Source organism: Citrus sinensis, chromosome 8 (genome assembly GCF_022201045.2).
Source record: "Citrus sinensis cultivar Valencia sweet orange chromosome 8, DVS_A1.0, whole genome shotgun sequence".
NCBI classification, from domain to species: domain Eukaryota; kingdom Viridiplantae; phylum Streptophyta; class Magnoliopsida; order Sapindales; family Rutaceae; genus Citrus; species Citrus sinensis.
This window is the reverse complement of record NC_068563.1, coordinates 23,887,208-23,939,108: the sequence shown is the minus strand read 5'-3', so window position 1 is coordinate 23,939,108 and position 51,901 is coordinate 23,887,208. Positions and strand designations below refer to the sequence as shown.

At 35.4% G+C, this 51,901-nt stretch overlaps 8 protein-coding genes and 1 pseudogene across 8 annotated transcripts; 7 read left to right on the top strand and 2 right to left on the bottom strand.

Annotated features, from left to right (window-relative positions):
- The first annotated feature begins 8,339 nt into the window (after positions 1 to 8,339).
- On the top strand, positions 8,340 to 11,498 carry LOC102625178 (receptor-like protein EIX1). The gene has a single exon (XM_025099554.2). The coding sequence runs from the start codon at positions 8,398 to 8,400 to the stop codon at positions 9,448 to 9,450; it is 1,053 nt and encodes a 350-aa protein (XP_024955322.1). The 5' UTR covers positions 8,340 to 8,397; the 3' UTR covers positions 9,451 to 11,498.
- LOC112498644 (receptor-like protein EIX2) lies at positions 9,759 to 10,907 on the top strand. The gene is made up of 2 exons (XM_025100106.1): positions 9,759 to 10,255; positions 10,439 to 10,907. The coding sequence occupies exons 1-2, from the start codon at positions 9,759 to 9,761 to the stop codon at positions 10,905 to 10,907; spliced, it is 966 nt and encodes a 321-aa protein (XP_024955874.1).
- Positions 11,499 to 14,458: 2,960 nt separating the features above from the next.
- LOC107177533 (receptor-like protein EIX1) lies at positions 14,459 to 17,728 on the top strand. The gene is made up of 2 exons (XM_025099555.2): positions 14,459 to 17,060; positions 17,139 to 17,728. The coding sequence occupies exon 1, from the start codon at positions 14,638 to 14,640 to the stop codon at positions 16,849 to 16,851; it is 2,214 nt and encodes a 737-aa protein (XP_024955323.1). The 5' UTR covers positions 14,459 to 14,637; the 3' UTR covers positions 16,852 to 17,060; positions 17,139 to 17,728.
- A 174-nt stretch (positions 17,729 to 17,902) lies between these two features.
- Positions 17,903 to 23,504, bottom strand: LOC102625462 (uncharacterized; annotated as a pseudogene).
- A 1,048-nt stretch (positions 23,505 to 24,552) lies between these two features.
- LOC107177496 (uncharacterized) lies at positions 24,553 to 25,255 on the bottom strand. Its single transcript, XM_015531354.1, has 2 exons — positions 24,742 to 25,255; positions 24,553 to 24,563 (listed from the first exon to the last, which is right to left on the bottom strand). The coding sequence occupies exons 1-2, from the start codon at positions 25,253 to 25,255 to the stop codon at positions 24,553 to 24,555; spliced, it is 525 nt and encodes a 174-aa protein (XP_015386840.1).
- Positions 25,256 to 26,170: 915 nt separating this feature from the next.
- Positions 26,171 to 27,760, top strand: LOC107177497 (exopolygalacturonase clone GBGA483-like). The gene is made up of 4 exons (XM_052432785.1): positions 26,171 to 26,314; positions 26,448 to 26,507; positions 26,885 to 27,226; positions 27,518 to 27,760. Exons 1-4 carry the CDS (start codon positions 26,171 to 26,173, stop codon positions 27,758 to 27,760), a joined length of 789 nt encoding a protein of 262 aa, XP_052288745.1.
- A 3,735-nt stretch (positions 27,761 to 31,495) lies between these two features.
- Positions 31,496 to 34,546, top strand: LOC102621203 (receptor-like protein EIX2). The gene has a single exon (XM_025100107.2). The coding sequence runs from the start codon at positions 31,496 to 31,498 to the stop codon at positions 34,544 to 34,546; it is 3,051 nt and encodes a 1,016-aa protein (XP_024955875.2).
- Positions 34,547 to 35,371: 825 nt separating this feature from the next.
- Positions 35,372 to 38,249, top strand: LOC102621495 (protein phosphatase 1 regulatory subunit SDS22-like). Its single transcript, XM_052432784.1, has 10 exons — positions 35,372 to 35,702; positions 35,805 to 35,897; positions 36,164 to 36,245; positions 36,355 to 36,411; positions 36,915 to 36,979; positions 37,064 to 37,159; positions 37,311 to 37,397; positions 37,497 to 37,577; positions 37,664 to 37,905; positions 37,973 to 38,249. Exons 1-10 carry the CDS (start codon positions 35,532 to 35,534, stop codon positions 38,247 to 38,249), a joined length of 1,251 nt encoding a protein of 416 aa, XP_052288744.1. The 5' UTR covers positions 35,372 to 35,531.
- Positions 38,250 to 45,951: 7,702 nt separating this feature from the next.
- LOC107177498 (probable F-box protein At2g36090) lies at positions 45,952 to 47,004 on the top strand. The gene has a single exon (XM_015531357.2). The coding sequence runs from the start codon at positions 45,952 to 45,954 to the stop codon at positions 47,002 to 47,004; it is 1,053 nt and encodes a 350-aa protein (XP_015386843.2).
- Positions 47,005 to 51,901: the final 4,897 nt, after the last annotated feature.

Sequence of the window (51,901 nt, the reverse complement as noted above, 5' to 3'; positions counted from 1 at the left end):
AGATTCAACTTCCTAGACTCTTGCTGAATCGTCTGAGGCATAAAATTTTCAATGAGGGAAAGCGAGTTTTAATTATCTTTCAGTGAAAATTTTTGTTTCAAAAGTTTTAGTCATAAAAGCTATGTGTGAATGTGATGACTGTACAAAACATTTTTCCCGAGAGAAAGCAGGCTCGGTTCCTTTTTTTCTCTTTACTTTGGGATGCTCCATTTTTGGAATCAAACTGTTCTTCTTATTCCATGAGAGCTAAACAAGAAGAAATATAATTGAGAAACAATACTTGAGAGAAGTTTCTCCAACGTGATAACGGAGCTAAAAGTCTCATGTTCAAACTCCACGTGCTCACCAATCAAACTCTTACGCGTGTATTCATTCTTTATCTACTAGTGTATATTTCAAGTCTCGGTCATGTGGTGTTTTTATCTAATTAATTTAGGGTGTGTTTGGAATTGAGGTTGGACAACTGTAATTTAAAATGTATATAATTATGTTTCAACCATTTCGTAGTCTAGCATTAATCAAATAAATTATATTGTAAAAGTCTTGTGCCATAGAATTTATGGTAACATACAATTGTCACACATTATTAGCATTGATCAAGAAATGAGTATGTAATATTATTAACAATAATATAAATGTTTAATGAAGGGCATGTTATTGTTTTTGAGAGATTCAAAAGTGATATTAAAAATTAAAAACTAATTTTCGTATTTGGTAAATTTTTTTTAAAAAATCACTTACGATAAAATCACCCCATCCTATAGGAAACTTTGAAAATTAGAAAAGGATTAGTTTTTAAAATTTTGATTTTTAGAATCAATTTCATATGTGTCCTTGTAAAGACCTCTTTAAAATCTTTGATAATATAGATAGGGACAAAGTCTTGTTAGGAAATAATCTTGCTCGTAAGGTTGCTGGAATAGGAACAGTCAGTATCAAGATGTTTGATGGAGTAACCAGAGACCATGAGCAAGTTAGGTATGTTCCAGACCTTAAAAGAAACCTAATATCTTTGGGGATATTATATCAGTTGGGTTGTAGCAGTAAAGTTGAAAATGGTCAAATATAGATTATGGATAAGGGTGCTGCTGTCATTAAAGGAATTAGAAGGAATGGTTTATATGTCTTAATGGCGCCTTTGTCAAAGTTAGTGGTGAATGCTAGTGTTAGCAATGATAAGACCAAACTTTGGCATATGAGGCTAGGGTATATGAGTGAAAGAGGTTTGAAAGAACTGGAAAAACAAGGATTATTTGTTCATGATCACATTTCTCACCTTGAGTTCTGTGAAAGGTGTGTAGTTAGGAAAACCACTAGGCAAAAGTTTAATCCAGGGAAGCATGAAACCAAACAAACACTGGATTATGTTCATTCAGACATCTGAGGGCCATCACAAGTTCCATCTCATGGTGGAGCAAGATACTTTATTACCTTCATAGATGACTTCTCTTGGAAACTTTGGGTTTATGTGTTGAAGCAGAAAAGTGAAGCCTTAAAGAAGTTCAAGGAGTGGACAGCCCTGATGGAAAATCAAGTTGGGAGAAAAGTGAAGAGGCTAAGGACAAACAATGGCCTGGAATTTTGAAACATGTTAGTTATATTCTGTTAAAAATAATAATACTGAGGTGGCTTGGTGAGCTGGCAAATGGGACCCTTTGACGGTTAATTCCGTTACAACCAGTTCTACATGCTTATGGATTTAGTATTTAAGAAGCAGAGTTGGTCAGTTCAACACTTTAAGAAGAGATTTCGATTGGGATTAAGTGAGATTTAGAGAATTCTGTAAAAAGAGATTTGTTCTACGTATTCTCAAGATCTGTTGTAATCAATCTTTTTAATTAAAGCTTCAAGCCCTAAGGGTGTTTTCAGCCGTGGATGTAGGTACCTTGGTACCGAACCACGTTATCTTGCTGTGTTTCTTTTCTCTGTTTTCTTTATCTTTTTCTCTCTTTCATTTAGTTTTACGGTCTTGATTCTCAATTTCCTGGTTAGAACCATTAGTTACTTGAGCAATTGGTCAAGGTTACTTAGATTGCTGATTGATCAAGATTGAAGAAGGGGTTGTGTTTCATAACAAATAACCAACAGCAAAGGAAATCCAACAAGACTTAGCAAAGCCACATTCCAGTAGAGCATGTGTAACAATCTCATCACAGGCATTGTACAAAGAGCAAGTAGGCATAATAGCCATTCTACGACGAATAAGATTATCCGCAGTAGGTAATACATTTGTCGCAGCCTGCCAAAGAAAATTTTTAACCTTATTCAGCACCTCCAAATTCCACAATGCTCTCCAAATACTAGTAGAAAATCACTAGCACTATAAGTTAACAGTTTATAGCAGCTACGTATTGAATAAACTCCACAAGGATCATGCAACCAATACCACATATCAGACACTCTATGGCAGCTAAGAGGAATTTGCAAGATCAGTTCTTTATCTCTTGAATTAAAAAGATTAGAAACAATATATAAATCTCATTGTCTTTGGTTTGGCACCATCAAGCTACTCACTTTTGCAACAGCTAGCTCCTCATTTAGATTAGATAAGATAAAGATATTATTGATATCTGGTAGCCAAGGATCTTGGCCTATTAAAACATTCTGCCCACTCCCAATTTGAATTCGGCTCCACAGACAACAACATCCTTTGCAGATAAAATAGAGCGCCACACAAAACTCGGATTATGCCCCAATTTGGCTTCATTAATAGCAGATCTTGAATAATAGTGAGCCTTTAAAACTTTAGCAACAAAAGATTATGGTTTTGTAAGAAGTTTCCAGACCTATTTTCCAAGCAAAGTGACATTGAAAGTATGCAGTTGCTTGAAGCCAATTCCCCCAAAATCCTTCGGTTTACATAAGTGCTCCCACTTCTTCTAACGAATCCCCCTACCACCACGCTTTTGCTGCCCCACCAAAAGGAATTCATCACAACTTCCAGCTCCTTACATAAGTCAAGGGGTAGGAGATTGACATTCATGGCGTAATTAGGCATTGTTTGAGCCACCGTTTTCAGCAAGATTTCCTTTCCAGCTCGAGACCAACCTTACAGCCTCTGTCGAACTTTGTCCCGAATAAAATTAAAGACAACTTTTTTCTTTTGACCAATATGAGATGGAAGTTTGAGATAAGCTCCACGATCTTCTGTAGCATTAACATTCGAGGTTCTATAAATCTAACTAAAAATACTAGCATTCACATTAGCACTAAATGAAACGGTTGATTTAGTGAAATTTACCAACTGACCAGAAGCACATCCATAAATAGCCAAAATCTGCTTAATGATAAAAGCTTCCACATGATTTGCTCTAAAAAACAGAAAGCTATCATCGACGAAAAAAAGATGAGACACCACTGGAGCATTTCGAGCAACTCTCACCCCATGAAGCAAACCAAGCCTCTCATGTCTCTTGATCAAAGAACTAAGACCCTCTGCGCATAAAATGAAAAGATACGGAGACAGTGGATCACCTTGATGTAGACCCCTACTTGGCATAATTGGACCCACCTCCCAACCCTCACGATGCACATTGTAACGAACTATTGTCACACAAAGCATGATAAAGTTCACACATTTAGCGTCAAAAACCCAGTTTAAGCATCATATCCTAAAGAAACCCCACTCGATCCTATTGTATGCTTTGGACATATCGATCTTTAGAGCAGCAACATCATGTTTTCCTTGCCTCTTCCTCTTCAAAAAGTGCATAATTTTTGTCGAGACAATTATATTATTGGTAATTGCACAACCGGGAACAAAGGCACTCTGAGATTTTGAAACAACCGAGTCAAGAACAGATTTCATACGATTAGCTAGCATCTTGGAGACTATTTTATAAAGCACATTACAAAGTGTAATCAGCCTCATATCTGACAGCACCTTAGGCCACTGTTTGTTTGGAATAAGGACAATCGATGTGTTTGCTATTTCAATTTTACATTCTAAATTAATTAGATTGGAAATATCGTATGAATAAATAGCAGACCTTATAACAACCAATATGATATCATTCTCTTATGCACATTTCATTTTCTTATGCATGTTTGCTGCTTTGCTATCATGCCAAAATCAAGAAATTACCCATTTGTAAATTTGTATCCAATTTCTCATAATTGGCTGGCATATTTCTAATATCACAATCAATTGTTCACTTCGATTTCTCTTGTCTAGACCAATTAAAGTAAGATCTTAAATATGATAAAAAAAAATCATCTCACTATTATGTCTTTATTAATAATTTTGTTTACAGATAATTTAGTAATAAAACTTTCAATAAAAGTATGGGTATGCAGAGGAATTTTGAGGTTCAAATAGCCACAACCTTAATAAAAAAAAATTTGTAGGCCATATAACTTTTTGAGTGATGTTATAACTACAAAATTTTATAAAAATTATTTTTATACAAACTAATATGATATAAGAATTAGTTGAATAAAAATATAAAATAATAAAAATAAGCTTAATGATGTATTCGTTTAACCACTCATATAATGTCACATCAATTGGTACAAAAGAATTAATAGTTATAAACCATTTGCTTTATTCAATCACAATTTTCATACCACATCACTTTATCGTTTGTGCATATTTATGCAAAGTTTCTTTTTTCAACCCCCTAATTACCTTAATTAAAAAAAAAACAGTTTGGATTAGTTTAATTTTCTGTGTTGGCCGCTATTTGAACTTATTTATACGACTTTTATGTGTTAACTCTCTTTATATGGACATGTGTATTGTGGGTGATGATATTTTCACCCTACAAATTCAACAAATCCACCCCACTTTTAGAAAATAATTACAAAAAAATTTCATTATTTTTAAAAATTTCAAATAAAGAAGAATTCAAAAGAATTAATCAATTAAATCTATCTTAATTTATTTTATTGTAACTTATTTTTTTTTATTATATGTGACTAATAAGATTACTTAAACCTAAATTTAAATTGACTATTTTTAATTAAACTAGCATAATGTCTTTATGAAAAAAATACTCATTAAATTATTAGGCTGTCAAATTTATGTCATTTACATATAAAACATTGAAAACTATTAGACTTCATTTAAGAACCTAGATTAAGTCACAAAATTAAGTATCTAAAGTATTAGATACAGAACACATTTGTTTTGGGTCAATGGGTCATTTTATGTCATAAAGCAAAATAATTAAATAGAACTTATATTAAAGCTACTTTAATGGTTAAAAAAAAGTAAAAAAAAAATATAAGAACGATTTAATTGATTAATTACATAATTTTTTTTGTTGATTTGTATTTATTAGAAAATTGTGTATTTATTGTAAATATTTTTTAGAAATGGGATAGGCTTATACAGATCATGGGGTGGAAATATCCCACCCATGTAGTATATTGTATATAATAAATGACCCCTCCAAAATCATCTTAATTTTTTTCCAATTATATTGTCTTTAATGCCAAAATTACCTTTTTTTAAAAAATAATCTCCTTTTTCAAATATTCTCTCTCTACAAAACTCAAAAACACTAGCTTCCAAAAATAAAAATAATCAAATTAAAAAAAGAAAACAAGTTTGAGCAAATTAACTGTATAGATGAGACTACAAAAGAGAGAGAGAGAGAGAGAGAGAGAGAGAGAAACAATTTGATTCAATTGGTTTTGTGCCGGCAAGGGAACTAAAACTGAATTTTATTGGCTTTTCTTTGTTAGCCTATATGGCTATAAATATTAATTTTGATGATAACAAATTACATGTGTTAGTTAAAAAAAGATTTATGAATTGTACTTTTATAGTAAGAAAATGATTTTATGAATTTAAGTGTTTTGGACTAAAATGAAAGTATTTTATAATCTTTGATATTGTTTTAAATTTCAGATTTAGACCTATTTGAAAATATTTAAATATTTTGGGTCATTCTATAATTTCACATAGTTTGGGTGCTATCATAATTTCAAAAAATTTTGGGATTGACAAAGCATTATTTAGAAATTCTGAAATTGGATCTATTTGAAAACTTTCATAACATTTTGGGTTATAATAAAATTTTATAAAGTTTTGGGGTCAAATGTAATTTTAGAAAACAATGCATTGTACCGGTTACTGTAGCAAGCGGCTAACCGGATGTGACAAACGGCTAGCCGAATGTTGGGCAGTAAACTTCTGGAACATAAGCGACTATCCGGATTTCGTAAGCAGCTATCCGGATTTCGTAAGCGGCTAACCGGATATGAAAAGCGGCATGCCGGATATTCTTAAATTCAAATTTTTATTGTAACAGTAACATAAAAGCGGCTAACCGGATTCCATAAACGGTAAGCCGATTATCACTAAAATGTGCATAACGACTAGTTTTTGAGCTCAAACTATATAAACTCAAATCCAATTCATTTTCAAGCTCTCTTGCAAGCAAAAATCAAAAAGCACACAATGTTCATTGAGCTCTCATTTTGCAAATCATAAAACTTTGAATAATCTTTTATTCTTCAATTTGTATATCTACTCTTTAAGAGAGATTTCATTGTAATTTTCAATTCCTCATCTTAATTGTAAGTGTTTGAGTGTGTGAGACACTTGAGTGAAGAGATTGAGAGATAATCTCTTTGTTGTAAAGGTTCATTGACACATTGAAGTCAATTGTAAACATTTGAAGCCTTGGAAGGCTTGGATAGTGAAATCCTCAACCTTGGATCGCTTGGAGGCATAGACATAGGCGGGGATTGCCGAACCACGTAAAAATTCGTGTGTTTGTTTATCTTCTCTTTTACTCATTTGTTATTGTGCTTTTATTGAACTTATTGCTTTTGAATTTATTAAGGCACTAGATTGGATTGTTGTGTGGCTTTGTTATGATAATTTTTAAAATACCAATTCACCCTTCCTCTTGGGTTGCACACTTGTATTTCATTCTTGAGTTGCAGCAAATGATTCAACCTTGGCAAATCTTTCTTTTGACTATAATACCATTAGTAAATAGTAACTAAAAAAATTAGCTTTAATTTTTTAATAAATATAAATATAATTTAAATAGTTTAATTTGTCTATTAGTCAAACAATATTAAAATATTTTAATATACAAAATAATTTTCAAAATATAAATTATTATATATATTTTAATAATAATTTGTATTTATTATAGAAATTCTAAATAAGTCTTTGGGTTCAATAAAATTTACAATTAACAAAATGTATCTAATTTATTAACAATATTAAAATTATTTTATAAAATATTGAAAATAACTTAAATTTTGATATATTTATTTTAATATTGTGCTTCTATTTATTTGGTTTAATAGATTATAAGATTGTAAAGTATTCAAATATTTTTTAAATATTGAAATTATTTTAAATGTATATATTATACATTTACTTTAATATTTTCTTCAATTTATAATAAAACATTGGAGTTAATTTTTTTGAGTTAATAGAGCACCTTAGTCAAAATGAAGTTTTGGTATCCTTATTGAAAATATGAAGATTAATATAACCATTTCTTAAAATCTTAAATGTATAGGTGCCTTTTTACTCAATGTAATTATAATAAAATAAGAGTTTTAGAATAATTTTAAAGGGTGTCAATAGTTCTCACTCGTTTATCGCTATAAAAGAGTAGAGTGTTTTAAAAAAAATGGTGAATCATTCTCAAAATTTATAAATCTATTATCCTCTAATTTATTTACCGGGTATGATTATCAGTCAAACATGCAAATATTAAATAACGCAAACTGAAATTCCACGTAAGGACCCAACCAAGCAGTAAATTAATGTATTTGAAGACTCGATGATCCAAAGTAATGATTTTGATGCTTTCTTCTTCCATATATAATTATATTTGAAATTTAAATCAACCCTTCTCTTCATATGTGCACATTAATAAAATGATAGATATTGCTGATATAAGATGTGCGAGATAATTATTTCCATCAGAAATTACTGTTCGTTGTACCACCTTGATTTTGAGGACAAAATTACTAAAGAAACCCATCATTGTTTGGTTGGCTTAATGATTCGTGTGTCATGTTCGTTGTTATTATTATTATTATTATTATTATTTTCTGTTGTAGGGGGCTGGCTCACTGACTCGTGTGTCACGTTTATTATCATTAATTTTTTTTTTTTTTTTTGGTATTTTAGGGGCTGGCTTACTAATGACAAGTGTGTCACGTTCATAATTTTTATATGTTAGGGGGTCGGCTTAAGGATGCCTCGTGTGTCACGTTCGTCCACTTTATAATAATAAAAATTGCAAGTCCACTGAGGGAAGACGTGTGAATGCGTGGAAATTTCTTTGCCGCAACGCTAAAGTGTTTTCACTTGTGAAACATTTAATTCCAAATTGAGTATAAATAGCAAGCAAGATGATAACATTTCCCATCAGCACGCTTCCTTTTCTTATCATTAACTGATTTCTATCCACAGCAATGAAATCAACAATGAGTGTTTCTGTTGCCCTTGTTTTCCTTGAGTTATTTGCAATATCTAGCTTCTGCAGTGGCAACTCTGACGTCGGTTGCACAGACAGTGAGAGAGAAGCGCTTTTAAAGTTGAAACAAGATCTCAAAGATCCTTCCAACCGTCTTGGCTCTTGGGTTGTTGATGGAGATTGCTGCAAATGGGCTGAAGTTGTTTGTAGCAACCTTACTGGCCATGTCCTTCAGCTCAGCCTGCGAAATCCTTTCAGAAATGATCTCAGATATGCCACTACTGAATATGAAGATTACATGAGGTCAATGCTGAGTGGTAATGTAAATCCTTCTTTGGTTGATTTAAAGCATTTGACTCACTTGGACTTAAGCGGTAATGATTTTCAGGGAATTAGGATTCCCAAATATCTTGGTTCTCTTAAGAACCTAAGATATCTCAATCTCTCTGGAGCCGAATTTGCAGGAATAATTCCTCACCAACTTGGAAATCTCTCTAATTTGCGATGTCTTGATCTCAGTTGGTCGGAATATGCGTTGCAAGTACATAGTTTTTCATGGTTATCTGGTCTATCTTTGCTAGAACACCTCGATCTTAGTCAGATGAACCTTAATAAAGCCTCTGATTGGTTACTGGTGATAAACTCACTCCCTTCTTTAAAAGTATTAAAGTTGTCTGACTGCGAACTCCATCACTTTCCTCCATTGCCCTCTGGAAATTATTCCTCTCTTAACGCCCTCGATCTTTCCCAAAATTATTTTCATAACTCTTTTTTTCAATATGGCAGCTGGGTTTTTGGTCCCCGTCATTTAGTCATTATGGATCTGAGCTATAATCAATTTGAAGGTCAAATCCCCAACAGACTGGGAAACCGGACGTCTCTTAGACATCTTGATTTATCTGCAAACAAATTCAATTCTACAACACCTGGCTGGTTGTCTAAGTTTAATCATCTTGAGTTCCTTTCTGTTAGTAGTAATGGCTTGCAGGGTACGATTTCATCAATTGGTCTTGAAAACTTGACTCTATCAAAACAATCGACCTTTCCTTAAATTTTGAGCTTGGAGGGCCGATTCCAACATCATTTATAAGACTTTGTGAGTTGACATCAATTGATGTCTCGGATGTCAAATTGAGTCAAGACCTATTACAAGTCTTAGATATTTTATCTGCATGTGGTGCATCTGCACTAGAGTCGCTGGTTTTTAGCAGTAGTCAAATTTCTGGTCACTTGACAAGTCAACTCGGCCAATTTAAAAGTCTGCGCACACTTTCCCTAGATGACAACTGCATTTCAGGTCCACTTCCACCTGCTTTAGGAGATCTTTCATCTTTGACAAGACTAGATCTTTCTAGAAACATGCTGAATGGTTCTATTCCATTGTCTTTGGGAAAAATTTCACACTTAGAATATCTAGATTTGTCCAACAACAAGATGAATGGAACACTTTCTGAAATTCACTTTGTCAATCTAACAAAATTGACTTGGTTTTCTGCATCAGGAAACTCGCTAATCTTGCAAGTGAATCCCAATTGGGTTCCTCCTTTCCAACTCAAAACATTGCTCTTGATGTCATGTCATTTAGGACCTCAATTTCCATCGTGGCTTCATTCACAAAATAATTTATCTGTTTTGGATATATCCAATGCAAGAATTTCAGATACTATCCCTCGTTGGTTTTGGAATTCCATTTTTCAGTATGAGTATTTGAATATCTCTAGCAACCAAATCTATGGTGAGATTCCGGATTTTGACCCTCTACCGCCCCATACACCTGCTTTAAGGCCCATACTTGATCTTTCCAATAATTCTTTGTCGGGATCCATGATCCATTTCATATGCAACGGCGAGAATAAGTCACACAGCATTTATTTTCTAAAAGTCTCAAAAAATAATTTTTCTGGGGACATTCCTGATTGTTGGATGAATTGGCCTAACTTGCATGTGTTGAATTTAGGTAACAACAACTTTAGCGGCAGCCTTCCGATCTCAATGGGAACTTTAAGTTCTCTTTAGTCATTGAACCTTCGCAATAACAGATTGTCTGGAATAATTCCTGAGTCATTTAAGAATTTTTCAAATTTGGAAGTACTTAACTTGGGTGACAATGAGTTTGTCGGCAAGATTCCAACATGGATGGGAGAAGGATTTACAAGTTTGTTGATTCTCATTCTTCGATCAAACAAGTTTGATGGCTTTTTACCGATTCAACTTTGTCGTCTAACTTCTCTACAAATTTTAGATGTTGCAAATAACAGTCTCTCAGGGACCATGCCGGGATGCGTTAATAACTTTTCTGCTATGGCAACAATTGACTCATCTCATCAGAGTAATGCTATGTCCTACTTTGAAGTAACAGCCTACGACTATGAGGTTCTGGAGGATGCATCAATTGTGATGAAAGGATCTATGGTTGAATATAACTCCATTCTTAATTTGGTAAGAATCATTGATGTTTCCAAGAATAATTTCTCAGGAGAAATACCTATGGAACTGACATTATCTTAGGGGATTGCAATCATTGAATTTGTCCCACAACATTTTTACTGGGCAAATTCCAGAGAATATTGGTAATTTGATATCAATTGAATCTCTTGATTTCTCAACGAACCAACTTTCTAGTAAGATTCCTCAAAGTATGTCAAGTTTGTCATTTCTGAATCACTTGAACGTGTCCAACAATCTCTTGACCGGAAAAATTCCTTCAAGCACTCAATTGCAAAGCTTTGATGCATCCTGTTTCGTTGGAAACAATCTCTGCGGACCTCCACTTCCTAGTTGTACTGAGAACAATGCACGTGCACCTAAAGATCCAAACGGAAATGCCGAGCAAGATGAAGATGAAGTGGATTGGTTGTTGTATGTAAGCATTGCAGTTGGATTTGTGGTGGGTTTTTGGTGCTTCATAGGCCCTCTACTTTTGAACAGAGGATGGAGGTACAAGTACTGTCGTTTCTTGGATGGCTGTATGGATAGATTTGGCTGCTTTGTAAGTAAATTTTAGTAGATTTCTTCATGTTTGTACGTACTCTGTTGTTTCATGTATTTTTAACAAGAAATGAATTACTTACACAAACAATAAAGGGGAAGGATTGGACATTGGAACCCTCTAAAATTATATAATTTTTGACACCATGTTTCAACCATTAGATCAATCATGGTTACCATGGGTCGTGATTAACTGAATTTTATGCTAACGTAAATAAAATTTTAGAACCAAATCAGATAGCTGTTAACCTAATGGTTCAGTTTTACATAAAATTTATGTTTCTTTGTCTCAAAAGATGAAGAAAATTGAAAAAAAAAAAAATTACCATGATATACAAGTCTTACACTCTTCCATTGCGGAATAAAAAGCTTTTTGCTTCTATAGAATGCAGAAATGTAGAAACTTACATTTAAATATTTTGCCCATATTCTCACAAACAACTTTGACGATTGACATCCCAGTACAAATGACTACTGACAATTCAAATTTACCAACTCTATCGTGCTAAAAGCCCCTAAACTGTGAAAGTACTTGAAACTCAGATGGTTCCATATCATCCATCATTACATATTTTTTAAGCACTTATCATCTCGTGGTATGCAATGGAAAGTTTGGTATAAGATTGGAAGACATGCCTGATAGTTGCCTATAAATCTCTGAAGTTTACGTTTAATCAATCAACTTTACTTTTGAGCCACTCAGGAAACTGAACTATTCTTTGCAAAGCTTTTTGGGCTTCAAAATATTTCAGAATCAAGGTGAAATATTCCAAGAGATCACTAATGTGGGTAATTTCAGTCACATTAAATACCCTCGTTTTCCGGAAAAACAAATTGCAAGTCTTCGTTGTCTCTGCAAACTTAAACAAAAGCAGCAGCCTTATACACAAACATGCCAACCATGGCTGGAACAATCTGCGAAGATCAGGAACCAATCAGCAAATTAATAAACATATGCTTGTAGTTTGAGGGCTTCATGGTCAATTTGACAATTTATACAAACAGTTACAGACAACACAAAAAATTATTTTAATTGCTATCTGGAAATCAAAGAGGTCATTGGCGAAATACTGATGAGACAGAACCCACGAACCATATGCTGTGCCCGGGATCACGAGCCTTGGAGATGAAATAGCAACGCTGTTTCCCTTGATTGATCTCTCTAGCACGTCGTTAGGGTACTCACTTCTTATTCCAATTCGAAAAAAGGAAAGTAAATGTTCCCTTATGTTCCAATAGCCAAAAAGTATATCATGCATGCGCCTAATTCGGGTGCAAGGTGCAGTGCTGGAGGAACTAGGCTTTGGAAGGGGACGGGTTGGGCTCAGTTTTGTAAAATGAAGGGTCCTAACCCTTAAAAAGCCTTACCCTACAAATTAGGGTTGTACTCGGACTTTATCCGAGCCCCGCCATAATTTTTATTCTTGTTTTTTAATTCTTGCTAGCCCCACTCGGACTTTTTTTTTTTTTAAATTCTTTGTTTTTTTTAATTTTTATTTCTTGTTTTTTAATTCTTAGATGCTTCTTTTATGTTGAAGAGTCAAGTCCAAATTGAATAATTGCACGAGACAGCTAGCATGCATTGCATGAAAAAGTTGGCATTGATTGCCAAATTTGTCAATTTGGCCAAGTCAAATTGAAGTCATGTGGTAGGTGGGCAATGCTTCCTATAAAATTTGTGAGATCAAAGTTTGTTTTAAGTGAGTTTTAGAGGAGGGTTTATTTGGATGTTAAGGGAATCCATTTGGGTGTATTGAGTATTAGGTTTTGTGAGTTTTTTTTAATTTTGTAAATTCTCATTATTAGTAAAATTATCTTTCAGTCTTTGTTCGTGAACATAAGCATTACGCCGAACCATATAAATTATTGTGCCTTATTTTCTTTGCATTTATTTATTACCACATTTATATATCTCCAAAAATCACAATCATTGTAATATTAGTAATTGTTCAACCACACGCTTTCACAACATTTTAGAATGATGCTCTAATTCTTCTTCTTTTTTAATTAATAATATTATTTCATGTTTTTTTTATTTTGGTTGTAAGGAATTTAATAAATTAATTTTTTATTTAGCTTTAACAACAATACAACATGTAAAATCTAACCAAATTAACAAGTAAATAAATCAAGTACAAAATACACATGTATGGTGCGTATGTACTTTCAATTCTTATTTTTTTTAATTTTAAAAATTAATTTAAGAATCGGGTCTGAGTCTTTTGATAAGGCCCTACATTGGGTCTGATTCCCTGAGCCCTAACCCAATCATTAACTCCTTGAGTTTGGGCTAAAGTCATAAAAATTATGGTTGAATCAATTTGGTCAATAATTGGATCGAGCCTTTCTACCATTCTTAAGATGAACTTTCTCGATAAAAAGATAAATTTTAGTTTTTTTAAAATATTAATAATATACTAGTAATTAAATATTTTAATGACCATTCAATGCCATAAAATAGCCAAGACCTTTTTTTTCCCTTAACTACAAATGCAAAACGCAAGTCCACTGGAGGAGCCACAGAAGTCAATGACATTGAGAATTTAAAGACCCGAAGCATTGAGCACGAAAGTTCTTGCCGACAAGTGAAGGAGGTGGTCAATATATTTCCTTAGTTCTTGTCGGCCCAAATTAACAGAGAGACAAAATATACCATACGAGTTAAACACTTTCCGGATAACCCGGCGAAATAAATTTAGAGACCAAGTAAAAAAAACAAATCAAACGAGTTTATTTGTTGTCCTACAGAAATGAAAACTATTACAAATGAAACGCCTTGTAAAGTATTTGATCAAAACCTAACCATCGCAGTTGAGACGAAACTTATAACAAAAATTACAACATAAAACTCTGAAACTTCATAATTATCCTATTACTCTAAACTTTACAGTATATCATTTTAACCATTCAATTCCTTTTTTAAAACTCTTTTTTTTTTTTTTTTGGTTTCTTTGTTTGTATCTCCCACTGTAATAATGCAAGTTCAAAGTCCACCGAGGGGCCACAGCAAACACTTAATTGATGACTTAGAAGACTTGATGATGATCCAAAGCAACGAGCACGGAAATTTCTTGCAGAAATGTGAGACTGAGATCATAAATCCTTTTCGATCATACTATTACGTACCAAATTCGATTGATGCAAACGTGTCATATGGGCAAACGGAGGACATTATAAATATCAAGCAATATAATAACATTCTCATCATAAGCACACTTTCCCCATAATTAATTCATCACTAGCCACAGCAATGAAATCAACTATGGTTGTTTTTGTTGCCCTTCTCTTTCTTGAGTTGTTTACTTTAGTTACCATGATCAACATCAGCTTCTGCATTGGCAACCCTAACGTGGGTTGCGTAGACAGTGAGAGACAAGCGCTTTTAAAGTTGAAGCAAGATCTCAGTGATCCTTCAAACCGTCTTGCTTCTTGGAATATTGGTGATGGAGATTGCTGTGCATGGGATGGTGTTGTTTGTAACAACTTCACTGGCCATGTGCTTCAGCTCAACCTCGGAAACCCTAATCCTAATTATGGCACGGGGTCAAAGCTGGTTGGTAAGATAAATCCCTCTTTGTTTGACTTAAAGCATTTGATTCACTTGGACTTAAGTGATAATGATTTCCAGGGAATTCAAACTCCCTCGTATCTTGGCTCTCTTAAGAACCTTAGATACCTAAATCTCTCTGGAGCCGAATTTGCAGGAGTGATTCCTCACCAACTTGGAAATATCTCTAATCTTCAATATCTTGACCTTAGTAAGAGTTATTATGAGTTACAAGTTGAAAGTATTTCATGGCTTTCTGGTCTTTCTTTTCTAGAGCACCTTGATCTGAGTCTGGTTGACCTTACTAAATCCTCTGATGGTTTAGTGACGATAAACTCACTCCCTTCTTTAAAAGTATTAAAGTTGTCCTCCTGTGAACTCCATCACTTTCCTTCATTACCCTCTACTAATTTTTCCTCCCTTAAGGCCCTCGATCTTTCTGGAAACCATTTTAATAACTCTTTGTTTCAATATAGTAGTTGGGTTTTTGGTCTTCGTAATTTAGTCTTTTTCGATCTTAGCGATAATGAATTTCATGGTAAAATCCCCAGTGGACTAGGAAACTTGACGTTTCTTAGACATCTTGATTTATCTTCTAATGAATTCAATTCTGCAATACCTGGCTGGTTGTCTAAGCTTAATGATCTTGAGTTCCTTTCTCTTAGAGGTAATAGCTTGCATGGTACGATTTCATCAATGGGTCTAGAAAAATTGACTTCTATCAAAACTCTCGACCTTTCTTTCAATGTAGAACTTGGAGGGCAGATTCCAACATCATTTGTAAGACTTTGTAAGTTAACATCAATAGACGTCTCATATGTCAAATTGGGTCAAGATTTATCACAAGTCTTAGATATCTTCTCGTCATGTGGTGCATATGCACTAGAGTCACTGGTTTTGAGCGGTTGTCACATTTGTGGTCACTTGACAAATCAACTCGGGCAATTTAAAAGTCTGCACACTCTTGAATTGAGAGATAACTCTCTTTCAGGTCCCCTTCCACCTGCTCTAGGAGAACTTTCATCGATGAAAAACTTAGATCTTTTCAATAACACGCTGGATGGTGCTATTCCAATGTCTTTGGGACAATTATCACACTTAGAACTTATGGATTTGTCCAACAACAGGTTGAATGGAACTCTTTCTGAAATTCACTTCGTCAACCTAACAAAATTGACCTCATTTTCTGCATTTGGAAACTCGCTAATCTTCAAAGTCAATCAGAGTTGGGTTCCTCCTTTTCAACTCGAAAAACTAAGATTGAGGTCATGTCATTTAGGGCCTCAATTTCCGTCGTGGCTTCGTTCCCAAAAGCATTTGTTCATTCTGGACATATCCAACACAAGAATTTCAGATACTATTCCCCGTTGGTTTTGGAATTCCATTTCCCAGTACGTGTACTTGAATCTCTCTACCAATCAAATCTATGGTGAGATTCCAAATTGTGACCGCCCATTGCCTCTTGTACCTTCCCCGGGTCTACTTGATCTTTCCAACAATGCTTTGTCAGGATCCATTTTCCATTTAATATGTAAGAGGGAGAATGAGTCGGACAACATTTACGTATATCTCAAACTCTCGAAAAATTATTTTTCTGGAGATATACCTGATTGTTGGATGAGCTGGCCTAACTTGCTTGTGCTGAATTTAGGTAACAACTTTTTTTCTGGTAGCCTTCCTATCTCAATTGGAACTTTAAGTTCTCTTGAATTATTGAACCTTCGCAATAATAGAATGGTTGGAATAATTCCTGTGTCAATTCAAAATTGTTCAAATTTGAAAGTACTGGACATGGGTGAAAATGAGTTTGTTGGCGACATTCCAATATGGATGGGAGAAGATTTTCAGGTTTATCGATTCTCAATCTTCGATCAAACAAGCTTCATGGGTCTTTGCCAATTCAACTTTGTCGTCTAAATTCTCTCCAAATTTTAGACGTTGCACATAACAGTCTCTCAGGGATCATACCAAGATGCATCAATAACTTCACTGCTATGGCGGCAGCGAATTCATCTAATCAAGATAATGCCATATCATATATAAGGGGAGGCGTCTCAGATGTCTTTGAGGATGCATCAGTTGTGACGAAAGGGTTTATGGTTGAATATAACACCATTCTTAATTTGGTAAGAATCATGGACATTTCCAATAATAATTTCTCAGGAGAAGTACCAAAGGAACTGACAAATCTTATGGGATTGCAGTCATTAAATTTTTCCCACAACCTTTTTACGGGAAAAATTCCAGAGAATATTGGAAATATGAGATCAATTGAATCCCTCGATTTCTCAATGAACCAACTTTCTGGTAAAGTTCCTCAAAGTATGTCAAGTTTATCATTTCTGAATCACTTGAATCTATCCTACAATAACTTGACTGGGAAAATTCCTTCAAGCACTCAATTGCAAAGCATGGATGCATCCAGTTTTGCTGGGAACAATCTCTGCGGAGCTCCACTTCCTAATTGTCCCGAGAAGAATGCTCTTGTACCTGAAGATCGAAATGAAAATGGAAACGAAGATGAAGATGAAGTTGACTGGTTGTTGTATGTAAGCATGGCACTTGGATTTGTGTTGGGTTTTTGGTGTTTCATGGGCCCTTTGCTTATCAACAGAAGATGGAGGTACAAATACTGTTATTTCTTGGATGGCTGCGTCGATAGATTTGGATGCCCTGTAAGAAAATGTTACTAGAGTTTTTCATGTTTATCAGTGTTTGTTTTATGCTTTTTCTATTAAATTGTTGTTTAATGTCCTCTAAACAAGAAATGAAGTATTATACAATAAAGCGGCAAGATTGGACCCTCTAAAATTAGACACATTTTACGCTAAATCAGAGAGCTATTCTAATAAATCGATCCATATTCATCCTGTATTGCTTATCAAGAACAGTTTGGGATTGTTTACAAACCTATTATTTAGAAAGACTTCCTTTTATGTCAAAAAAAAAAAAGGGAAAGAAAAGCATCTTGAACAAGCATTATAATCTTTTATTTTGATTCGAGTTTTGCTACAAACACTGCAATCATTCCCTTCCTAAATGATACATGATTTTGAGTACAAACTACATAGTTAAAGCAAACAAAAACCGTGAAAGCATTACAAACTCAGATGGTTCTATATCATCCATCAGAACAATTTTTTTGGGCAGTCATTATCTCATGGCAATAAAAAGATTGGATAAAAGTAGGAGTTTGGAAGACATGCCTGACAGTTCCCTGCAAGTCTCTGAAGTTCAACTTTAACCAGTCAACTTTGCCTATAGAGCCACTCAGGAAAATGAATCATTCCACTTAGATTTTTGGGGTGCTTTTTCCACTAGAAGCTTGATGGTAGCCTGCAGAAATTAGTCTTTGGGAACACCTTCTGCTTCAAAATATTTCAGAATCAAAATGAAATACTCCAAGAGCTAATATGGATAATTTCAGTCACTTGAACCTTCCTCATTTTCTGGAAAAACTAATTGCAAGTCTTCGTTGTCTCTGTAAACTTGAACAAGAGCAGCAGCCTTATATACAAACATGCCAACCATGGCTGGAACAATCTGCAATAAACAGGAACCAATGGGCAAATTAATAAACACAACTTATGTTAATAGTTTGAGGGCTTCATGATTAATTTCAAAATTTATACAAACAGCTGAAGACAACAATAAAAGTTCTTTTAATTGCTACCTGGAAATCAAAGAAGTCATTGGCAAAATACCGATGAGACAGAACCCACAAACCATATATTGTAGCCGGGAGCCCGGGATCACAAGCCTTGGAGACAAAAGAGCAAGGCTACTTCCCTTAATTGATCCCTCTAAGAAGTCCTTAAGGTCCTCGCTTCTAATTCCAATTCTACAAAAGAAAAGGAAATGTTTGCTTAATCAAGGGGGAGACAGAGAATAACTTAGCTACAACGGCGCCATTCGGGGAAGAAAAAAAAATGCAGAAGCTTTAATATGTACTTCTTGGACTTCTTTCACATGAAAATCTGAGGAACCATGTCCTTGGACAGCCGGTCTGCATGTTGGTATAAGAGCTGAAGGTACAAGCAACTGCACTGGAAATGAGGTTTGTTAAACTATCAGAATTAGGATCAGTAATAAGAACAGATGGTCTCCTGCTGTTACTAAACCTTTTTTCGGTTTTCTATTAAAAAATGTGCTAAAAGCACTACTCGGAGTTTTTTACTTCCCTAAACTAGAAAATGAGCGATATCTTTAAATTTTCTGAGATATTTGGAGTACCAATTAGACCACACAAAGATAATTCCTCCACAGCGAAAACATTCGAGGGAGTTCACTAAATCAAGAATATTTGATAGAAGACATCAATCCCATGGGCCATTTCTCCAGCTATTGATTTTTTAGGCCAAAAACTCCTGTGGATGACTAACAGTAATTTTCTATAGAAACTTTGCATATCACATTATCATGGTTTCCTTGAATTATAATATCGTTATACACTTATTTTTACATTATTGGCAAGTAAAAATTTGGATGAAAAAGTTTTCTGTCGAAGTAACTGAAACAGCAGAATCTACCATTCTTTTCGACAACTGATTGCAGTACTTAGTATTGTTATTATTCATAAACCTTCCTTTTGAGTCGTAGCTCAAAATCTAGGACTCAGCACTGAGCTTTGATTTTGAAAACTGGCTCATCAAGGTATTGTTTGACAAATATTATCCTTAGTTAAAAAAGATCAACTTACCCAGTGATTTGGAATGCTAAAGACCCTAGTAAAGTTCCACTTTTTGTTTGGTCCTTGGCTCTAGGTAAACTATGCTATTCAAAGATGGAATCATAGTGTGTGCTTGTGCTTCTTGGTGTGTCATGTGCAAGAGAATAGCAAAAGAGCAGATCATTTGTTTTTGCATTGTCACAATGCCGTTCATTGTTTCAGGCAGCTAGAATTTCTTGAGTGATTCCAGCTTCTAGCATTTCTCAGCTTTCAGAGATTATTGATGCTTTTGGGAAAGGTAAAAAAGCTAGAGTGCCATGGAAATGTTCAGCTCTGGCCACTTTTTGGGTGATTTGGCTTTAAAGAAATTAAAGATTGTTTTTAAGATTCTGAGGAAGACATCATCTTTTTGTGGGAAAGAGTGGGATTACTAGCTTTTCTTTGGGCATCATTAACAAAGGAATTTCAAGATTCTTCTTTATTCTTCATTCATCTAAACTGTAAGGGGTGTTGGCTTAATTCTGTGCTTTTGAGCTTGTTTTTGTTGTGAGATCATTTATTCATTTAGATCCTATACTTTTTTGGTCATCTGATCAGCATTGAACTGCATGGACTTTTTGTGATCTTTAGGGGTTCTTTATTTGCGGACTCCTTGTTCACTTTCTGTACATGTTTTTCTTCTCAATACAAGTTTCTATGTTTTCTATCAAAAAACACTACATATAAATAAATGAAAAATAAAAGATCAGCTTACCTGAAAAGAACCCCAACCATATAGCTAAAAGCCACCTGTAAAATTAATAAGGTCATTTCTATATAAAACCAAAATTTACAATATTTCACGAATATCTTACTTTACATTTAAAGAAAGTACATGAATCCATTCAATAAAGTAGAATAGGGAGAGAGAAAAAAAATTTGCCTACTCTGTCGCAATTTGTACAGTCAACTACTGAAAATAGATGAAAATATAATCAAAAAGTAGTTTAGAGCCGTTGTCACCAGATCCTCATATTTATTTCCAATCATATCTTTCAGCAAAATAACAGAGTGCAAAATTCCAGACTTCTATTAAATAAGCTAGAGAAAGGTCTGATATTAAAAATTTTTTAAACTTTAAATACTGTGCTTCAAATTTCTGTCAAGATAGTACCAGGACTGAGAGCATTATCAAACAATAACCACTACATGCAGTTCCAATGCCAACTGACAAAAGCATCAGTTCCCTCTTGAGCTGCAAGATCGAAGTACAAATACCAGCATCTTAGACAGCTTTGGTAGTACTATGGCGCACAAGCAAGCCTTTAGGTACTAACATTGTACTAACATTGTTAATTGATCACACAACCTAAAAGTTTGAGCAGAGAGAAAAGAGCCGAGACTACAGAGTCTAACATGTACCTTGTCTGCAAGGCATGTAAATCAAACATAACAACAATCGTGCTATAACAAGAAGCATAAATACAATTTTCTAATAATCCAGGTAACACATCAGAAAATCCAAATACAAGACAACTTGATCAAACTAGCTCCATTTCCCTATTATGTTACCACTCCACATCTAACCAATACAAAAAGAAAAATAAAAGCATACAGGTACCATACCAAATCTGTGAACCCTTAGTTCTATTAACATTTACCAACTTTAACATAAAACTGAATCTATTAAGTCCTATCCCAGTTACCTGGGAATTGAATTGGAGAAATATGGTTTCAAAACAGAAGGTTAAGTAACCAAATTTACAGCTTCCTTTGCAAACAGACATCTCTCAAAGCGCCATTTGCTAACAGAAGAATATATAAACAACCTTTAATCAAAACAGAGTCACATGGTGAACATCAGCTCATTCAGCTTGCAAGATTAAAGCTACAGATATAAGTATAATGAAATCATACCCCTAGAACCAAAAGGAGAAAAACCAGTCCACCCTTGCACGTACTTATACAATATGTTCATTTATTAATCAGCTCTTTCTAAGTTAGTTAGATAACAACTAACAATTTAAATTTCAAATGTAAGAGAATCTAACTTTTTAAAAGAAATAGTGGAATTAGAACCGAACAGAAAGATCCCAATTTCAGGCATTGACATCACATCAACAACCAACTAACCATGAGAAATTCTAATTTCAAGAGAAGTATCATACAGCTTCATATTTAAGAAAGTTCAGTCTCTTCCTTCTTTCACTGTCATCCTGCAAAGCCTGTATTTACATGCATCGGTTAGCAGTAAGAAATTGCAGATATAAAACTTAAAACAAATTCCCCTGCTTTTCTGAAATGGGGAGAAAAGGAGGGAAGGAGGATGGAGAGATGGGAGAGAGTGTTTTCAAGCAAGCTCATTATAATTTAATGATAGCCAACAAAATGCATACCTTAGCAGAAGGTTTCTTATTGATTGGTGCAGAGTTGTCACCCAATAGCCACTCATGGGTTTTCGAGAGTTTCAAAAATCCATCATCATTGTCACTTTCTATGACCTACAATATACATACCATCAATGACAGCAGAAGCACAACAAATCATCTAAGAAACCAGAATAAAAACGAACAGAATGACACAGAACGAACAGAATGTTATACAGTTATACTTAGCAATTAAATTAAGGAACTTTAAACCAGAGAGTAGCTGAAACCAGCATGGAGATATGTATGCACTTTGAATTCATAAATGCGTCAAGAATGGAGTTGATGCCACAGTATAATGCTAAAGAGGTGACATAGGACAGATCAGAATAAGACATCTGCATTGTCAACTGCCTCAAATTTCAATGGAACCTTTTCATAATGCTGGGAATGAATAAGTCCTCCTTCTATAAACAGCAGTGCTACCCCAGTCTAAGCCTCAATTGTAATTAGGAGCTGCACCTCAGGCTGTAATTTATGTCTTACAAAAGCCTAGGAATAAGAGTACACATGCTACTGCTAATTCCAACAGAATACAGGCTTGGCTAAGTTTTAAAATCCTTCAAGATATCGAATGAATCAATTGCTATTTTTGTACTTGGCATTATTATATCATTCAGTAACTTCTTATTTGATATTCAAAAAACTAAATAAATAAGCAATTTTGGAAGATTTCTCATTGAAACAGCTAAACTGCTCCATTGTTAGTTGTAGAATCAATTCCACTGTCCACACTCCAAAGTCAGAACTGAAGAGACTCCAAGAATCACGAACAGTACTGACAAAGATGCTCCATAAACCAGAAATGTTTGAAATTATCATACTTCCACACCACCACAGGGGACACGAAGAGAGATTAAAACTGGAAATTGCCGAAAAAAAGATACAATACATTCTTATGAATCAGAATCAAGAAAGCTACCTGGTGAGCTTGTTCAGAATTGTTAGCAAATTTGCCAGCATCAGCATCAGAGTCAATGAATTTCGAAGCCCCCATTAGCCAAAACATATCAGAAGCTTTGGAAATAAAATCTCCATTCAGTTCTCTATCTTTAAAGAACATTTGCAGAATATCCTCTTCAGCAACTTCACTCACTAAGAAGTCAAATAAGGAGAAAATAAAAACACAAAAGCTGAAATGGGAATTCAGTGGCAAGCATAGGAAGCGTCACAAAAAAAAAAAAGGCAAAGGATGGTGGTTGACCTGGACGAGTGCTTGTTCTTAAGAGAGAAGATGGTGATGTTTTCTTGGAAAGCGGCTTCTGGGTGTGAGGAAGTGGAGAGAATATTGGGAAATGAGAGCGAGTGTAGTTTGTTAAGAAGCTAATTCTTGAAAGAGCTTCCATTTTTTGTTGGGCTTTTTTGGCTTCTTGCTTGGCTAATTGTTTTTTTGAAGATGAAGGATATTTGTGCTCTGTGAGACAGAGACCGCGTCACTGCACTCTTGTTTGATGCTGAATGATTAGGAACAAAAGAGGCGTTATCTCATTCTCTTGTACAGCACGTCAGCACCAGCACTTGAAGCTCGCTATTTTTTTCATAATAATAAATTATTGGGGATAATTTCATGGGAATCCTTGAGGTTCGTTTAATACCAACAATACCATTTATGTTACTCATTCAACATTTGAACTCATAAACACCCCAAATTAATAAATCACCTCATGTTGGCTAATAATTTTATGATTGTTATAACTTTTGACAATTTATTTCGGCTTGCATCATGGTGTAATATTTCAGCAAAAGTGAGAAAAATGTGAATAACCTTCTTTCGTAATTTCTTTTTATTTTATTGATCTTTACTATTAGTTCTTAATATATGTCATTCATCCATTAGAATGTAAAATCTTATTTCACATTTCTACCATCTAATGGATGGATGCCACCATATTACTTAGGATGAAATCTTTAGAGATATTACTAATAATTAAAAAGTGCTTTATTACTATTTTCAATACGGTTAAATTTTGAAATATCTCCTTGTGAAGTAAAAATTTTAAAACACCCCCAAACTATTATAAATTTCAACTTATTCTCATTTTTATTCAAAAGATAACTGAAAAATGAGGGTATATTGATGAAATTTTTTTATCTTCTTTAGAAAAATAGAAGGTCTGTTGAGATTTATAATAATTTGTAATATATTTTGAAGATCAACATCCCACAAAAGAGTGATCCGAAATTAATGTTTTCAATATAGCAAAAAGAAAATGCGTCAAAATGGTAAATACAATCCATGTGGACTTACTTGTCACTTGCCAGAGAAAAAAAAAAAGTAAGTACTTAATTGAGTTTTTTAATGAACAAGTTGGGTGGAGTTAGTCCTTTTCTCACAAAATGTGAGTAGAATAGATATTTCTCTACTATTAGTGAAAAGAAAATTTTGGTTGTGTTTCATAGATTTAATGTAGAATAATTTCAGGAATTATTTGATTATAAATATCAGCCATCCTTTGATTGCAATATAGTAAAAAAAAAAAAAGGTTAAGTATGGACTAGTATTTCTAATTGATTGTGAGAAGAACAACAGAAGGCATAAATAAATCAAAGCTTTCCTGAAATAACAACAATATAAACAAATACTATAGTAATCAATCATCATCTTCGCTATCACTGTAGTAATAACCAGACTTATTGTTACAGGGGATTTATTATGATCAGCATCACCCCTATTTCTTTTTAGCATTGCAGGTTTGGGAAATTTTTCAGCTGCATCAATCTTTTCCAACGTACCTGAAGAAGATTCTGCTGCTACACTTTGAAAATCTTTCTTGGGTTTTTTTGCCAGCGGCACCAATTTCATAATCGAGCTCAAGGGACAAGACGCTGGATTCTTCTTCCCAATAATCAATCTCTGTTGATGATCATCATCATCATGGCTTGTTAATGTTTCCTTGGAAGCAACACATTGTGATGCCACGGCTGCCCTGAAACGCCGAAGCTCCATGGCCTCTTCGTCAGCAAGCCGCCGCTCTTTTTCCTTCTTATACGACTCCCATCCGTCAAGAAACTGGGCCTCGTCTTCGTCCAAGGATTTCGGAGGCTTGTGCTTCCGGCGGTCCTCGAGTTCCTTTTTCTTTTTGGCTTTGTTCTCGTTCATTATCTCGTGAATAGGCCTGTCTCTCTGTGCTGTCCCGTCTTCAACTCTTTCGCCTCTTGTCTTTTTGGCTTCATCCAATTGTTCTTCTGATACAAAGTTGATCCCCAATGCATTACTGCTGGTTGCTGTTGATTGTTTATCCGCCATCTTCAAGATCAACCGAATTCAAAATCCAGGATACCAAAATCGAAGTATCTACAGAGGGAGTTAATTAAATACATAATTTAGCTAGACCTTTAGACGATGATCAGTACAACGATATGTGTGGACTTACTTGTGTTAATGATTATGAATGAATACTTTGTGCTACTGGGACTCCGAATATTAAGTTGCCGGAACCCAAGTTGGAAAAGTACAAAATACAAAATCCTAGTTAAGTTGAATTACAAGGTTTCAAAAATGAAAATTATATGTAACTAATTTTTCTAATCAATAAACACACGTGTGGTAAAAGATAGTAAAAGCCTCGTCACAGAGAACTGATGAACACTACAAATCCGTTTCAATTCTTTAATTTTTTTTTTTGTTGTAATTTCTAGTTATAATGCATGAAAGATTATTTATAAATTGTTACTAGATTGAACAAAATCCTTATAGAAATTGGAGTAGCTAGCGGCTCTCGGTTCACTTATTTCATAAAGAAAAATTCGGAGACCCGGCTAGAGATATATAATCAAAGATATTATTGTCCCTGAGATGGTAATCGTATAAAGCGAGAATTGGATTGTGAAATATGCAAGTTGTAGAATTTGATAAAAACAGGATAGTGAAAGTTACTATAACGAAGAAATCAATGGACCAATGAAACAATTTACAGCCAACATTATATTATTAGGAAGTTACTCCAAAAGTAATGCTAAAACAAGACATGTTTTTTTTTTTTTAAAGCCTAAAATCCTAAATAGAAGATTCAAAATTAGTGAAGGAACTGCACTCGCACTACCTTATAAATTTCTCTACAATGATCGATCTACCATCTACCATTAAAAAACATAAAATAAAATAAAAAGTTTACTCAAATTTATCGGAATATACAATACTTTCACTTCAATCAGTCATAAAATGGGTTTCAGCTCCTACTCCCAGCAAGCATTTTCACTACTAGTGTTGTTCATTACTTCGGTAAAAGGTATCGATGCAACCAACAGAGTTTTCAACGTCAAGGACTTTGGTGCCGCGGCCGATGGCATTAAGGATGATAGTAAGGTAAGAAAATAAGATCCGCAGCTTAATAGCCACAGCTGCTAAACAACAACACGAAATGAAAGCCTTATTTGAAAATGTAGTCGCTTTACTAATTAAAAGTAGTAAGTATTTGGTTCTTGTCAATTTAATATAGGCTTTTGGTACTGCTTGGAGAGAAGCTTGCAACTGGGATGGAATAGAAAGCACGGTATTGGTAACTCCGGGAAAATACTTGTCGAATTTTGCGAACTTGAAGGTCCATGCAAAGCTCCAATTTCTTTTTAACTTCAAGGGCTTGTCCAGGCACCAACCGGCCTATCAAAACTACCCGATAAACAAAGCTGGATCACCTTTCAATATCTCAGACACTTCACTCTCTCCGGCGAAGGAACATTCCACGGCCAAGGCGAAACTGCATGGCCACTAAATCAATGCCACAAAAACTCCGATTGCCAGCTTCCCACAGTAAGTCTTGTTAACAATGTTCTCTTGTTTTTTGTTTTTGTTTTTTTGTTTTTTTTTTTGGTAAACCTGCTAATGAAAACAGGGTTAAAATAATTAGTTAATATTGCTTCGGTGTCAAATTGACAGTCCATAAGATTCAATTTCCTGAACGACTCAACAATTACTGGGATAAAATCTGTTGATAGCAAATACTTCCACATTAACATTTTGGGTTGCTACAACCTGAAGATAAATGACCTCAAAATCACAGCACACGCGGATAGTCCTAATACTGATGGCATTCATATTGGAAGATCAAATGGGATTGAGATATCACATTCAGTTATAGCCACCGGTGATGACTGTGTCTCTCTTGGTCAAGGCAGTAAAAATATTTTAGTATCTGACGTTTTTTGCGGACCAGGACATGGTATCAGTGTTGGTAGCCTGGGAAAGGATACAAAAGATGAAGAAGTTGTTGGATTGACTGTAAGGAACTGTACCTTCACAGGCACAAGTAACGGGGTTAGAGTCAAAACATGACCTGATTCTCACGTTGGAATCGCTTCCAACTTCGCTTTTGAAGACATTGTCACGAACAATGTGGAAAATCCCATCGTCATAGATCAACTGTATTGCCCATCTAATAAATGTAACATAAAGGTACATGAACATTCATTCATCTCTCAAACTATTATGCTTCAGCTTAATTTTTAAAGCAGACCGCTCAGTTATATTTGACAGCTAATGATTACACGCCCTGCCGTTAATATTTTACAGGTTCCTTCGCAAGTAAAGATCAGCAATGTGAGATTCAATAACATCCGCGGCACTTCAGCTACCAAGGTTGCCGTAAGTCTTGTGTGTAGCCAAAAGATTCCATGCCAAAATATTGAGATTGGGAATATAAACTTGGTGTACAATGGCGTTAATTTTAAGGTTGAGGGTCCTGAAACGACATCTTTGTGTTCCAATGTCAAACCAACTCTCTTCGGAAAGCAAATCCCGGCTACTTGCGTCTAGATCTCCAGACTCTTCATATTTTATCTATACACGTTTTGTTATTTTTCATTTCTGTATACTAAATTTAGGAGTGAGTACATGTCAAATATCATATCCCGCATATACCAAACGAGGGTCTCCATTAAGGTTAATGACTTGTACTTGCTTTACTTGAAAATAGATGAATGAAATATGATTAGAAAATTACTCTTAGTATCCGAAAAATCTCATAACATTCCAAATATACCTAAAAATTTTGCTGTTTGATAACGATTTAGACTTGAATGAGTGGTAAAGTTGGTGTTTGAAGTAAATGAAAAAAGGTGGAAAAAATAGATTGTTTATGAGTGTGTGGTAAATTGTTTGAACTGTCCAAAAGTATAACACACATGCCCCTTGTGTGTGTGTGTGTGTATATAATAGTTTTTTGGTCCGGAATTTTAAAGTTTAGAAAAATTTGGAAAAGAAAATTTTAAAACCGCAGAGTTTTAAAGCTTTTCCAAATTTCCCTGCACTTTTTTTTTTATTAGATGGGGCTCAACTAAGCGAGCTAAACAGGAATAAGACGGGGTTGAGTAACCCCAAACAAGTCTTGCATAATAATTGAATAAATACCCACAGACGGGCTAGTAAATAAATGCAAATCATGGGGAAGTGAGTGAGCCATATTCACCATAAAATCTGCCGCCGAATTTGCTTCACAATTTCCCTGCACTTTAAAATATTGGATTGGAAAATTTATCTCTCTCTCTATATATATATATATATATAATCCTTCTTTAGTGTGGACGCCCTCAATTTTTTTCATGAAAACACACTATTAAACTATGTAATTCAATAAAATTAATGCAAAAACACTATTAATTGTAAGATTTAACAACGTGTCCGTATTTAAAAAAAAATAAGGACACCGACACCTCAAAATGATTATATATATAGAGTTTGACAATAACATTGACTCTACTATTCCCGCTGTACGTTTGATTGAGGATATTGTAAACTTGTGTGCGATTCCTTTTGATTTTACATATTTTCACTGATGATACTTTGCTCTCAGATCAGTAAAAGAAGTCATTAGTGGAATTTAAGTCAGTTTTTGGGATAAGTGTTTGTTTTGTCATTTAGACGATGGTGTACTTGAATCATGCTCTTCGGCATTTTGGATTCTCCTGCAGTTCTTTCTCGAAATCCGATTTGCGAAATCGGCGATTCTCTGCTCAATATGAAATCTATTACAAAGATAAGCAATGCTTTGACCATTAATTATATTTAGCTAATATTTTGAAAGACTGTTGCTAAGGCTGTTAATCTAAATTGGATCCAACTCTCTCTCTCTCAAGTTGCCAAGTTCAGATTATTGCTTCTTCACTGAAGTATTGCACTGAATTACAAGAACCCCGACTTGCTCACAATGACAAAAAGGTAAATAATGTTCCCAGTGGTCATTTTATTGATGGCAAGCTGTCCTCAAATTCATTGTATTTTTTATTTGTTATTATTGTGACTAATATCTTGTTCATTTCTTATGTTGTTTTTCTCCATCTCACTCTCTGAATTGCCTAGACGCTCCAGCCGAGTTTGCTTATTATTAGAAGCTTCAAAATTTAGACTTGGGAAATAATTTGATAGCAAGATCTCAGAATTGAGGAGAAGCATGAAAATTTTTTCTGTTATATTTCTCCATTAATTTTTTTTTTCTACATACATACTTTCTTGCCATGTATGATGGCAATATGCTTGAATGTCAAGTGCTAAATTCATTAGTTAATCCTCAATCTACAAGGAAACACTGTAGCTAAATATGATAAATTGGAAAAGAAGGTAATGATGTTTTTCAAGTGTAGATTTGTGCTCCAGGACTAATCTAGAATCAATGTCATAGCAGGTGAAAAATCTATTGCAAAACTTGCACATATTCAACGCTAGACCAATAGATAAAAACACCAAAAATGAGAAGGACGATGCTGTTGATAAGGTTAATGATTCCTCAAAGTGCTGATGACAAGATAAAAGTTCAGAAGAAATCGAAAAGAGATAGCTTTAGAGAAACAAATGACAAACTCTCAATGAAAGAAATTCTGCAGAGCAAAATTGATTTGCAGCTGGGAAGAAAGTGGTAAGTGAGAATAAAAAGAGAAGGAAGAGGAGCTTGATGCTACTGATGATGCAAAGAACTCTGGAGGCCTTGTGCCTGGTCAAAACAAAGATGGTCATCCAAAATCTAAATGATTCTAGAGATGTTGATCATGGAGTTACTTTTTTTAAGAATCATGATTCTTAATAAAATTAGATAGCTTACTTTTAGTACGCAAAATCCTACGTTACAATGGGTAAAGTCTTATAGCCTACGAACCATGCATACCTAATGTCAATGGTATATCGAGGTTTTTATTTGGTATTGAGACAGTTGGTGTAAAAAAAAAAAAATTGTAATTATTAAATAAAAGTTAATAGCATATGGTGAAAATAATTTTTAAATAATAATTTCAATAAAAATAATAAAGATAACTATAAATTTTTCATCATATAAATGTGAAATAAAATGAACTAAGTTTTTATCCAACACTTAATAATGTAGATTCAAAATTCCAATTGTCCGACCACCCTACAAACTTAAAAAGAAAGAGGGTAAGTTAGATCATTATCAATTCCCCAAAGTCGACACCAACTTGCGCGCAACACTTCAAAAACAAAGAAAATAGAAGAAAAGGCAATGAGGAAGAAAAATGTATTGTTAACACGTTGAAATGTACTAATAAAGGAGAGCGAACAATATTATTAATGAAAGTAATTGAATTCATGTAATGTCGACCGTTCATTCTTTCTTAATCAAAAGGTTCAAATTAGTGTAAAAATTGTCGATAAAATTGAGGCTGCTTAACTTGTCCCATTGATTATTATAAATATATTCAAATTCAGTATTGATTGGGATAAACTAGCTAGTCACTTGAAATGAACGGTGAAAAAATTGTAGATGCCGGCTCTTGACTTCGACGTATAAATTACCTTTTTTTTCCCCTTCAATATCATTACTTCTAAGCACTGGCAAGTCCTCAGGACGTCCAAGTTCTGTTTTACTTATAAATTACTTTAAAAACACCCGAGTTAAAAGAAAAGTGAGTGACTGAAAATATTCATTCAATGATCCAAACCAAAGCTAGCGTGTGAAAAAAAGAAAAAAAAAATAGTGAGACAAATTAGTTCATTATCATTCGCATTATGTGGCTGCTAACTAATTGAGTTAGTAAATCAGTTGTGATATAAATAAGAGATTTAGAGTTTGAAGTCAGCTCAAAAGGGTGAGGGGGATTAGGTTGCCGGCTAAATAATAACAAGAAAAGAAAAATAATCCAAAGATGGACACGAACTTGAATATCATACTTCAAGCGTATATTTGGATAAAGAAAAAGACCGTTTGTTGATATTTGCATGAAGCCGGCAAGTAAACCACTTTTGTTCGAAATTAACTATGTTAAGCCGGCAAGTATATTGGAAATTGTTTGCAGGCTTGATTATCCAAGTACAGAGCATGGAAATTGTTTGCAGAAAATTGAAGTGATGGATACTTTTCAAATTAGATACTTTTCAAATTGGATACTTTTGTTCAAATGGGCAAACTGAGGACATCATGGACATATCAGATGGGCAAACGGAGGACATTATAAAATATCATTCAAAGTGGTAACATTCTCATAAGCACCCTTACATTTCTTATCATTAATTAAATTTCTATCCACAGCAATGAAATCAACAATCATGAGTGTTTCTGTTGCCCTTGTTTTCCTTGACTTATTTTTTATAGCCACCATGATCAACATCAGCTTCTGCAATGGGAACACTTTCGTGGGTTGCATAGACAGTGAGAGAGAAGCACTTCTAGAGTTGAAACAAGATCTCAAAGATCCTTCCAGCCGTCTTGCCTCTTGGAATATTGGTGATGAAGATTGCTGTGCATGGGGTGGTGTTGTTTGTAACAACTTCACTGGCCATGTCCTTCAGCTCAACCTTGGAAATCCTAATCCTAATAATGGCACGGGGTCAAAGCTGGTTGGTAAGATAAATCTCTCTTTGGTTGACTTCAAGCATTTGATTCACTTGGACTTAAGCGGAAATGATTTCCAAGGAATTCAGATTCCCAAATATCTTGGTTCTCTTAAGAACCTTAGATACCTGAATCTCTCTAGAGCCAACTTTGCAGGAGTGACTCCTTACCAACTTGGAAGTCTCTCTAATCTTCAATATCTTGATCTCAGTCAGAATTATCTGTTACAAGTTGAAAGTTTTTCATGGCTATCTGGTCTTTCTTTGCTAGAGCACCTCGATCTGAGTCAGGCTGACCTTAGCAAAGCCACTGATTGGTTACTTGTCACAAACTCACTCTCTTCTTTAAAAGTACTAAACTTGTCCTACTGTGAACTCCATCACTTTCCTCCGTCATCCTCTGCTAATTTTTCCTCCCTTAAGGCCCTCGATCTTTCCCAAAATCAATTTAATAACTCTTTGTTTCAATTTGGCAGTTGGGTTTTTGGTCTTCATAATTTAGTCTTTTTCGATCTAAGCGGAAATCAATTTCAAGGTAAAATCCCCATCGGACTAGGAAACTTGACGTTTCTTAGACATCTTGATTTATCTGATAATGAATTCAATTCTGCAATACCTGGCTGGTTGTCTAAGCTTAATGATCTTGAGTTCCTTTCTCTTAGAAGTAATAGCTTGCAAGGTAAGATTTCATCAATCGGTCTAGAAAAATTGACCTCTCTCAAAACTCTGGACCTTTCCTTCAATTATGAGCTTGCAGGGAAGATTCCAACATCGTTTGTACGGCTTTGTAAGTTGACATCAATCGATCTATCGTTTGTTAAATTGAGTCAAGACTTATCACAAGTTTTAGATATTTTCTCTGCATGTGGTGCATATGCACTAGAGTCACTAGTTTTGAGGAGTTGTCAATTTTCAGGTCACATGACAAATCAACTTGGGCAATTTAAAAGTTTGAACAGACTTCGACCACGTAACAACTCTCTTTCAGGTCCACTTCCATCTGCTTTAGGAGAACTTACATATTTGACATATCTAGATCTTTCCAAAAACAGGCTGAATGGTTCCATTCCACTGTCTCTAGGACAAATTTTAAACTTAGAATATCTAGATTTGTCCAACAACTTGTTGAATGGTTCTATTCCATTGTCTTTGGGAAAATTTTCACACTTAGAATATCTAGATTTGTCCAACAATAGGATGAGTGGAACACTTTCTGAAAATCATTTTGTCAATCTAACAAAACTGACTTCATTTTCTACATCTGGTAACCCGCTAATCTTGCAAGTCAATCCGAACTGGGTTCCTCCTTTTCAACTCGATACATTGAAATTGAGGTCATGTCATTTAGGGCCTCATTTTCCATCGTGGATTCATTCACAAAAGCATTTGTATTTTTTGGACATATCCAACACAAGAATTTCACATACTACTCCTCGTTGGTTTTGGAATTCCATTTTCCAGTATAAGTATTTGAATCTCTCTAGCAACCAAATCTACGGTGAGATTCCAAATTTAGATTTTCCTTACCGTCCATCGCCTCTTCTACCTCCCCCATCCGGCATACTTGATTTTTCTAATAATGGTTTTTCGGGGTCCATTTTTCATTTAATATGTAATGGGTTAAAGAGCACTTCTTATCTCCAACTCTCAAAAAATTACTTTTCTGGGGATATACCTGATTGTTGGATGAATTGGCGTGGCTTGGATATGCTGAATTTAGGTAACAATAACCTTACTGGTAGTCTTCCGACCTCAATTGGAACTTTAAGTTCTCTTTTGTCATTGAACCTGCGCAATAATAGATTGTCTGGAGTCATTCCCGAGTCATTTCAAAATTGTTCAAGTTTGGTATCTCTTGACATGGGCGAAAATGAGTTTGTCGGGAATATTCCAACATGGATGGGAGAAAGATTTTCTAGTTTGTCGATTCTCATTCTTCGATCAAACAAGTTCCATGGCGATTTGCCAATTCAACTTTGTCGTCTAACTTCTTTACAAATTTTAGATGTTGCTTATAACTATCTCTCAGGGACCATACCCAGATGCATCAGTAACTTCACTGCTATGGCGACGACGGACTCGTCTATTCTAGAGAATGCGATATCCTACTTTGCATTGCTGGATGAGAGTGAACTTGTGGTGGATGCATCAGTTGTGACGAAAGGGTCTATGGTTGAATATAACTCCATTCTGAATTTGGTAAGAAGCATAGACATTGCGAAGAATAATTTCACGGGAGAAATACCGATGGAACTGACAAATCTTAAAGGATTGCAATCACTGAATCTGTCCCACAATTTTTTTACAAGCAAAATTCCTGAGAAAATTGGTGATATGAAATCAATTGAGTCCCTCGATTTCTCAGCGAACCAACTTTCTGGTAAAATTCCCCAAAGTATGTCAAGTTTGTCATTTTTAAATCACCTGAACTTGTCCAACAATCACTTGACTGGGAAAATTCCTTCAAGCACTCAATTGCAAAGCTTCGATGCATCTTGTTTTGCCGGCAACAATCTATGCGGAGCTCCACTTCCTAATTGTAATGAGAATAATCCTCTTGTACCAGAAGATCCAAATGGAAATGGGAACGAAGATGAAGACGAAGTGGACTGGTTGTTGTATGTAAGCTTGGCACTTGGATTTGTAGTGGGGTTTTGGTGTTTCATAGGTCCTCTACTTGTCAGCAGAAGATGGAGGTACAAGTACTGTCATTTTTTGGATGGCTTTATCGAAGAATTTGGCTGCTTTGTAAGAAGATGCTACTAGATTTTTCCGTGATATTATGTACTTGGGGTCCAGGATGCAATGTCACTCGATCATTACAATAAAAGGAAATAATTGGACATTGGAGCCCTCCAAAATTACACTATTTTTTCACCATGTTTCAGCATTTAGATCAACTAAGCAGGCGTCGAAATTAAATGAATTTCAGCGGAAGGACTCAAGAGGGCTATTGATTTCACAGTCCAATCTCTACTTAAAATTTATGTTTCTTTGTTTCAGAGGGTAAAAAATAAGAGTTGTCCATTCATTAGTCCATCCTACATTGCTAATGAAGAACTATTTTAGATAATTTAGAAACATTTTCTCTAAATTAAATTTATATTTTAGAAAAAAAAATCTCACAATATTCCAAACACAAACCTAATATTTTTACAATTGCAGTTTGATAATGATTTAGAGTTGAATGAGTGAAGAAAATAGTGTTTGGTGCCAGTGATAAAGAAATGGAAAAACTAGATTGTTTATGATTAAGTGACTGTGTGTGATAGATTATTTACACTGTATACAGTTAATATAACATAGATGCTTTTAGGTAGAGATCGGTTGCTTGTGAATGCCTTTTGTGCTCAAATGACTCAAGTTCAATTAGTAATAAAAGAGTTAAGAGTTTGATATTTAACGGGGAGGTTTCTTCTTTCCATTCAAACCTAATTAAAGGAAAAATATATAACAAACATATTTTTGGGCATTGTGATCCGGCCCCAGAAAAAAAAAAAAAAAGAGAGAGAAAGTGAAAAGTTGAGCTATTTTTTGTGAATTGACCTAACAATTCCATCATTTTTGTAAATTTCACTAATATGAACTCCTTCAGGTTTGAAAAAAGAATTACATTGAAACGACGTGTCGGTTAACTCAAACGAGTACGGAACAAACACTGCCTGAGAGTTTAGAGATAAACCCTGGAAGCAGAGACATTCAAAGCTAGGGTTTTGCTAATTCTCAAAGACTAAACCGAAGAAGCCAAATCATGACACGACTGAGCACCGAGCAAATTTTGAAGGACAACAAGACTGGCGATCCCAATTCCATAAAATCTCTGACTCTCACTCACAAAGCTCTCTCCGACGTCTCTTGCTTGACCGATTTCAACAACTTAGAGAGACTCGACCTTAGCTCCAACAACCTCACTTCTCTTGAGGTGCCTACCATTCATTCATTTCCCCAACACCCCAGTAACAAATTTACGCCTTTATCATTTCTTGGCATGAAATTTCATTTTTTTTTTAAATTTTATTTGAAGGGGTTGAGGCATTGCGTGAATTTGAAGTGGCTATCAGTTGTGCAAAACAAATTGCAAAGCTTAAAAGGAATCGAAGGACTCTCTAAGCTCACTGTAAGTGTCATTCCCTTGCTTTGTTCGTGATATTTTACATTTTTTACACTTTTAAATGGTTGCTTATGAGAGATTCTTGTTTTCCCATGAGAAGGTTCCAATGCTTATTGTTACTGGCGATTTGGTTGAAATCTTTTATCCGTTTGTTATTATTGTCCATTGGGACACTTGCTCGATCTAAACTAGTTGTTTGAAGTAGTTTAGGTTTGAAAATGATGAGCTAATTGGATTATTTAAATTCACCTTGTTCTGTCTTTGAAATTCAGGTGTTGAATGCGTGCAAAAATGAGCTTAGATCGATGGATGAGGTGATATCTGTTGTAAGCTTACGTGCTTTAATTCTGAATGGTGAGATTTAGACCCTAATTTCAGCACCCTCTTTGTAAGTTGGTGATATGAATATATGGAAATCATTTATTTTTTTAACGTTTTTTATCTCTTTGTTGGAGTTGTGCAGACAATGAGATTGTTTCGATATGCAAGCTTGATCAGATGAAGGAATTGAACACTCTTGGTACGGATTCTTATTTCTTCAAGTTCACACTTTGTTGTATTCGATAAAATTTATTCATTTGGCTGGTCTTTGTTGGTAGATTGACAGTACATGCTCTAGCCTATGTTTATTCAAGTGTTGTTGTCTATATAGAACTTTGGTGAAAATGGGAGAGGAATAAGAGCTGTAATTCTTTGAGAAGTAACAAATTACATTTTTCTTAGAGCCAATATTCTTTAATTCTATTAATTTTACCTGTTCTAGGATTTGGTTTAAAGGAGTGGTGAAGGCATGGTTGAACATCTATTCTAGGACTTTTCAGTAGAGAGAAAGCCTGTGTGATTTTGAGGAGATAGCAAACTCGTGTGCAATTCCTTTTGATTTTACGTGTTCGTGATTGATGATACTTTGTTCAGATCAAGTCAATATTGGAATTTAAGTTGATACTTGGGATAAAAGTTTGTTTTACCATTAAGACCGTAGAACCTGAATCATGCTTTTTGGCATTCGAGATTGTCCTGCAGTTCTTTCTCGAAATCCAATTCGCGAAATTGGAGATTCTCTGCTCAATATGAAAGCTATTACAAAGGTAAGCAATGCTTTGGTCATTAATTGCCTTTAGCTAATATTTTGCAAGACTGTTGCTAAGGCTGTTAATCAAAACTGGCTCCAGCTCTCTCTGTCAAACTGCCAAGTTCAGATTATTGGTTCTTCACTCAAGTCTTGCACAGAATTGAAAGAACTCCGACTCGCTCACAACGACATTAAGGTAAATCATGTACCCACTCGTCGTTTTGTGATAGCACGCTGTCTTCAAATTCATTATTATTTATTTATTTATTTATTTTGTTAGTATTGTGATTAATATCTTGTTCATTTCTTATGTTGTCTTTCTCTGTCTCACTCTCTTAATTGCCTAGACTCTTCCAGCCGAGTTGGCTTTTAATAAGAAGCTTCAAAATTTAGACTTAGGAAAGAACTTGATCACGAGATGGTCAGAATTGAAGGTGAGGCATTGAAATATTTGTTTCTTTTAAATTTGTTTCCATCAAGTTTTTTCTATATACTTTCTCACCATGCTTAATGGCAACATGCTTGAATAGCAGGTGCTAAAGTCATTGGTTAGCCTGAATAACCTCAATCTACAAGGAAACCCTGTAGCTGAATATGATAAATTGGCAAAGAAGGTAATATTGCAATCATTTTATCATGTTAATAATCTTTCAAGAATTCTGCTTCTAACTGGATTAATCTATGTCCAATATTGTTGCAGGTCAAAAATCTGTTGCCAAGCTTGCATATTTTCAATGCTAGACCAATAAATAGAATCACCAAAAATGAAAAGGACAATATAGTTGATAAAGTTAATGATTCCTCAAATAATGCTGATGACACGATAAAAGTTCATATGGAAAAGAAAAGAGTTGGCACAAGAGAAACAAATGATAAACTCTCAAATGAAGAAATTCAGTGGAGCAAAAGTGATTCAGCAGCAGGGAAGAAATTGAAAAAGAAGTCCAAACAGAAAGAAGGGGAGCTTGATGCTATTGATGATGCAAAGAACCAATCTAAATGGTTCTAGAGATGTTGATATGGAGAAAGATCTGAAACGGAAGGGAAGGAAAACTAGTGAAAATCTCTCAAACAAAGGCATTCAAGTTCACGATGATGATAAGAGATTTAGGAAGAAACAGTCAAAGGAGAAACAAGGAGAACTTGACATTATTGACAATGGAGAAACTGCTTTCTCGGAGCTCTTCTCCGCCAATATTGTAGGAAATCTTGGATTTGATGGTGGCAACAATATGGTTAATGAAGCTCCTAAATTCAATTTAGTGGATGGCCTAGTTACCTGTTGATGCGAGATTCTGGTTCTCCTCGTTCTACGACCAGGGTCTCTGCTCGATCAACTTCACCACGACCAGGATCTCTCCTCGTAAAGCTTCTTCTCCAGAGGTTCCTGCGCACACAGACAGGTCAGAGTACGCCGGTTGTTTTCCCGGCGCAAACCCTCCGACGCTCAAGTCAGATATGAAGATTTGGGGAACGCTTGCCACCAATCTTATGGCTGTTAGGTTGTTTTCTCTCTTTTGCTTAGTTCAAATAGTAAAAAATCTAACCCTTTTACCTTCGTTGGCTACCTTTTTATAGGCTTCCTCTGAGTCCCAGTCTTCCGCAGTTTACGCCCGTTGTTCTCCCCACGCTCGGATGTGGATGTCCCATTATCTTCATGATGGGCGAATGGAGATGGACCTCGTGCCTTGATTCTCGGATAGGAAGGCACGTCTCGCCAACTGCCGTTGACCGGGTCTCCTCGCCTCGAACCCTAGCGAGAGTGACCCTATGCCTCTAGCAAGGGTTCCGCCTCGCGAATGGCATATTCGTGAACGAGCAGAATATTCATGCTCCTGTTCCCTTGCTACCTGGCTCTTACAGGAGACACATGCTCGCAGAATTCTGCCACCAAACATCTGCTCATCACGTCTGGTCTCACCGAAGTATTTCCCTCAAACACCGGTCCCCCAATTTCTGGTGTTGGGTAATGTAATGGACCAGCAGTAGAAACTCAGTGGTTCTTGGTCGCGTGGGACTGGAAAAGGCTGCCAAGGAAAATGCCCAAGGGGTCTAGCCAATCGTGATTGAGGAGGAAAGCTCTCCTCTTCATGCAATCCCTGCTGATGTTGGCGAGGCGAGCACCCCCCCGGACGCAATTGGTGATACCCCCCCTGCACCTGAGGAGGCTCAGCCCGCCGACGCTGCTTGGCTTACTGATCCACCATCTTCTTGATGTATTTCTTGTCTTGTAATGAACCATGTTTGTAAAGATTCTCTCCTCTGTTAATTATTAACAAATTAAAAAATATTTTTTGATTACTTTCTTGTGTTGTAATCATGAGTTATTTTTCGTTTGAGAATCTGCTCGTCTTCGTCTGATTGAGCAAGTTCTGGCTTGGCATATGGTTTCGCCACATGCCTTGGAAAATTCTTCAATGCTTGAGATTCTGCTCGCATTTGCGTGGTCGAGCAGATCCTGGCATGCTTGGCTTCTGTCTCGCCATAAAACAGGCTTTGAGACTTGGTGAGCCATTGCATGCCTTAGTGACTTCTTCGATGCTTGGGGATTCTGCTCGCCTTCACGTGGTCGAGCAGATCCTGGTATGCTTGGCTTCTGTCTCGCCATAAAACAGGCTTCGAGACTTGGTGAGCCTTTGCATGCCTTAGATGTTTTCTTCAAAACTTGAGATTCTGCTAGCCTTCTCATGGCCGAGCAGATTCTGGCATGCTTGGCTTCTGTCTCGCCATAAACAGGCTTTGAGACTTGTCGAGCCTTTGCATGCCTTAGGTAATTTCTTCAAAGCTTGGGATTCTGCTAGCCTTCTCGTGGCCGAGCAAATCCTGGCATGCTTGGCTTCTGTCTCGCCATAAAACAGGCTTTGAGACTTGTCGAGCCTTTGCATGCATTAGATGATTTCTTCAATACTTGGGATTCTGCTAGCCTTCTCGTGGCCGAGCAAATCCTGGCATGCTTGGCTTCTGTCTCGCCATAAAACAGGCTTTGAGACTTGTCGAGCCTTTGCATGCCTTAGATGATTTCTTCAAAGCTTGGGATTCTGCTAGCCTTCTCGCGGCCGAGCAGATCCTGGCATGCTTGGCTTCTGTCTCGCCATAAAACAGGCTTTGAGACTTGTCGAGCCTTTGCATGCCTTAGATGATTTCTTCAAAGCTTGGGATTCTGCTAGCCTTCTCGCGGCCAAGCAGATCCTGGCATGCTTGGCTTCTGTCTCGCCATAAAACAGGCTTTGAGACTTGTCGAGCCTTTGCATGCCTTAGATGATTTCTTCAATGCTTGGGATTCTGCTAGCCTTCTCGCGGCCGAGCAGATCCTGGCATGCTTGGCTTCTGTCTCGCCATAAAACAGGCTTTGAGACTTGTCGAGCCTTTGCATGCCTTAGATGATTTCTTCAATGCTTGGGATTCTGCTAGCCTTCTCGCGGCCGAGCAGATCCTGGCATGCTTGGCTTCTGTCTCGCCATAAAACAGGCTTTGAGACTTGTCGAGCCTTTGCATGCCTTAGATGATTTCTTCAAAGCTTGGGATTCTACTAGCCTTCTCGTGGCCGAGCAGATCCTGGCATGCTTGGCTTCTGTCTCGCCATACAACAGGCTTTGAGACTTGTCGAGCCTTTGCATGCCTTAGTGACTTCTTCGATGCTTGGGGATTCTGCTAGCCTTCTCGTGGCCGAGCAGATCCTGGCATGCTTGGCTTCTGTCCGCCATAAAACAGGCTTTGAGACTTGTCGAGCCTTTGCATGCCTTAGAAGATTTATCACAGTTTCAAGTGACTGACATTCCTCGACGTTCCATTAATTGCAAGTTTTGATTTTACATGAACTTGCTTTGGATATAAAATAAATAACCGCAAATACGAACAGAAAGAACTTGAAAATATTAACAACTCTTACTGGAAATATTTCCTGAGATGTGCTGCGTTCCATGGGCGCTTCACCTCGTGGCCATCCATGCGGACCAGCTTGTAGGCTCCTGGTCCAACTAGCTGCCTGACTCTATATAGCCCCCCCAATTTGGACCGAGCATTCCTTGAGTCAAGTCTTTTGTGTTCTGATTTACTCTCCTTAACACCCAATCTCCAACCTTGAACTGCCATACATTCACGTCCTGGTTATAATACCGAGCAACCCTCTGCTGGTAAATGGCTGATCGCTTGGCTGCTTGATCCTTATTTTCCGTTAGTAGATCAAGATTCAATACCGAGCACATCTGCATGAGCCTATAAGAATTTCACTAACTCCTGCTTCTGCTCTTTCTTATGTTTCGACCCGATTCTGATCGTCGTTCCCGGATTCTCTGGTCCCACGCTTACTGTCTCCAGCTCCTCTACAGGTTCTTGTCTGCCCTTCTTGCTTTCCACTCGGGTGTTAAGGGATGTTATCTGCATTGCCTCCTTTGCTGCCGAGGAGTAGCAGCTTCTAGCAATTCTCTGGTCCCCTCGTACCACACCAACTACCCCATTCACCCGGTACTTGAGAGCCAGATAATGGATGGACAATACCGCTTTGCTCATCCTTAGAAACGGCCGACCTAGGATCATCTGGTAAGGACCTTCTTCATCCACCACCACAAAGTCTAGTATCATTGTCCTTTCCGTCGGGGAGCTCCCAATCGTGATAGGCAGCTCGACCACGCCCAGAGGGACCAGCTTTCCCCCTCCGAACCCCTTTAAGGAGGTATTGGTGTATTCCAACCTCCGGTCTGCTATTCCCATCTCCTCCAAAGTTGACTTAAATAGCACATCAACTGAGCTCCATGTATCAATCAATATCCGGTCAAACTTCTTGCTAGCGACCGTAGCCTTGATGACCAAAGCATCATCGTGGGGGTATAGAATCCCTTCCTTGTCTTCATCCGTCCACATGATTGGCACTTGCCTGACCCTTGCTCGTTTGGCTGCTGGGGTGTTGAAGAATACCTCTTTGCTGGTCATGGTGTATCTAGCATAATTCTTCCTCGACCTGTTGGAATCTCCAGCCAATGTTGGGCCCCCGACTATCACCCTTAGCGTCACGGAATCGTTAAGCCTCATATCACCCCCTTGTGCACTAGTTCCTCCTGTCTCCATTGCTTTTCAGCTACTTCCCTTCTCTTCTTGCTATCAAAAGAAGCTTTTTGCTCAGCTCCCCACAGACGGCGCCAAAATGTTGATGCAAGATTCTGATTCTCCTCGTTCTACGACCAGAGTCTCTGTTTAATCAACTTCACCACGACCAGGATCTCTCCTCGTAAAGCTTCTTCTCCAGAGGTTCCTGCGCACACAGACAGGTCAGAGTACGCCGGTTGTTTTCCCGGCGCAAACCCTCCGACGCTCAAGTCAGATATGAAGGTTCGGGGAACGCTTGCCACCAATCTTATGGCTGTTAGGTTGTTTTCTCTCTTTTGCTTAGTTCAAACAACAAAAAATCTAACCCTTTTACCTTCGTTGGCTACCTTTTTATAGGCTTCCTCTGAGTCCCAGTCTTCCGCAGTTTACGCCCGTTGTTCTCCCCACGCTCGGATGTGGATGTCCCATTATCGTCATGATGGGCGAATGGAGATGGAACTCGTGCCTTGATTCTCGGATAGGAAGGCACGTCTCGCCAACTGCCGTTGACCGGGTCTCCTCTCCTCGAACCCTAGCGAGAGTGACCCTATGCCTCTAGCAAGGGTTCCGCCTCGCGAATGGCATATTCGTGGACGAGCAGAATATTCCTGCTCCTGTTCCCTTGCTACCTGGCTCTTACAGGAGACACCTGCTCGCAGAATTCTGCCACCAAACATCTGCTCATCACGTCTGGTCTCACCGAAGTATTTCCCTCAAACATTACCTCTTCTGCTAAGAAGAAGAAATCTAAAAACAGGGGTATGGGTCTGACAATTCAATTGTCTCAGGAACCTGAAGTTGGATTGGGTGGACCAGTAACTTGGGGTGATGAGTGATTGCTTATACTGTGATGGAGCTGCGTGAATTATTTGAAACCCTTTTAGTTGAGCTACTGTTCATCTCTTATTGAGTTTGATAATTATTCTTTGAGAAGCTTAACTCTCAGGTGTACTCGGTGAGTTTTGACGGTGAAACTTGCTTTTCTTTTAAGAAGGTTTCTGATGCTTAACATCCCATTTTGCTTCTCGAGTCCAGCCATCCCTGGTCTTTAATGGAATGCTAGCCTGGGTTGCAATTAATGCTTGCCATTGTTGCTACTGCTGCAATTTCACAGTGGCCAAGACCTCAATTGTGTGTATCATCAATGTGGGAATCACCCTCGTGTTACACGTTTCTTGGAAGTAAATTTGCTTGAATGATTGTCAATAAGCCAGAACCACAACTTTATGTAGAACATTCTTGTTTTATCATTCCAATTATGTTGTTGAAATCATTTGGTTTTGATTTGCTTGTCTCAGTTCATCACCTTGGATGTGTTCGAATTATAGGATTATAGGGTGCGTTTGGTGTGCCGCACTGTATTGAATTGTAATAAAATGTATTGTATTGGAATGTATTAAATAATACAGTACCATGTTTGGTAGAATATGGAATGTATTATATATTTTTATTATTTAATAATATTAAATAATAATAAATAGCTATTATTTATTTATTTTTAAATTAATATTATATGAATTTAATAAATATTTTAATATTAAGTTAATTTATTATTTAGATTTATTAATAAAAATATAATTATCTGAAGTAGATTTCAGCATCTTTTCTTATTCATCAATTAAACATAAATTAATATGTTAAAGAAATATTATATTTGATTTGTATTGAATTTAATAACTAATATAAATAATAGTTAAAATAGAAAAAGAGATGTGCAATTTAGACACGCAGGGGGAGGCGGGTCTTTTTTGCACCTCAATTGCCGCACAATCTTTTCAAGTCAGGTTATTGTTTTTTGCAGCCAAACGCGAGTCTGAATTTATATTACAAGACAAACCCTTGTAGACCCGCCCGCCAAACATACTCATAGGGTATTAAAATACCGTTCACATTAATTTAATAACAAGACTATATTTGAAAAGAAATTGTAATGGGTTAAAGGGGTTGTGCAAATGCAAAGTAAGGTTTAGTCAATGCGGCAGCTGCTGCATTATTGTTTTGCTTTTATCTTTTTTTAAATAAATAATAATAAATAAATATAACTAATAATTTATTATTCATATTTTAATTTTTATTATATTAAAAATATAACTAAATAATTTATTTTTTAATTATATAATAATTAATATATAAAATTGATTAATATTTAATAAGTTAATATAACTAATTATAAGTACTTAAATAATATATAAAAATAAAAATATTACATAATATTACATTATTTAATTATATTATAATAATTAATATGTAAAAATTGATTATTATTAAACAATTTAATATAACTAATAATAAATATTTGTATATGAATAAATTTAAATAATATTAATTTAAAACTAATACCAATAAAATAATAATGTTAGTAAATATTATTATGTTATGATATTATTTAGAGATTATTCGATTAAATTATTTACTTTGATCTTTATTTCACATGTTATATATTTAGAAAATATTGAAAAATAAATGTTATGTTGTGGAAAATATAAGGTTATAAGTTTTGATCTTTATGGAAATTATGATTTTTTTAACATTTATATTAAAAAATAATATTAAATTTTTAAAATTTAAGACTTCTATAATTTACATTAATCACAAAAATATTAATATAATAAAGTGTAGCACTAAACAAATTATTTAGTTATATTAAAAATAATATAATATAAAATATTATAATATAGTGTGCTAAACGTACTCTTTTAGTACGACAAATGTATTAATGTCTTTTATCCAAATTATGTAATTACAGCATCACTTTTACATAGAATTATCTATTTGCTAAATTTAAGCCACGTCACGGCAATGAATATCTCGCACCAGAGTGCTGAAAGAAAAACAACACTATATTTCTCTTTGTTTTTTTTTTAACAGAATTATTACAAGTGAATTAAAAAAGAATATCCGAACTAACTTGTGTTGTGACGTTTCTCTGTTCCATGCCGCAAACATTTTCATCCACTTTTTTCCTGAGAGGATAAGGTCTTGGTCACAACTCACGCGTTAGGATGTCTTACAGTTACAGGTAGTGACAATCAATCACGATGACTAGACTTCCAAACCCTAAAAAAAAAAAAATGGAAGTAGTTTTTTTTTTAAAAAAAAAGTTTTATACTAATTGAAATTTTTTTTCCTTATAAGTTTTCATTTTATTATTTTATTGACAAGAAAAACAGATCCCTAACAGATATTTTTAAAAGAAAAAGAAAAAAAAAATTAGGGGAGTTGACGAATTCTATAGATTCACGACTTTTTTAGGTTTTTATCTCCCCTAAAATTCGAACATAATTTTAATCACAAAAAAACTACCTAATCCTCTTATCTTATGATTGTATTTTGTATTTATGGAAAAATAAATTTAGAAAAACACAATTTTTTTTCATAAACCGCAATATATATTTTTTTTCATCTTTTAAGAGGTAGATAATAGGAAAAATTACCTTTTTGATTTTTGACCCTCTACTTTTCTTAGATGGTGGAACAAAACCTAAATCAATGTTTAGCCCTCTATTTTTCCCAAAACTCTATCTTTCTCAAAACTTGAATTCAAGTAATTAGTTAAATAAATTTACTTAAAAAACACTCGACCACACGCCTTAGGGCTCCTTGTTCTTTGTCATCCACTGCCTGGAAATTCCCCTTTTCTATCTTTTATCCATTTGTCTATAGCCTACCAACCTTGACTTTTAGAATTTAATTCATAAATCTTGCTCATTACATTAAAGCCAATCAACTTATCCTACGATTGGATTAACCAAAGAATAACATATTCTAAAACTGATCCACCTTTTATCATATTTATTTCAATATTTTTATTAGACCAATTAGACCTAACTCTTTTGCCTATAAACGAACCCAACATTCAAACTCCATTTTGAGGTAAACAATTAAAAAAAAAAAAATTAAGAAGCAATGGCTTCTTCTCCTTGTCCCACAAAATTGACAAGCCATCAAGGCATCACAAGCTTGCTTCCCGACATCATCGAGACTCATATCTTAACCCGACTCGACGGCCAGACTCTCGTTGCCGCAGCTTGCACTTCATCTCATCTACACTCTCTATGTGCACAAGAAAAACTCTGGCAACATATCTGCTCATCCACGTGGCCTTCCTCTAACGACCCACGTGTGCGAACCCTCGTCTCCTCCTACCCCGGAGGTGGTCACCGGTCTTTTTTCTCTCACTCATTCCCGGTTCTTGATTGCCAAAAACAACCCTCAAAACGCATTCATGATGATGATTCTTTACTTGTCACCGAACAGATAATCTCGGCCGTTGATCTTTACTACAGAAACGATCCCGTCTTCTCTAGGGTTACAGAGAATGAGACAGTAACCGGATGGTTTCAGTTCCCACCTTTCAGGATTGACCTGGTGGACGCGAAAGATTCCGTTCCGACGACGAAGATACCCTTTGTGAGTGAAGCAAATATACTGTTTGAAGAGCTTGAAAAGAACTTGACATTGAGTTGGATAATAATCGACTCTAGCAGAAACCGGGCGGTGAACTTATCCAGCCGGTGGCCGGTTTCCGTGCGACAAGACTGGTTGACAAGTGACTTGCACGTGAAGTATGCGGTGGTGATCGCCGCAGGTGGTAATCAACGGTGGGGATTGTTTCCGGCGAGGGAGTGCGTGGAGTGTGAGGTGATGGTAACACTTGGAGGAAGGGAAAAGAAAGGAGAGGAAATGTTATGCGTGAAAGAAGTGAACATGCAAATGAAGGATATGGAGGGGAGGAATTTGAGTGGGAAGGATGGTTTGGTAATTTTGCAAGGGGTTATGGAGAGTGGGAAGAGAAAGAATGGGAGGAGAGAGGAAGTGAAAGAGAGATATGAGGAGTTTTTGATGAGGAAAATTGATAGAAAAGAGAAAAAGGAATGGGCAGAAAGGGTATTGAATAATGTTTGTCTTGCCGCCGGGCTTGTCGTGCTTGTAGCGTTTTGGGCGTTCAAAGTGTTTTAGATAAGAGAACAAGAATGGAATTGTTGATGACACAGCGTCATAGTACTGTGTAGAAGAAGATGTATATATATATATACACACGTAGTTGTTTATTGTTAATTAATTAATTTGTTTCACGCAAGTGATTAGAACTTATAAGAATAAAAAATTAATTTGAATGTGTTTGAATAGAAAATGTAAAGTTGTCTTCACAAGGACATGTAACCTCACATAGTAGTTAACGTGAATAAATTGACGTATATTTCGGGTACACAAGCATGCATGCAGTAAATATTTTGGATAAATAAATAATAATGAAATAATTTTGTTTAATTTTCAAAATAAATTACAAAAAATATGTTTTATTATTCATCACATACATAGTACTATTGGAATTATGCTTATTAGGAAAGTTTTGACTGTAAAAGTAGAAAAAGAAGTAATTTGTGTGACAATTGTAAAACTAATGCAGCCTCTATAAATATTTGAGCAAACCTTTAGAAACTTGCCTCATCTTTTTCTATCAACAATGATACTTTGCTTGGGAAATATAGTCGGGAATTTTTTCATGTAAGCAAGGCACGAAAACAGGTCATTTTGGCTTAGATCATATTTGGCTTGCCAAAAGAATTTCGAGCAGTATTTTTCTGAACAAAGTAGCATTTTTGTTATTATATATACTTTTTGTTTTTAATAATAGTTTATAAACAATTCAAGTTTCTGCTCACTTATTATATATAGTTTTGTTTTTAATTATAGTTTATAAACAATTCTAGTTTCTGTTCACTTATGTAATCGGAATTCAAATCTCAAACCTATTATGTTTACTAAAAAAAAACTCTACCAACCAAACTAGCTCGCACACATCTTTTATATACCCATTAATTGAGGAAACGTGAAAAAGAAAATTGATAATTCTCTCTTTAATTAGACCATATAGAAGATTAATTTTTCAGTTCTCCACTAGTTTTCCTCTTCCCAAGTCTTCTCTTGTCTTGTATTGCTTTCATTATTGCCCTTTTCAAGTCTTGCCTGTTCTTTTCTCGCCAGTTTTTTATATAGCCAAATTAAGGCATCTTAAATCCGACATCGCCGCTTGACCAATCTCACAAAGTTAATGCCCCATATGATATGCTTCATGATCTTGTCGCTATAATTTGAACATATTCCAAATTTGATGATACGATAAAAACTATAAAAGAGGACAATTCAATTCAGACTCTTGAATTAAGAAAGGATGAAAAGGAGACTAGCTAAATCGGGAATTGTTAAAATTCTGATGCTACTAGAATGATTGATTCATTATCGTTAAATTTCAAGCTCAGACTGTGTCGATTCTTAGATAAATTTGCCCGATTTTATTTGCTAATACCTCATGCTTTATTTATTTATTATTATTAGCTTCTTCTTTTTTTATAATGTTAACTCTCCACTTTAATGCTTGCTAGTCTTTTTAAGTCCTCACGATGTCAATTAAACAGTTATTAATATGATATTATAATGATATGATAATTAAGATCTCTTGTATTCGTACACTTATTTTTTGTTCTATTTGGTCAAAACTCAAAAAAAAAAAAAATCCAACTCACTTCTTAAATAGTCAATTTTCTCCTCCTTTAATATCGATGTAAAGGAGCAATACATGACTTAGGGATGGCAAAAATCCCCACGGGTAAAATCCCCACGGGGATGGGTACCCTCAGGGATTTTTCCTATTCGGGGAAGGTACGGGATAATTTTATACCCAATTTTTTATTCTGAGAAGGGACGGGAAAAATTTTTTACCCAATTTTTTATTCAGGGAGGGGACGGGGATGAGGTGGAATCCCCATCCCCTATCCATTTCCTCATTTTAATTTTTAATTTTATTTTTATTTTTAAAATTACTAATAAATAAATAACAAAATTATAAATATTGTTAAAAATAATAAATATCAAAATAGTTGTATGTTGGGAAAGTGGTCACCCTTTGCCGGGAATTAGTTGAAGAGTATTAATTGAAGTTTTCACCAACTGTTTATTGCTTTGATTATACTGGTAGTAGTTCTTCTACTAGATCTACAGGGGATTCTTATAAGAAAGCAACCAAATGGATGACAGGTTTTGATGATTGTGTAAACAATGGAGATTATGCAGTTGTTGCAGATGAATTAGATTCATATTTGGATGAGAAAGTTACACCCCGGATGGAAGATTTTAATATTTTGAGTTGGTGGAAGACAAATGCTAATAGATATCCTACATTAGCTCGAATTGCTAGAGATATTTTGGCAACTCCAATTACAACAGTTGCTTCTGAATCAGCTTTTAGCACCAGTGGTAGAGTTGTGAGCCCATACCGTAACAAACTTCATCCAAGCACATTGGAGGCCTTAATGTGCTGTCAAAGTTGGTTACGAGCTTACAATAGCAGTATGAGTTTATTTTACATTGTAATTATATTATACATTTATTAATATTTGCACTTATAAGTTACGTTACTTATATCATTTTCATTGTTTTAGGTTTGAAATCTGAGGTTATCTCTCAATTTGCCACATTTCTTGAGGAAGAACAGGAGGAGCAGGAGGTAAATAGTTTTATTAAAAATATTAATTAAGTATCTACATTTATTTCATTTATTTTATTGCCGATATAAAAATAATTTTTTTCTTTTTATTGTAGGATTATGAAGATTGAGTCATTGACAAAGATAATTATTTTAATAATTTATATTTTGAATGTGACTTTATAATGGATCAATATTAATGTAAGATATATTTTGAACTTTATTTTTATCTGAATTTTTTATTTTAATATGATTAATTTAAAATCGAAAATAAAAAGATATATTAGACTATTAGTTATTCGGGGATCGGAGACCCTCGGGGATCCCCTGTTATTATTCGGGGAGGGGATGGGGATTATCTCAAGCAATTCTGAAGGGGACGGGGAGGGGACGGGGACATATGCAAAATATTGGGGATGGGTATGGGGAGATTGGTCCCCTCCCCTCCCCTCCCCATTGCCATCCCTAATACATGTTTGAAATCCTAAGTCAATACACAAAAGAAATACCTGATTCTCAAATTCAACTTTTGACCTGCAGGTTCTTGCCCAATTTGAGTAAATTCAGCCCCCATTGGTAATTATGATCATTTGGTTATGTGTTTATTTCTTTACAATTTGCATTGAATTGCGGCGTCAGCAATTAGTTGAAGTATGAAACAGCAGAGAATTATTGAAAGACGAAATCTTTTATCAACTCTTAACAAAGAGTTGCAATTTTATTGTCGTATAAGAGTTTGCATAATCATTCAAATTTTATTGCATAATCATTCAAAAATGCTGTGAATTCTCATTGCATTGTTGGTTTTAACCGTGGATGAAGTTGAAGCCACTATTGGCATACATTTTTGGGCTTTTTTAGTCTATAGAGGCTGTTGATTGCGTGTTCTCTGTATCATCTTTTATTTTACTGGTCAAAGAGGGCTTCCAAAGAGTTTCACGTCAATTCGAGAACTTCAACAATTTTTTTAAAAACTCTTAATAATTTTCAAAAAAAATCATTTAAAATTTTGTCAAATTTCACTCCAGTCTAAGAATCTTCCCCAGTTTTTTTTGTTGTGGTCTAATTTCACCACTCTTTACATACATGCAAAAAATTAACTCAAACTTCAACCTCCAATCCCTTCAAGGCGAGTGGGTGGGTGTGTGTGTGTGTGTAAAAATAAGTATGCACTTCATGGGAGATTTAAAAAATAGATAAGAGTCAAGCCGAATGCTTTTGTGTGTGTGTGTGTGTGTGTGTGTGTGTGTGTACAAAAGCAAGGCGTAATATTGTGGAGGAATGGACATCAATTCACGGACACGAATAAGCCTTCGAGAAATGGGCTATCAAATGCGTGACATTTGGGCCAACCATTAAGTTTCAATCTTGAGTAGTGCTATCAACATACCTCAAAGCTACTTGAGTCCGTCTAAAACCCTCTTGCCAGAACTACCCCAATTACCATTTCAAATTAGAATGCCATCAATTTTTTTTTCACTTTTTAAGTGCCCATTTTTTTTTTTTTAACTTTATCTCTTCTTTTTTTTTCATTTTAAAGCGGATGAAAGTTCTAGTTGTATTCTACGTGTTATAAAGAATTTACGAGTTGTAACAAAGAACATGTTTTGTTATTCTCTTTTCTCAATTATTGAATGGAAAATAGGCACCATGACGATAACTACTAGGTTTTGTAAGTCTCTCCAAATAATGATAACGAAAAATAAAGCAAGACAGTGCAGTGGTGGAACTAAGATTTTGGCTTGGTTTGGGCCAAAATGAAGAACCTATAAATTTAGGATGTCTGAAACAAAAAATCAATAAAATTAAGGGCCCAATAATAAAAACCATAATTCATATACTATAAAATTGAGTAGGCTTTAGCGTTAGTGTATTAAACTTAAGAGGGGCTAGGGATGACGATAATTCCACCCACTTGCCGTGTAACGACGCCCCATTTGCAAACTTTGAAAAATAGCACCTACATAACTACGGTCCTATTTGAAATTAAAGTGTTATAATTTTTAAATTATTATAGAAAAAAAATTATAACCATTAAATAAAAATTAATAATATGTAATAAATATAAATTTTACATAATAATTTTGATAAAATTATAAACTATAGTCGCCTAACTTAAATTGCAAACGCACCCTACATGGCAATCATAACTGCTTAATTAATTTCAATAATGTTAGTCAAGTTTCCAAAATGTGGAGCATCCATTTGCAAGCTCCGAAAATGAAAGAACTTTTCCAGAGCAGTCAACGGAAACCCGTTCAAACACGTTTACTTCAACGGCGTTGATGACCAATTCAGTCAAGAAATTCGGTGGAAATCAGCATCAATCAACTCATTATTTCAATTAGATTCAAAAAATAAAAAATACTA

Bases quoted from the DNA above. Each gene is read 5' to 3' on its own strand.
- LOC107177496 (XM_015531354.1), bottom strand. From the start codon at position 25,255: ATGGCGGATAAACAATCAACAGCAACCAGCAGTAATGCATTGGGGATC.
- LOC107177533 (XM_025099555.2), top strand. From the start codon at position 14,638: ATGAAATCAACTATGGTTGTTTTTGTTGCCCTTCTCTTTCTTGAGTTG.
- LOC102621495 (XM_052432784.1), top strand. From the start codon at position 35,532: ATGACACGACTGAGCACCGAGCAAATTTTGAAGGACAACAAGACTGGC. The intron at 35,898-36,163 runs GTAAGTGTCATT...TTTGAAATTCAG, and splicing joins AAGGACTCTCTAAGCTCACT to GTGTTGAATGCGTGCAAAAA. The intron at 36,412-36,914 runs GTACGGATTCTT...ATTGTCCTGCAG, and splicing joins GAAGGAATTGAACACTCTTG to TTCTTTCTCGAAATCCAATT.
- LOC107177498 (XM_015531357.2), top strand. From the start codon at position 45,952: ATGGCTTCTTCTCCTTGTCCCACAAAATTGACAAGCCATCAAGGCATC.
- LOC112498644 (XM_025100106.1), top strand. From the start codon at position 9,759: ATGCTGAATGGTTCTATTCCATTGTCTTTGGGAAAAATTTCACACTTA. The intron at 10,256-10,438 runs GTCACACAGCAT...TCGCAATAACAG, and splicing joins ATATGCAACGGCGAGAATAA to ATTGTCTGGAATAATTCCTG.
- LOC102625178 (XM_025099554.2), top strand. From the start codon at position 8,398: ATGAAATCAACAATGAGTGTTTCTGTTGCCCTTGTTTTCCTTGAGTTA.
- LOC107177497 (XM_052432785.1), top strand. From the start codon at position 26,171: ATGGGTTTCAGCTCCTACTCCCAGCAAGCATTTTCACTACTAGTGTTG. The intron at 26,315-26,447 runs GTAAGAAAATAA...AATTTAATATAG, and splicing joins GCATTAAGGATGATAGTAAG to GCTTTTGGTACTGCTTGGAG. The intron at 27,227-27,517 runs GTAAGGAACTGT...AATATTTTACAG, and splicing joins AAGAAGTTGTTGGATTGACT to GTTCCTTCGCAAGTAAAGAT.
- LOC102621203 (XM_025100107.2), top strand. From the start codon at position 31,496: ATGAGTGTTTCTGTTGCCCTTGTTTTCCTTGACTTATTTTTTATAGCC.